The following is a 69,395-nucleotide window of genomic DNA, read 5'->3' as shown; positions in this document are numbered from 1 at the left end:
TGAGAAGTTCTACATTCACTTTAAGTTAGTACATAGAAATGTTTAGTTCATAATCAACACTTGGATCTTCATTTGCAGCGGTTCTCAACCTGTGGGTCGCGAACAATGAAAATACATCCTGCATATCAGATATTTACATTACGATTCATAACAGTAGAAAAATTACAGTTATGAAGTAGCAAGGAAAATAATTTTATGGTTGGGGGTCACCACAACATGAGGAACTGTACTAAAGGGTCGCAGCGTTAGGAAGGTTGAGAACCACTGATTTAGGGGTAGGAATTTTCCCCACTCCAACAAGGGCTGGTTGCAAGTGGGCTGCCTGCTTGTCCAGAAGTAGCAGTTGGGGAAGGTTGAGTAGAAAGGGATGGGGTATACCTCTTTCGTCCCCCTCCCTTTCTAGCTGCTGTTATTGATCTTCATGAGGTTGAAGTGTGGGGCAGAAGGGAAAGGGGGCCCCAAAATTGTTGATTGCTCTGTTATATATTCTCTGGGCCTCCAGAACCTCAAAGTCTTTCCCTTCTGGGTACTTTCATGGATTCTTCAGTTTTCCCTTTAAGGCCCCTCTCGCAGCTTCTGTACTTTCTCTACCTTATCATCTGTCCATGGTTTTCTGCCCATGCACTCGACATAGGTTTCTCTGTAGGAGTTCCTTCACTCTTCTAGTTTGGGGGTTGGGGAGAGGGCTGGAATAAACCTGCTTTAGCCTTCAGCCTCCGTGGCCCCTATCCCCTTGGAGTGCAGGTTGGTCTCAATGCAGCCACTTGTTCTTCTTTCTGTCCTGGATGGAAGGTCCAGTCAGCCACAATCTGGCCACTGGATTTCTCCGGTGGGTACATCCCCCAAATGCTGGGACTTACCAAGCTCTTTGTGTCTTGAAGCCTTTTGTCACTGCTCTTGTTGAAGTGAGCCTTGCTCTCTAGGGGCAGGGCTTGCAGCCATCTAAAAGTTCTTCCGATGTTGCTCAGTGGTTAGAATGTCAATCTGAGCACTGAAGGGTCTTGTGTTCAATTCCCAGTCAAGGGCACATACCTGGGTTGTGGATTTGATCCCCAGCCTCAGTGCAGGTTTGTGTGGGAGGCAACTAATTAATGTGTCTCTCTCATATCTCTCTCTCTCTCTCTCTCTCTCTCTCTCTCTCTCTCTCTCTCTTTCTCTCTCTCTTTCTCCCCACTCCTTCCCTCCCACTCTCTCTAAACAGCAATAGAAAAAATATCCTGGAGTGAGAATTTTATAAATAAATAAATAATAAAAGACTTCCCCCAGAGCGGGGGGGTGGGGGGGGGGGGTGGGGGCGCAGACTGGATGAAAGTAGGTGCAGGGATTAGCCAAAGAACATATGTACATAACCCATAGATAGAGACAACAGTGTGTTGATGACCAGAGGGAAGGTGGGCTGGGTGGAGTGGGGATAAAGGGGAGAAAGTGGGAACATCTGTAATACCATCAACAATCAAAATAAAGAAAGAAAAATATCATGCCCTGACTGATTTGGCTCAGTGGATAGAGCGTCAACCTGTGGACTGAAAGGTCCCAGGTTCCATTCCAGTCAAGGGCATCCCCAGTAGGAGGTGTGCAGGAGGCGCTGATCGATGTTTCTCTCTCATCGATGTTTCTAACTCTCTATCCCTCTACCTTCCTCTCTGTAGAAAATCAATAAAATATATTTTTTTAAAAAGAAAGATATCATAAAGATTAAAAAAATAAAATAAGCCGAAACCGGTTTGGCTCAGTGGATAGAGCGTCGGCCTGCAGACTGAAAGGTCCCACGTTCGATTCCGGTCAAGGGCATGTACCTGGGTTGTGGGCACATCCCCAGTAGGGAGTGTGCAGGAGGCAGCTGATCGATGTTTCTCTCTCAGTGATGTTTCTCTCTATCTCTCTCCCTTCCTCTCTGTAAGAAATCAATAAAATATATTTAAAAAAATAAAATAAAATAAAAGTCCTCCCCAACCCCTCTCTCCTTCTCTAAACTGATTTTTGTCCCAGGTAAGGGTCTCAAGAGTTACTTCTCAACCATTTGCTTGAAAAAATGAGGCATGTAGTCTGATCTGACCCTTTTGGAATGGAGGACCAATTTATCGTATCTTCGTGCCTCAGCCCAAACCTCCGTGTTAGCATCATGTGTGATTTTCTCTGGGTTCTTCCCCTGAGAGCAAAAGCACCACCTGGCCACCCAGAGCTGGGGGTGTGAGGATTAGATCACTGTGGGCTCCACCAAGAAGACCTCTGTTCTGCTTTCAATGGGAGCAGTGAGTGTCTCTTTCTAGAGCGGTGGGCTTGGGCTGGGTGGTAGGTGAGGAATGGGGCCTTTGTGTGGGTTTGGGTCAGGGAAGAGGGGAGTTCATTCTCCTGTCTGAAATCCAAGACCAGTGAAATCATGGTGCGGGGAGCAGATTGGCCTGAGGCTGGAGAAGAGTAGGAGCAGCCAAGAAGCTTAGTTAAGAAATGGTGTTTGCCCAAGAACCAGAGATATGATAAAAAGGACAAAGTGCTCTCAGTACCTGAGAAGCCAGTAGGGCAAGGTTCTCAGGAAAGGTGCCAGGTCTGATCTTAGAGGAGGACTTGCGTGGGGACATTCTCCTCCATGTGGAAACCTCTGGGTTGGGGGAAAGAGCACAATACGAACCTGAAATGCACAGGGAGATCCAGATCAGGTTTCTGTCTCTGGGAGAGAGACTCGGCATGAATATGTGAGTGTTGGGGATAGAATACAGCAAGTAGAATGTGTTGCTACTGCGCAGTGTTGTGGAAAGATTATCGGGACAAGACATGGAAATGGCAACACTGGACAATGACAGGTGTGCCCCTCCATTAATATCCCTCCAGGATCTGTTGGGTGAGATCAGTGCCACTTCCTTATTCATCATGCCAGTGTGGCATCCTTTCTGTTCACTATAACAGACCACAGGCAGCCTTCCCCCACCACCATCCACCTCTGAGTGTGCTGTCCTCCCCAGGAAGCCAGCCCAGACTAGGAGGAAGCCCTAGGATTCAGAAGTCCCTGCTATGACTCTCAGCCTTTCCTGAGCTTCCCCAGGTGACCTCTGCTTTCATGCTCAGATAGATCCTGGCCTCACTATGGCAGAGGTCCTCTGGTCCCCATTTTCCCGGTCATCTGGTTTTCTAGCCTTCCTTTATCAAGCATCCATCTTGGGTGGGACTTGGTCTAAGACAGTGGTCAGCAAACCGCGGCTTGCGAGCCACATGGGGCTCTTTGGCCCCTTGAGTGTGGCTCTTCCACAAAATACCATGTACGTACATTGCGATGGAAACTTCGTGGCCCATGCGTAGAAGTCGGTTTTTGGTTTTCGGCCTTGGCGAGTCTATTTTGAAGAAGTGGCGTTAGAAGAAGTGGGGGGTGTTGGTCGGTGGGGCGACAGGAGACGCGGCGCGGGGGAGGTACATTGTTTTGAGGTATGTTCGCTGAGGTCGACCCCTTCCAACTCTCCCATCCACACTTGTCTATCTGAAACAAGTATACAAGACGAGTGTGGATGGGAGAGTTGGAAGGGGTTGACCTCAGCAAACATACCTTAATCAGGTTGAGGACGTTTTTAGCAAAGGCCAGCTTAGGAGTACCCTAATTAAGTTAATAACAATGTACCTACCTATATAGTTTAAGTTTAAAAAATTTGGCTCTCGCCCTAACCGGTTTGGCTCAGTGGATAGAGTGTCGGCCTGCGGACTGAAGGGTCCCAGGTTCGATTCCGGTCAAGGGCATATACCTTGGTTGCAGGCACATCCCCAGTAGGGGGTGTGCAGGAAGCAGCTGATCTATGTTTCGTTCTCATTGATGTTTCTAACTCTCTATCCCTCTCCCTTCCTCTCTGTAAAAAAATCAATAAAATATATTTCAAAAAATAAAAATAAAAAATTTGGCTCTCAAAAGAAATTTCAATCGTTGTACTGTTGATATTTGGCTCTGTTGACTAATGAGTTTGCCAACCACTGGCCTAAGAGGCTGGAGCTTCACATGGAGAAGAGTAGAGAGTCCAGGTGCCATGTCCATGTCATACAACTCCCAACAATATGTGCAGACCCCAGACCACAATGTCCAGACAGTGGGCACAGCCTGCTAGACCGAGCTACCAAGTGAAACACTCAGAAGGGCATTTTGCACATCAATCAACTATTTCCCAGTGGCTGCTGTCATAGGGGTTCCAAGTAAATCTCATATTGGAACTAAATCCTCCCAACAACTGTCAATTTGGCCTTTGGGCTGAGCTCGGCTGATGGGAGGCAGGCTCAGACCCTGGCCAATGCTGGAGCTCCCTAGTAGTAATCAAGTCTCAAAACAGATTGAGCTCAAGCCCAGGCCCCAAGAGCAGAAGGCCTTCCAGTTCCCGCCTCCAGGTCCTAGTTCTTAACTGAGAAATATGCTCCAGGCCTGCCCTGGTGCTGTGATAATGGTCATTTATTGGAAACAGAAATAGGACAGAGTTGGAAGGTATATATATCAAGAGGCAGCTTGTCAAAACCCGAGGTGCCATCTTAGCATATTAAGGGAGCAACAGGGAGAAGGGTCCATTGAGTGGTCAGAGGGAGAAGGGTACCCATCTTTGAGTCCCACAGACCTGGCTTTGAATCTCAGCTACTGACCCTGACCTTGGCCACGTCATTTAATCTTTTCAAGCTTTAGTTCCCCCCGGGTAACATGGGGCTACCTACTTCAGAATTGTGTGTTGTTGTTTTTTTTACTTTTTATTGAAATACAACACAGACAAGTGCACAAATCATATGACAGAGCTTGAGTTTTTCCCAACTGAACACAAACAGGGTTATTTTGGGAAGTGAATATGATGCGTACAAGCACATGGGACAGCAGCACAACGTCTTTGTGTTAAGACTGAGGAAAAGTGTCATCCACTGGCTTCCCACCACTCTTTACTCTGAATTTCTCTGCTGGGTGGGTGCTCACTCACCCACAATGCAGCTGGGAAAAAAAAATATTTGGAAGCCTTTTGGAGCAAGGAGAAAGGCCAGCTCTGCAGAGGGCTGAGGTAGGGAGGAGCCCTCAGAACAGAGAGTGGAGTCGACCCAGCAGGCCAGAGGAAATTAGGACAGGTTATGTATCACTGCGACTGTTTTGGGAGCTCCAGACCAGACAATGAGAATCCTGCTAGAGTCGGACTTGAGCCCTGTGCCATCTCTATTCACCGGCCACCTATGCAGACCCTAATGTGCTTTGGAAATCCAGCCATAACTTCTCAGAGGTGGGTTCCTCTCCAGTCCTTCTGCTGGTCCTTCCTCCCAAGCCTCACCCCTGTGGGTCCTTTCCACCTACTCATCCCTCTGGCTCTGAAAAGTCATCTGATCTCATCTGTACATCCAATGAGCTCTGTATCCTGAACTGTCTGCTGCCACCAGAGGTTATCATTGTCCAGTTACACACTGGAGATGCTAGAATCACCTTTGCCTCCTTCCTCTCTCCCCACCTTCCAGAATCCCACTCAGACTTCCCGGTCTCTTCTGTTTTCCTTCTAAGCCATTTCTAGCTTCCTCCTTCCCAACCCTCTCAGGGATGCCCTCTGGGACCATTCATCAGAGATCAGAGGTCTTGCCTCTTATCTTCTATCTAATGCCTTCTCATGCTGTCACGATGCTCTTCCTTAAAAGTATTCATCATGTCATTCTTCTTACTCACTGTCACTGGATCATCATTATTAGAAGGTAAAACTCCTCAGCACAGCATTTGAGGTATCCCACAAACAGAGCCCAGCCCAGTTTCCCAACCGTCCTTAACTTGACTCTCCTTCCTAACTGGAGTGCTGCCCACCATCCTTGGAACACCTACCATCAAGTCACAGCTCGACTCCAGTATTTAGAACTTAATAGCTGTAGGCCTTGTTAGACTTACTTGACTTCTCTAAGCTTTCAATGAGATGTGTATGTAAAATACTTAGCACAGCCTGGGCAGGGTGCTCAATAAAAGTTAGCTACTTTCACTATTATCTCACCCATCTCTTCCGCAAAATCTTTTCCAAACCATGACCACATCACAAGAATTACATTATGTGGTCACATTATGTGAACTGTCACATTATACAAACCATTGTTTTGCTACACCAACATATGGCTTGTTTAGTATCTTCTATCTCATGTTATTAAATGCCAATATTAAGGTCAGGAAGTGTGTCTTGTTCATTTTTGCATTTTGACTGTGCCTTGGTGATCATGATGCCTAGTGCGTAGTGAGTGCTGAACAAATGAAGCGAGTCCAATAGACCTAGTGTACAGGGAATCAGCCACATGGTTTGCAGGTTGGGCCCTGCGTCAAGTACCCAGCTAGGGGTGGGAGTGAATGGGGGTTTTCTTTACAGAGCTGGAAGTGGGGCTGCATCCAGCATGGGAAGAAAGGGTGCTAAATTAGTTTCCTAGGGCTGCCATAAAAAAAGCAGCACTCATTTGGAGACTTAAAACCACAAAAATTTATTATCTCACAGTTCTGGAGGTCAAAATCGAGGTGTTAGCAGGGCCATGCTCCCTGTGAAGTCTTTTTTTTTTTTTAATCCTCACCTGAGGATATTTTCCCATTGATTTTCAGAGAGAGAGAGTGCAAAAGAAAGGGAAAGACAGAGAGAAATATCAATGTGAGAGAAACACATCGATTGGTTGCCTTGCATGTGCCCTGACCAGGCACAGGCCTGGGAGGGGGCGGGGGGTGGGGGGGGGCAGGAGGGAGTCTGCAACCAAGGTAAATGCTCTTGCCTGAAATCGAATCTAGGACCCTTCAGTCCACAGGCCGATGCTCTGTCCACTGAGCCAAATCAGCTAGGGCATTTTAGGAGAAATCTTTCTTTTCTTCTTCTAGCTCCTGGCCATCAGTCCTTGGCTTACAGCTGCAACACCACAATCTCTGCCTCTATTGTCACATGACATTCTCCCTCTGTGTCTGTGTCCAAATTTTCCTCTTATAGGATACCAGTCATATTTGATTAGGGCCCACGCTTATTCAGTATGATTTCACCTTAACTGGTTTATATCTGCAAAGAACCTATTTGAAATAAGGTCACTTTTCACAGGTGCTAAGGGGTTAGGACTTCAATATATCTTTTTGGGGAACACAATTCAACCTCCAAGTGCCTTTTTCCCTAGAGTTGACATTCGATATTATTTTATATTCGTTTCAGGTGTGCAGCATAGTGGGCAGACAATTACGTAGTTTCCAAGCAATCCCCTGATAATTCTAGTGCCCACCTGGTACTACACATAATCAATACAGCACTATTGGCTATATTCCTTATGCTGTACTTCACATCCCTGTCACTATTTTGCAACTACTAATTTGTGCTTCTTAACCCCTTCACCATTTATTTATTTATTTATTTATTTATTTATTTATTTTTAAAAAATATATTTTATTGAATTTTTACAGAGAGGAAGGGAGAGGGATAGAGAGTTGGAAACATCAATGAGAGAGAAACATCGATCAGCTGCCTCCTGCACACCTCCTTGGTTCCCGCAACCAAGGTACATGCCCTTGACCGGAATCGAACCTGGGACCTTTCAATCCACAGGCTGATGCTCTATCCACTGAGCCAAACCGGTTAGGGCTATTTATTTTTTAAATATATTTTTATTGATTTCTGAGAGAAAGGGAAAGGGAGAGAGAGATAGAAACATCAGTGATGAGAGACAATCATTGATCAACTACCTCCTGCACACACCCCTCTGGGGACCAAGCCCGCAACCCAGCCCTGTGCCCTGACTGGGAATTGAGCCAGGACCTCCTGGTTCATAAGTCGATGCTCAACCACTCAGCCACACCAGCCAGGCTCCTCACCTTTAAAAAAAATTCTAATTTATTAATTTTTGAGAGGGAGGGAGGGTGGGAGAGAGAGAGAGAAATATTGATTTATTGTTCCATTGATTTATGCCTTTGTTGTTTGATTCCTGTATGTGCCCTGACCACCAGGGATTGAACCTGAAACCTTGATGTAGCTGGACAATGCTCTAACCCAGTGGTCGGCAAACCGGGGCTCTCAAGCCACATGCGGCTCTTTGGCCCCTTGAGTGTGGCTCTTCCACAAAATACCACATGCGGTATTTTAAATATGAGGGATAAAGGAAACCCACCCCCTGGGGCCTGGGCTAAAGGTCAAGCTGACAACACTCCTGCCTCTGGCAAGGCGTGTTTCCAGGACGTGGCTCTGCCAATGCCACTGGATTCAGCTGACAATAATTAAAGAAATGCCCATGTGCTTCCCAGGCACTTTCTACAATAGATTAATAGACCATATTGGCCTGGTTTTATTTCTGGGCTCTGTATTTAGTTCCACTGATTTATGTGTCTGTTTTTATGCTAGTACCATGCTATTTTCATTACTTTTTTATAGCCTTCTAGCATAGTATGATATCAGCTTCTCCTTGTAGGTTTCTGACACACACATTTCCCACCCTGCCTGGTACTGTCCCTCTCCTGGAGCCCAGGGTGAGTGCCTGAAAATGAGAGTTTGTGTGCAGGCTCTTTAAGGAAACACCTGAGTTTCCAACAGGCTTCTCTCACTTGGATGGATGAAATTCCCACTTATTTTTGCAGTCAGATATTATGTGGGCTTCTCTTCTTGCACTGGTGTTCCGGGCTCGGGAGCCTGATGTGGGACTGATCAGGGAGGACCTCGGAAGCTGAGATATTCCTCTGGATTCTTTTTTAAAAAAAAAATATTTTATTGATTTTTTTACAGAGAAGAAGGGAGAGAAATAGTTAGAAACATCGATGAGAGAGAAACATCAATCAGCTGCCTCCTGCACACCCCCTACTGGGGATCGAGCCCACAACCAAGGTACATGCCCTTGACCAGAATCAAACCTAGGACCTTTCAATCCACATGCCGATGCTCTATCCATTGAGCCAAACTGGTTAGGGCTCCTCTGGATTCTTAACTGCCACATGTGGGTGTGAGGACAGCCTATTTTGCATCTCCACCCTTTCTACCAGTCTCAATGTGGCTTTTTCTTTATATCCTTAGTTATAGGACTTCGGCTAGTCTTCAGATGGTTATCCACGTTGGTTGTTCTATAATTTACTTGTAATTTTGGCTTGGTCATGGAAGAAAGTAGTACAGTGTAGTACAGCGTCCTACTCCGCCATCTTGAGCTGAACCCTGCTAGCCCCAATTGAGTGATCTTTGATAATCAGCCTGGCCTCACTCTCCCCAATGCAGAAATAGACTGAAATCATTCATTCATTAATTTGTAACATACTTATTAAGAATTCACTGTGTGCCAAGACCTGAACTAAGTACCAAATAACTTAGTTCAATATACAGATAACTGTGATGTCAACCCTGTTCTAAAAGAGTTCATGGTCAGGCTCAGTGGTTTTCCAACTTTCTGTTCCCTGATTCATGAAGTTCCTAGCATTGTGGCAGTCCTGAAAGAATAAGAAACAATAGAGTCTTCAGTTATGTCTGAATTCCATAGTACAAAGTGTAATACACCCCATTTGAGAATTGCTTATCCAGTTGGCTAGATCATAATATCTACCATTAATTGAATTTCTATGCTATGCCAAGCATTTTGCAAACATTATCTTATTCAATCTTTACTGGAAGTTAGGTACTATGTCCTCTTTACAGATGAAGAAACCATGAGTCACCAGTGAGTGTGTGGCATCTGTAATACCGGATGATTCTTCAGGGCTATAATTCTGTGTAAGGCTTTTAGGCACTCTGGCTCTGTGACTGTGGGCCAATAACTTAACCCTTGATCTTTGGTCTCCTTCCTATATGCAAAAGGAGTTTGGCATGAAGCTTGTACGACAGAGTATATGAGATATCCAGCTCAGTTCCTGTAAAGCACTTTTATGTCTTTCGTTTCACTGCTCTCATCCAAGTGCAGGTGTTCCATACATAGCTGCAGATATCCTGGAAAGTTAAGACTTGACTTGGAGATTGGGGAATTGCCAGATAGAGGAGGGGCAGTCACTGTATCAGGAGGAGGGAAGGGGAGAGAGAGAAGGGGGGTCAGAGAGAACAGTCAAAACTCACACATCTGGAGGAGGAAGTCCTAGTCTCTGGAATCCTGAGAGGCAGCAGTTTTCAGAAGACCTGGAAGAAGATCCATGGTGGCCCATTGTGGGGAAATAGTGGGAAAGAAAAGGGAGAATGCGGAGGGCCCTGCAGTAGAATATGGGCCCAACTGAAATGACACATCAAAAGTAGCACCCTGTTGACGGTAAGATATACCTGGCCCAGAGGGAAGACAAACACAAAGCTCTCCCAAATGAAAGGTCCAAATAAACAAGCCCGGCATGAGGGTCAAAGCCAATACCCCCAGGTACAAGACAGTGTTTACAAAATTCAGAGTGGCAGATGGAAATCTCCAGCATTTACAGTACTGACATTTGTTTTGTGCTTTAGTTTGTAAAGTGATTTCATGCTTTCACAAGGCACACTTGACCTCTGAGGGGCGAGTGGTCGATAGGGTCTGAAACCTGATAGTGTGCCTTGCCAGCGATGGGGCCTAGCCCACGTCGTGGAACCCGTGCTCTTCATGTATAAAGTGAATAAACAACCCCGCCCCTCCTATGGTGTTGTGAGGATTAAGCCACAGTGCTCTGCAAATATGCTAAGTGGTTCTATGGCTCACACATATTAGAACCAGTAGTGGGTACAGGCCTGAGGAGCCTTTCAACCTGCTGATCACTCCTCTATCCCCCACGGGCCTTGACCTTGGCAGATTTCAAAGCCGGTAGCACAGGGTGATGGCCCGCCTCCCTGCATCCTCAGAGCACTTAAGGATGCTGAATGCCTCTGGTTCTTTTGCTGGGAAGGGCTGCCAGAAGAGTAATCAGTCACCTTTCAATTTACCACCACTGCCCCCTAACCTCCAGGACAGTCAGGATGAGGAGCCTGAATATGGTGATTTTAGAACCAGATGGCTTTTGACAGGCCAGCGAGCAGTGACATATTGCTCTGAATAACTTGGATATTAGGGAATTGGAACTTTGGGAAACTTTCAAGTCTGATGGAGGGAACTGGAAGTACATGAATGTTGGACCAGTCCCAGAGTCTCTTTCTTCCTTCCTTCCTTCCTTCCTTCCTTCCTTCCTTCCTTCCTTCCTTTCTTTCTTTTTAATATATTTATTGATTTTTTTTTTTACAGAGAGGAAGGGAGAGGGATAGAGAATTAGAAACATTGATGAGAGAGAAACATCTATCAGCTGCCTCTTGCACACCCCCTGCTGGGGATGTGCCCACAACCAAGATACATGCCCTGACTGGAATCAAACCTGGGACCCTTCAGTCCGCAGGCGGATTCTCTATCCACTGAGCCAAACCGGTTAGGGCAGTCCCAGAGTTTCTGATGGCAGACGCTGAAGCTTCTGGTAAAAGGGGAGGGATTAGGATGTTGTTGCATCTCCCTTCTGCCACTAGTGACTACTTCCTTCAATACCTTTAACTTTTTGAGGTGCTTTCCCACGATATCCACCTTGACTGCAGCTTTGGGAGATGCCTAGGTTGTTAGCAGTTTCAAAAATCAGAAATGGGGAAGGGGAGTTCTATTAAAACAACCACCCCCCCCCCCCAAAAGGTTGAGTGATTTGTCTGTTACTTTACTGGCTGACTTGGAGCTAGAATTCAAGAGATGAGGCTTATCCTTTTAACCACGCGGTGGGTGGGAGTCAAGGAACACGACCCTCCATTTCATCCCACTCAGCCAATGGGCTCAGTTTACCAGGTTATGGAGTCCTCACCTGGTAAAGTATAAAAATGGAATGAGATCCGCGAGGGATCACTTTGGTGGGAAGCGGGGAGCATGGGAGCTGGGCAGGTCCTGGAAAAGGACACGGGCGGGAGTCCCATCCTCAGCTGCCTTCAACACTCCCTACAGAGCTTTACAGTTACTAGAGGGCTTTCACACCCACCATTTTCCTGGCTCCTGCCGGGGGTGGAACTGCAGGTGTACGTACGTATCTCACTTTATGGGGTGGAGGGAGCCCCCAGGAGTTAAGAGGCTGGGCCACAGGCTTATTAGAGTCAGGGACAGTGCTGCCTTTGGGATTCCAGGTCCACACTGTGCTTTTTCTCCCACCCTTCTTCTACCCACCCCAGGTGGCAAGGGGTGCGGGGCCCCGCGTGCTCAGAGCCCAGCGCGTGCGGGCGCGCAGAGGCCTGTGCCTGTGCTTGGTGTGCATGGGTGCACCGGACAGTCTTTCCTTCTGCGTGCTGCCCCGCGGAGCCTTGCTGCCTGACGGCCCCTGAGAAACCAGAGGCTGTGAGCTGAGCCAACTTGTGCACCTGGGGGACAGGGCTGCTCTGCGACCCGGGGGCATGGTGGCCCGTCTGACCCATCTCGCCTCGCTCCGCCCCTTTCAGACTCGGTTTCTTCCGTCTCTTGGAGTCTCTTCGCTTCCCGATCTTCACGGGTTTCCAATTTCCTCTCCCAGTTCCTCGGACCCGGTCCCCAGGGCCGTCAGCTCCGCGTCCTTTTCTAGCCGCTATGACCTGTCCGCTGGAGTCGGAGAAAGGGGATGACGTTCAGGGGTGGCCCGGGAGGCGGCGGCCTGCGGGACGGTGGGGACTCCCGAACCGAGCGCAGAGGTTTTGTGAGCAGGCGGCGATAGCTAAGCCAGCTTCACCCTCTCCACCCAAACCCAACACACCTTCCCACCCTCAGGGCCGCTCCCCCGCCAGGACCAGGGCTGTAACCCCCTCTGCAGGACTAGGCCACCCACTGCGCCCGCCGCCAGGACCGCAGCGCCGGGGCTACTGCTCCTCCGCACCCCGTCCCGCCCCGCTCGGGCCAGCGCCGGCGGGACGCGAGTCCGCTCCGGATCCGGGCCGCGTTTCCCCCACATCGCTGGGGTCTCCGCCCCTCCGAGTCGCCAGCCGGGGCCCAGCCGCGCGTCGCCGCGGGAGCCGCGCGCACCGCCCGAACCCAAACCAATGGGCGCCGGCGCCCGCGGGCCGCACCGAGCTGCGGCGCAGACTCCACTTTCGCATTCGAACTCCCGAGTCTGGACTCTGGCGCTTCCCGCGCGTCACTCGGGCTCCGAAGTGACTCCTTCGCGGCCGTCCCGCTCCGCTTCTCAGCATCGTGGTTCCGGCTCCGGCTCCGGCTCCGGAGAGGTAGGGGGGCCGCGAGACTTGAGGGGGCTGGCGTTCTCCTCCACAGAGTGGGGGCCGTCGAGAGGCCGCCGTCCCCCTGCGCCCCCAGGGCCACGCCCCTCCCAGCCGCTGACCTGGATAACCCAGACCGCGACTGCACCCAGATACTCAGATGCGCTATCTACCCCATCAGGCCTCCTCCACCCCGTCGCCATTCCGTTCCCACCCGTCCCCAGGGTCTGCTGCTAGGGGGACCCCTGCCAAGTTAGATAGCTTCCTTGTGATCTCTCTCCAGTCCGCTTTCCCCACCCCAACTCCTGAAAGGGGCCGAGGGACACGTCTTCCACGGCTGAGGCCCTCTGGGCACCCCCGTCCCCCACTCCTGGGCGCGTCTTCCTCACCCCCTGCCTCTGCCCCACTTCATCTTTCCTCCCCCGCCTCTTCTCCAGGTCTCTGTCCTCTTCCAGCCTCTTCTCTGGCTTTCTCCGTTCCCTGACCCCGCCCCCCACCACGCACCCGGGAGAAGGGGGTGTCACGATGCTTTCTATTTATAGGCCCCCTGGGGAGGGGGTGCTGTGCTAGGACTTTTTTGGCGTCAGCTGAGCCCTGAGTCATGAGGTGTCATGTCTGCGATTCGGTATCCATGCCTCCTCCCGCTCCCCTCTCCCATCCTCTCCACCGAATCTCCTGTCTGCCTTTGTCTCCTTTCTGCCTCCGTTCTAGTCCTTTTTGCGCTCCTCGCATCTTCGGGCGCTTGATGTAGCTGCCCTTTCTTTGTCTCCGCCTCTCTGCTCCCTGCTCCCTCTCCTGCCTCTTCCAGTTCCCCAAAGCTGGGACTTCTAGGGCATCAGTATTTCAGGTGGGGGGGAGGGGAGGTGGGTGGAAATGGGATGGGGGCGCTCCCAGCATGCCCGGTGACTACTTCAATCATCTCCTTCTCCCCAGAGTGACCATTCATATTTATGAGATTGAAAGAACGTGGGGATACAAGGATGTGGGGATATGGGTGGCAAGGGAAATGCTACTCCTCCTGCAGGAGCTTGGTCCAAGAGATGCCTGAACTACATTTCCCACAGTGCCCTGGAGGCACAGGGCTGCCTCTGCCTAGACACTTTCTGGGAGTTAAAGTTCAAGGAGTGGGTTGGAGGATATCTTACTGGAGGGTGGGAAGTGATCGGAAAGTGGAGCAAGGATTGTGGAGCTGGCCGGCAGCTTTGGCTTGGCCTGGAACCCCTAACCTATTTTTTCCCAGCACCCACCTCCTCCAAGGTTTAAGGACCTTGGAATCTTTGTGTCTCCAAAAAAGGGAATAGTAATAGAGGAGTGCCTTGAAAGAAAAGATGGGTGATGAATTGGCAAGTCTTTCTTTCTTCCTTGTGACCCTGGGAACTACCCCACCCCTTCCCCTTACAAACAACCTAGTCGGAGATGTAGAGACACCGTTGGAAATAGTCTCATCTTGAAAGCAAGGGAGGGAAAGAAAAGCCTAAAGCCTGAGATCTATTGGATGTGTTCCAGTTTACAAGCTGCTCACATTCTGGCCCCCTTAGGAGCGGGGATGGGGGTGGGGGGTGGGGGGGAATTGCTGACGTTACTCCTCACCTACCAGCTCGCATTTTCCAGGGCCCCATGGACAGCTGTTGAGGTTGCCTGGAGATGCAGATGGGAGCCACAGGTTAACCTGCACAAGTTAACCATCATCCCTAGAGCCTGATGCAAGGAGTCTGATGCTTGTTGTTGGCCTAGAAATTGCTGACAGTGGGGGATGGGGGTGGGGTGGGGGTGGGTTGGGGTGGGAGGGAAGCAGTGGGGTTCCTCCCACAATCCCATCTCTGATACTGAGTCAGCTCAGCCCTTAGCATTTGGGACCTCTGATTCCAGTCAAGGGCCCAGTGATTCCTATCTTTGCTGTTCAGACTGGGTTTGGAGATCCAGATACACACACACACACACACACACACACACACAGAGATTAAAAGGTTATGTGTGTGTTTTTTCCTGGCTCCCTCACTGGCCTGGGAGCCAGAAAAACTTACAGTCTTGGGCCTTGATTTCCTCAATGTGAAAGGAGTGGGTTGAACTTGGTGGTCGCTAATGACCCTAGCTGGGGCGCTAAGAGCCTCTGAGCCTGTGCCTCTGATCCTCTGAGCCTGTGCCTCTGAACTGTCTTACCTGGAAGAGCCTTAGGTGTCAGCATCAGATTGAAAAGAAAGAGGGAGATGGTGGTCATGTTTTGAATCTTGTTTGTGTAGCGAGCACTCTGTGTTTACATAAGTTCTGTTTATGGTATGGAAGCTAAAATCACCCCAACCACCGCTTGGTGCCTCTCCCAAGCCCGGGTAATGTCGTTGTTGTTGTTTTAAATCCAACCAAGCCACTGTCACCCTCCACAGGTAGTTGTCCCCTGAGATGTTGGTTAATGAGATACAGGTTGTGTGTGTGGGGGTGGGGGGGGGTGGGGGGAGGAGGGGATTGCAATTGGCTGGAAAGAGAGAGGAGGGGGATTTGATGAGTCTGGAGGAAGGAGATCTGGAAATAGTCCTCAGGACATGGGGAGGGCCTCTCTTTTTGGCCCTGTCTCTAGTCAGGGAAAAGAGAAAAGCCAGAGGCCAAACAGATGCCAGATCCACAGGGGACTGACCCAAAAAGGAGACTTTGAGGAATGGAAAGGCCAGGAAAAATCCTGTGTAGGAGATGGCGCAGAGATTACAGGAACACATTTTAAAAGGAGGAAAAGGGAGGAGAGAGAAGAGAAGGGATTCCACCTTTGGAGGGAAGGAAAATGAGGAAGGGACATGGGGGATCTTGGTGGACATTTGGTTTGCTGGAGCCACAACAGAACCCTTTTCAAAATGATCATCTCATACTGGAGTGGAGCCAAGTCTCCGAAGGAGGGAATATATTCAAGGAAGAAGGAAAAGGTGGTTTTGCTGAGCCTGGAAGGAATGGCTTGAAATTTTCTAATGGAGCTCTCCATGTGCCCACTCTCTTGGTTTATGTTTGAATGTGGGTGTTGGGTGTGGGGGGAACTGGGGCAGCAATGTGTGTGTGTGTGTGTGTGTGTGTGTGTGTGTGTCTGGGGTCTACATCGCCCTCCCTTTGCCCTGCAATGATAAGTGGCAATGGTAGAAAAGGTAGTGGGAGCTGAATCCTCCACTTTCCCTGGAAACTGTCCTGGAGAGGGAGTGGAGATTATGGGAATTTTTTTTCTCATGTTGCTCTTATAGAGAGGTGGTAGGGCGCTTGAGGAGTGTCCCTCCATTATTTAAAATATATTTTATTGATTTTTTACAGAGAGGAAGGGAGAGGGATAGAGAGTTAGAAACATCGATGAGAGAGAAACATTGATCAGCTGCCTCCTGTACACTCCCTACTGGGGATGTGCCCGCAACCAAGGTACATGCCCTTGACTGGAATCGAACCTGGGACCCTTGAGTCTGCAGGCCGACGCTCTATCCACTGAGCCAAACCGGTTAGGGCCCTCCATTATTTATACCCTCCTTCTTTCCTTTGAGTCCTGGGGCTGACTAGAGATGGAGGGGGTCAGGGGCTAGTCTCTAGGGAACTCACAGGGTCCCGAGTTTGTGAGTGTTAAGACACATCCTGGTTGGGTAGAGCAGGATAGGATTAAGAGTTCTTGGAGTTGGTGTGAGGGGGGAACTGGAGGCCCTCTATTCTCAGGAAGGTCTGTGTGGAGAGAGGAAGAGAAGCAGTGTTTGTGTAGGAAGGGGTTGTGGGGACTGTGTAGAGGAGGCCAGATGTGGAAACAGCAGACTCTGACCCCAATGCTGGGTTCTCTCTTCTGCAGGTGAACGAAGCTGGAAGCTGGCTGCAGTGTAGCCACCTCAGAGGTCCCTAAGCCTGAAAATGAGGCTGAGCCAGATGCGAAGCTAGTCTCAGAACACCTGCCACAGGAGGCCAGGACGAAGTCCAAGTCTGGGTTAGGGATGGAGGCTGAGAAGGAGCCTCTGGGGGCCAAGTTCTTGGGGCCAAGCCCAGGCCAGGATCTGGGCTCGAGACTGAGGCTGAGCAGTTGGACCTCGTGGTGGCCACAGAAGCGGAGTTTGAGGAGGCGCTGGCCATCTCAGGAGGCATCTGCGGTGACCTTGACTATCTTCCCAGCTGCTGCCACACCTGGCTCCAGGATCCCAACCTCATGGTGGTGCTGGCCAAGCACACCGGAGAAGTGGTGAGAACCGAGCAGTGCCCCGGTGAAAAGGGGTGAAGCCATGTTTGGGTGTCCGAATCTTAGGAAGGAGAGGAAGCGAGCCCCTCTCCCTCCGCCCTTGTCCGATTGCTGAGGATATCGAGTAGGCTTTGCAACCAAAGAGTAGGGTGTTCAGATCCAGGGGCCTAGCCAGTGAGGGTCGGGTAGGGGACACGTAGAACACAAGAATAGTGGAGGAGCCCAGCTGGCTCAGTGGCTGAGCATTGACCTATGAACCAGGAGGTCACAGTTCGATTCCATGGTCAGGGCACATGCCCAGGTTGCAGGCTCAATCCCCAATGTGGGGCATGCAGGAGGTGGCCGATCAATGATTCTCTCATCATTGATGTTTCTAGCTCTCTCCCTCTCCTTCCTCTCTGAAATTAATAAAATATATATATTTTTAAAAAGAATAGTAGAGGGACTGGTGAGAGCTTTGGTATTTGAGGATTTGTTTGAGGAGTTTCTGGGGACAGGAGCACTGAAAGAGGGGAGCTAGTAGGGTGGAGATAGGCTGGGGATGGGAGCAGGTAGAGTGGGGCCAGGAGCCCTAAGTAGACTGACTTCTCACACAAAGAAGCCTGGTTGCATGAGTGAGCAGAAGCAGTTCAGAGATGAGCTCCGGGAGCAGCCAATAGGAAAGGGGCGTGGTAGGTAACCGGGGCGTGGCAATCTCCTGGGGGTAGAGCCAGTGAAAGGGGGCGTGGCGAGTGGTCAGGGACCCCTGTGCCCTCTGGGCTTCTGAATCTCTAGAGGTGGAAGCGGCCGAGCCAATGAGCAATGAGCGTTACTGCCAGGTCTGGAATCTGAGACCCAAGGACTGAGGAGAGCTCCCTGGACAGGTACCAGGTCTGGCCTGGCGCCCAGAGTAATGATGAAGGAGCGCTCAGTGTGTGGGAAGAGGCGAGCCCTCTGAGCCCAAGTGGCTGAGGCAGGGAACGGGCCCCCTAACGGCCTGGGGAGTCGGTGCACTTGGTCGATGCGAAGAAGACCGCCTGTTGGAGGGGCTGCGCCTGGCGCCCTGGGAGCGCGGTAAGGGCTGGCCTGCCTGCTGCAGCGCTTCTGCCCACAGCTGGTCAGGCGGCAGCACTCAGGGGTCAAGGCGGCACAGCCTTCCAGGGACGACCAGCGGGGCTCCCGGGAGCTGAGGAAATACCGCCTAAACACCAAGCAGGTGAGAAGCACAACGAGGCTGGGTGTCTTCCCCCAGGCTCAGCCAGTCACCCGTTTTCTTTCTCTGCCGGTTCTACCCAGTGCGAGCCCTGCCTGGGGCTCCCAGTCTTTACCTAAGCCCTTTTGCCAAGGGGAAGTGAAACAGCTCCCGACTCCCAGCTGCCAACCCACCGAAGAGCTCAGGAGCCTAGACTTTGGTGTCCCTGCCTCCCATGCATCCATCCTGTCTCCCTTCAGGAACCGGAACAGCTGAGCCTTTATCTTACCCGCTCCGCTTCCCCCGTCCTACCAGCTGATCTGCTGCCTCACTTCCACCTCTCTCAGAGACTCCGGGGCCCACACCCCCAGTTCCCTGGACACTCCACACTGAGGTTTTGCCCCTGGTTCAGCCTTGCTACCCTCGGGGACCCGGGCTTTCACATATTCCACTTCACTGCATGATATGTGCCCCATGTGGGGCTCACGCGGGAGCCGTGGGTGTGAATATGGGAGTGAAGATGCAGAGAGGCCCAGCCAGTCCTCCCGCCGCCAGCCCCTGTGCTCACTTGTGCCCCCCACAGGGCATCACTTTGCTCCAATTCAGCCCACCCGTGCTTCTGGCAGGCAGCGCTGCGGGCCTCTGGCACTTTTTCACTGCTGCCCACCCAGGCCCTGTCAAAAGCAGGTGGCGATGTGGCAAGCCTTGCGAGCGTCAACATCCTGTGCCAGCTCTTCCTGGCGCCCCAGTTGTGGTCGCAGCTGGCTTATTTCTGCCAAGTTGGCTTGGGGCTTGAGCTGGTCAAAGGTTACACGGACCAGTACTTGCTTGGAGGCCACATTTGAAGTCCCTACTATTTGAGAAGATGCGCCCCCTTTCCCAGATCCCCAGAAAGCCCTGACCTCATTTGCAAGCTCCATCCCCTCCCCTGCCCCCTATCCTTTCCCACTGCTGGTCCCTCTTTCCTTCCCCCCTTACCTCTCCATTGCCCACTGCCAGATCAGAGCCACCCAGTTTGGTGGAGCCCCCTTGCGCTGCCATTGTCCACCCTTTCCCCTTCCTGGGCAAAGAACCTGTTCCGCCATAGGCTTCGGAGATTTTTCCTGTCCTTCCTGGCTTCTCCCTTCCGACAGTACCTCTCCAGGAGCGCAGCTGCCTCAAGCCCTCAGAGCTTGCCCGTTCTCCCCTCACTGCCCTGTGCCTTTAGATCAGGGTCCTCTCCCTTTTCTCTGTACCCCCACTGTCCTCCTCCCTGGACCTCCCAGACACTTAGCTCCTTTTCCCCATTATGTCTTTATCACCCACCCTGTGTGCAATATGGAAAGAGACCCAGTAAATGAAGTAGATTTATAATGCTCCCCCTATTTTGGACCCCTGTTTGCCCTCTGGTGATGCGCCTCTTGGAGCTTGCACCTCTGACTGGAGTTTCCTCCAATTTTGCACTCTGTTGATATTTCACAGGCCCCCTCCTAATGCCCACAACCAGTGGCAGAACCAGGGGTTCAGGCTGGAGAACTTGGTGTAGGGGAGGGCAGGCCCCTCCGCCAGTGTGAGGCCGTCTTCTGATTCTAACTAGGCTGCCTCCTAGGGAGACTGGAACCCCCACCTCCAGGTATTTCTGGGCACTCCTCCCTTTCTCTCATTCCTTTACGCTTTTTTGGACTTAGACAGTCCTTCTATTTAAATGCAAGCAGCAACAGCTGTGTTTGCACAGCGCTGTCTTCTACGCTGCATCCTCACATCTACTGTAGAGGGAGGAAACAGACCCAGAAAGATCCAAGTTACTTCCCAGTCACTCGCAGTAGCTGGGAGCCGCCTCGCAGGGACTAGAAGCCAAGTGTCCCAGGCCCAAAGCCTCAGTCTTTGATGGCGATAGCTTGAAACTACTTGTTGGACAATGAACAGCTGCTAAGGACACATGGACAGTGAGCACAGGGTTCACTGGGATGGGATCCAAGACATGGGCGCCAGGAGGTGGGCGGTGGGCAAAGAGGAGCACCGCGCTTCACACTGTCCCCGTTCTGGCTCTGCCATGCCCTCCTCTGCCTCCTGTGCCCGACCTGCTGCTACTCTCCCTGTCGCTTCAACCAAGGCTATGTTGCAATAAAAACGATTTGTTAGTCCACCCTGTGTTTGTTTTACTTTTCAGTGTGTGTGTGTGTGGGGGGGGGGGGGTGGGAGGGAATGACACATGACATCCATTATCTTCCCCCTTCCCCTGTGTTAGGATCTTAGCCCTGTGGCCATGGGCTAATGACTTCCCCGAGGGGAGCTAGACCTTGCCTGCCCCCACCCCAACCAAGAAGCAGAAAGGTGAGCAGTGGCGTGGGGCCCTGACTAGACCCGGCTCCTGCACCTGGCAGTAGGCTGCTCTCCAAATTCTATGGGCTCTTCCCCCAAGTTCCCCTTGGCATCCAGGATCAGCCTCCCTCAGCCCTGCGATCCAGGGGTCTAACTCCCAGCTCTCCACTCTTTCGCTCGCTTTCTCCATTCCTGGGTGGGCACCAAGCAGAAGGTGGAGCCGCCGCTTCCCCTGGGAGCCGACCTCGAGGTGGTGATGACTGCAATCCCAAAAAGTAACACGCGGGGGCGCCAGGACGTGTGCGGACGCGGGCGAGGCAGCGCAAGGTGGTTTCCGTCCGTGTGAGTGTGTCCATGGGCGTCTTTGTGTGTCTGCGTCTCTGTACATGTGTGTACGAGTAAGAGGGTGTCTGGGTGAGATGTGTTCGGGACATCGTGGCTGGTGTACCCCAGAATCAGGTACTCCAAGTGTCTTTGATGAGGACGATGCTTGATATGTTGCTATGTGCTGTGGATGGGGAGGCAGGGAACTGTGTGTGTCGTCGTCCTCGTGTGTGCAAGGCGTAGCCTCCGAGTCCCTGATCCGCGTCTTGGGTTTTTGAAGTCACATACCTTCAGAGTTTTTACCCCCTTCCACCATCCTGTGTAAGAAGAATGAAGGCTCTCAACGCGAATCTCCATTACCCTGTCACATCTTCAGCATGGGTCTTCTAGGCTAGGTGTGACATTGTGCTTGTGTAAATGGGTGTGTCTCAGAATGTCACTGTAACTCTGAATGATAGTGGGGTGTGTGTGTGTGTGTGGCAGGTGGGTGTTGGAGGAGGCTGACTCAGGATTATGGAAGCAAACAATTCCTTTTTCTTGTTAGTTTGTGGCTGTCGCCTTCCTTCATGGCATGTATGTTTTGCTTTCTCCGTCTCTCCAGCAGTTGTCTCTCTTTGTGTCTCTCCTCATCTCTGTCTCCTTCTCTCTCTCCCTTTCTTGGTGACTCATCTCTGCAGCTTTGCCCTCCCCCGGCTTCCTGGGTCTCCCTTCCCCCACTCAGGAGTGGGTGGGAGTATGAGGGAATGGGACGGGGGGGGGGGCTGAAAATTAGGGTGAGCAACCCCTTCCTATTATTTATAATTCCCAGACCTGTCAGTGGCCCCCAGCCCTCTCCCAGCCCCATTCCCAGGACTCCCCACCCTACTCAACTGGAGTGGCAGATAGGGCAATAATGCGTTCTGATGGGGCCGTTTTCAGGGGGAGGGGGTGCCTCAGCAGCTTCTTTCCGTTCAAAGTGGAGACCCCTGCCCCTCTCATAAAGTTCCTCCGCCCTGCCTCCCCCGCCCCCATCGCTGACGCAATGGAAGCCTGCAGAGGTGAGTCACCGGTTGGGGGAAAGGAAGAAAAGGCGGGGGGCCTGGAGGTAGGGGGGAGGGGCATAGGAGGAAAGGGGAAGGGGCCAGCCCTTGTTTTTTTTCTCTCCCAAACTTTCTCAGGGAAAAGACCCAATGCTCCCCTCTCCTGGTTTTCCAAACCTTTAGCTTGAATCACTACTCTGCTGGACCCCATCTTCTCTTACCCTACTGGAGAGTGAGCGATTCAGAACCAAAGACAAAGAGAGGTGCATTTGTACAAATCACTCAGCAAACACCAGGCATCCCCTCCAGACCCCCATCTCAGCTTTGCCTTTCCCAGCTCTCTCTCTATTTCTCTTCCTTTCCTGCCACCTCCCTCTCTCCCGGATCCCAGGAACCTGTCCCCAATCCAGCTTCTTTCTCAGAAACCCCTAAAGGCAGCAAGGTATGAAGAACGCAGTGCATCTTCGAGAGGTAGAGTGTGCATGAATAAACTGGCCCAGGTAGGGAACTGGAAAGGAGAGAGGCAGAAACAGACCCAGATAAGAGGGATCCAGATCCAGATTGTGGAATCACCAAGCCTATTGCCATTGGTGCCTGGGGCTCCCTCCTTCTTGCCACCTCCCTCACCCCAAGATGGCTGAGACTCTTGGGATGTTAATTTGAGACCTTCTCCTGGGCTAGAGTGGAGAAAGGGAGGCATGGGGAGTTGGGGAAGAATGGAGGAACACGCTGAAAACAAGGGGCAAGGACCCGAACTTTCGGGCTGCAGATGAGTGGCTTGGATTCTGAGGCTTTATGGCATAGAAATCTAGAGAAAAGGTGAATGTGGGGAAGGGGCAGGAAAGAGCACATAGAAGTTCACGTAACCTCCAACATATACCAACAGACATGGAAGGACCCAGAGAATGCAAAAGACCCACGTGTGTGTGTGTGTGTGTGTGTGTGCACGCGTGCGCGCGCGTGTGTGTGCACACACACACACACATTTTCGACGCACCAACCCAGGCACACTTTCCAGACCCAGCAGATGCCCAGACTCAAGACTCTTAACTACACGGGCATACTGGCACGCAGGAGGGATCAGAATCCACACCCATTCACACACAGATACCTGGAAACAGGCAAAAACACAACCACACACACTGGAAAAGACTACATATTTAAATCAGAACACGACCACTCTTGCCCCCGCCCCATCCCCTTTCTTTTTCTTTCCTCCCGTATATTTCACTAATCTCTGTACACATATACACACATGTACATACATACATAGGTGCATGTCCACATGCATGAGCCCACAGTAACGCAGCTTCTCTAGGTGCCTATCACCCCTCACACTTAGTCCCTTAGCTCCATCAGCCTCGCAGTCTCCTCCATGGCTCCCCCGCTTTGCCTGGCTCTTGGATGGCTTCCCCTCCCCCTCTCCAGATGTCTGAACCATCTCTCTCTGATTCATCCTCCTCGGGAAGGTAACGTGACCCCCTCCTCATTCCAATGCTCTCAGTAACCACACGGGGAAAAGAGGGAGATGGGGAGGGAAAGGAAGAATGAGGGGGGCCACGAGGGCAGCAGGAGATCCTAGATTTGTTGTGTGTGTGTGTGGGGCGGGGGGGGGGGGGTGAAGTACTGCTGTGGGGCCTGTTACCCCCTCCTCTCCCTTCTTTCCTTGGCATCTCCGCAGTCACCTTGGCTTTCAGTATCTTCCTTTTGCCTGTTCCCTCTACCTTTTCCAGATTCCCTCCTTCCTTCTTCCCTCTCCTGCTGTCTTCTCTCTTTCCTCTCTCTCCTCCTCCCCACCTCTTTCCTCGCAGAGCTGATGGGCTTTCTTCTGGGAAAGTCGAGCCACTGATGGAACCGAGAAGCCACTGTTGGCTATAGAGGGAAAACACGTGAGTGATTGTGTGTGTGTGAGAGAGAGAGAGAGAGAGAGAGAGAGGAGAAAAAGAAGGAGGAGGAGGAGGAGGAGGAGGAGGAGGAGGAAGAGGAAGAGGAAGAGGGAGAGGAGGATTAGTGCTAGGAAGAGATGAGGAGGGGGCTGAGGACTGGCTCTGACCATCTGAGCCCTGTGTGTGCCCATGGGTACCCCTATGGCTGCAGTTCTTGTGTGTCTGGTGTGTCATTGTAACTCCCCCCTTTCACTGCCCACGCCTCCGCACAGCTCTCTGCCTGCACTGAAGCCCCCCTCCCTCCCCTTCATTCCTGCACTGGCGGCTCCCCTTGGCTCGCTCCTCTTTCCCCCGCCCCCTCCCCATTTCCGTCCCCCCTCCACCCCCGCCCACGGCTGGTCTCCCTTCACTGGACCCGGCTTGCTGATAGATTCTCTTTGCGCAATCTGTGCGTCATCGCCCCCCACCCCCGGAACCTCTAGCCGTCCATGCCCCCAGCCTCAACCCCTCAGGCCGGAGATATGGTCGAGGGGTCTGGTTGCAGTAAGGGGCGTTCTCTGACGTTGCATGCCCACCCCCACCTCCCGCATCGTGTTTCAACCTTCCCTTTAAGCAATGGAGAGAGCTGGAGTGGAGCCACCGCCCCCCACCTGCGCAACCCCCTCCCCACCTGGTTTGCTCTTGCCCTCCAAACGTCCTTTTGGGGAAGGGGGGAAGGAGCAGGAGAAAAAGAAACTGAAGGGGGGTGGGGAGTGGTGGGCTGAAAGGGGGCACGGTGGAGGCACCAACAGACGCTACAGAGTCAACTGGACAGACACACCTTTTTCTTCAGACACGCACCGACAATGTACAGACACGACAGAGGCACACACATCCTCAGTCTTTTCCTTCTCTTCCAACTTGGACCCTTGTCGGTGGGATTACCAGAACCGCAAGATCCACCCATCCGCCCCGGCCCAGGGCCCGCACCCCGCCCGCCGATCCGCGGACAGCGCCCGCAGGCGCGCAGGTCTCTTTTCTCAGGTTCACGCCGTCCTTGGGCGTGTTCCCCATGGACCCTGAGATCGGAGGATGAGGAGACTGCCCCTACCTCCCCCGCTTTGGATTCCTTATTCTCCCTTTCCCCAGCATGGATTTCTTACTGGTGCCCTGTCAGACCTGGGAGTGCCCCATCCGTTTCGCGATGCGGGCTCCCGCCGCGGCAAGTTGTTGGGTAAAACCCACCCTCCTGTCTTGCAGTGTCTCTGCATCCACCTTTCCATTCATTCATTCATTCATCCTTTTCTCCTTGTCCCTCCTTCATTCATTCATAGCCCCCAACCCCGCCCGCCTCGACATTTCATTCATTCATTCATTCATTCATTCATTCTTTTCCCCGGTGCTCCACTAGCGCACGCCCCTCCAGCCGAGGACCCCAGTGCGCAGTCGCAGGCCGGGAGAACACCGCATCCTCCAATCGTTGGGCATCCTCCCGCCTCTAGGCGCCCGCCCGCTTCCCCATGAATGAACATTGACGTCAATGGGGCGGGGCAATCCCACGTGACACTGCGCGCTCCCGTTTATAAGGCGGCAGCGGCGCGGGCGCTGTCCAGCGTGCTGAAGCCTGAGCAAGCGAGCCGCCTGGACCCAGCTGAGCCCAGCCCACTGGACGCCAGACCTCGACCATCGGTCCTATCCTAGCCACCTCTCGGAGCCGAGACGGAAGCGTTCCGACCTTCCCTGTCCCCACCCCGCCTCGACCCTCCTCTCCACCTCCTGCGTCGTGACACCAGCTGGTAAATACTCCGCTGTCTGTCCCTCAACCCCTGGCAACGGTGGGTGTGAGGGAGGGTTCTCTCCTAAATGGGGGTGTTGAAAACGCATCGGGGAGCCCCCCGTAAGGGTCTCTGGTAAGTGGGGAGTCGCCGCTTTTTTCTTGCTGCTGAAGTCGCCCACGCACCATCCAGAGTGTCCTGTGGGGAGGGAGCAGAGATTTCCCCCTTATCCTCACTGCTTAGTACGTGGGCGCGGGCACCGAGATGGCTCAGAGAAGGGGGCGAGGAGGCACCGTGGGTGCGAGGGTTGAGGGCATTTTCCCATTTACACGACTTCAGAGATCGGCACATCTTTCTTCTTTGCGCCTAAAGGTCCCTCTTCTGGGAAAGGTTAGGGGAAACCCTGATTAAAGGTGGGGGAAAGGAATGTAGAACCAGAGATTCTTAAAGAAATCCTTTCTTTCTTTCCACCCCTCCTATTTTTCAGTCTCCGACAGTCCCCTGGTCATGAAATTGCTCAAGCTGCCAGTTTCCGCCCTCTTCTGCTTCCTTCTACTGATTAAGGGGCTGGGAGGAGCGCCCCCCGGGCGCCTTGAGGCACAGTCACCTCCCCTCAGCTCTGAGCATAAAGAATCCGTAGCTGGGGATGCAGTGCCCGGGCTGAAGGATGGTCGCACCCCAGAGGTCCGAGCCGCTCGAAATTCAGAGCCGCAGGACGAGGGAGAGCTTTTCCAGGGTGTGGATCCCCGGGCGCTGGCCGCGGTGCTGTTACAGGCACTTGACCGCCCGGCCTCGCCCCCGGCGCCAGGCGGCTCCCAACTGAAGCCAGCGGAAGAAGCAGCAGAAGCTCTGTTAACTGAGACCGTGAGAAGCCAGACCCACAGCCTCCCAGCGCCAGAGACTCACGCGCCCGCGGCCCCGCCTCGCCCTCAGACCCAGGAGAACGGTCCCGAGGCGAGCGACCCCTCCGAGGAGCTCGAGGCGCTGGCTGCCCTGCTCCAGGAACTGAGAGATTTCAGTCCGAGCAGCGCCAAGCGCCAGCAGGAGACCGCAGCCGCAGAGACGGAAACTCGCACGCACACGCTGACCCGAGTCAACCTGGAGAGCCCCGGGCCCGAGCGCGTGTGGCGCGCTTCCTGGGGAGAGTTCCAGGCGCGTGTCCCGGAGCGCGCGCCCCTGCCACCCCCGGCTCCCCAGCAATTCCAGGTTCAGATGCCGGAGAGCCGCCCCCTTCCCGAAGCCCACCAGTTCGGGGAAAAAGTGCCTTCCCCAAAAACACACCTAGGCGATGCATTGGCACCCCTGTCCAAGGCGTACCAAAGCCTGGGCACCCCCTTCCCCAAGGCGCGCCGGCCGGAGAGCTCACTCCTGAGCGGCTCCGAGGCGGGGGAGCGCCTTCTACAGCAAGGGCTGGCTCAGGTAGAGGCAGGGAGGCGGCAGGCGGAGGCCACCCGGCAGGCCGCGGCGCAAGAAGAGCGGCTGGCGGACCTGGCTTCGGACCTGCTACTCCAGTATTTGCTACAGGGTGGGGCCCGGCAACGCAGCCTGGGGGGTCGGGGGCTGCAGCCGGAGAAAGAGCGAGAGAGCGAGAGGGAGGAGGAGGAGGTGGAGCAGGAGAGACGCGGCGGTGAGGAGAGGGTGGGGGAAGAGGACGAGGAGGCGGCGGAGGCGGAGGCGGAGGCGGAGGAGGCGGAGAGGGCGCGGCAGAACGCGTTACTGTTCGCCGAGGAGGAGGAGGACGGGGAAGCCGCCGCCGAGGACAAGCGGTCCCAGGAGGAGATGCCTGGCCACCGTCGGCAGGACGCCGAGCGGGCCGAGGTGGGCGGAGAGGAGGAAGACGACGACGAAGAGATGGACCCACAGACCATCGATAGCCTCATTGAGCTGTCCACCAAACTCCACCTGCCAGCGGATGACGTGGTCAGCATCATCGAGGAGGTGGAGGAGAAGCGGAAGCGGAAGAAGAACGCCCCTCCCGAGCCTGTGCCTCCCCCACGGGCTGCCCCCGTGCCCACCCACGTCCGCTCCCCGCAGCCCCCGCCCCTCGCCCCCGCCCCCGCCCCTGCAGGAGACCAGCTGCGGGATTGGAACGAGGTGCTCCCGCCTTGGGATCGGGAGGAGGACGAGGTATTTCCCCCGGGGCCCTACCACCCTTTTCCCAACTACATCCGGCCGCGGACGCTGCAGCCTCCTGCTGCCTCGCGCCGCCGCCACTACCACCACGCCCTGCAGCCTTCGCGCCACTATCCCGGCGGGGAGGCCCAGGCACTGCGCGCGCAGGCGGAGGCAGAGGCGGAGGAGCGCCGGCTGCAGGAGCAGGAGGAGCTGGAGAATTACATCGAGCACGTGCTGCTCCAACGCCCGTGACCGGTCTCGCCTCCGTGCGCCGCCTCAGCGCGTGGTCACCCCCGCCCCCCTCCGTGTCGCTCCGGTCCCCTCCTGGGTATTTGCATGCGGCCCCGCCCCGCCCTCGGCCCCCGCCCCGCCTCGCCCCCGGGCAGCGCGGAGGACCTGTCACACCTCTTCCTGGGTCCAAAGCCCGAACTCCCCAAACTCGCTCACGGCTGTCCCAGGGCCAGCGCAGGCGAGCGGATGGTTTGTGCGAGCTCCCTCCCGCTGCTCCCACCTAGTTGCCCAGTTCCATTTGTGCCTGTCTCCTGCCCTTGGGGCCTCCCACAAGCCTCTCCAAATCGCTGTGAATTTACCTTCTTTCCCTTCTTTCTTGTAAATACCCCTCACGGAGGAAATAGTTTTGCTAAGAAATAAAAGTGACTATTTTATTAGGACTTTGTTCTCGGTTATTCACCCGTCCCCTTGGGCCTGTGTGGTCCTTCCCAAGGGGCGGTGAGGGAAACGCCAGCCACAACACCCATCTCTTCCAGCTTAAAAGGGGGGGGTTGAATGGCACCAACCCGTTTAAAACTGTATTTGGGGGTAGAATTGGCTCACATCCATTTGGAAACCCTAAATGGCGGTTAAAGTCATGGGTTCCCAGGGCCTGGCAGAGAGATGCAAAGTAGATAAGGAGCCACAGCTCTGGGCTCTTCCTGTGACTCTGAGGGGCCACACAAGCAGTACTGGTGGCTCCCCACAGACCCTGTTCCAAATCAGACACACCTCCCTTAACTGCTCCCTAAATTCCCTGGCCCTACATACTTCACAATAAATATGGGGACAGGGGACGGTTGGCAGCCAAAGCAACATTCTGGTTTTAGCCACTTCTCAACCCTTTTCTAAGCATAGGAGGTAGAATATACCCTTGAACTAGGGAGTCTCCTTCCTAAATAAAACGAAACCAGGCAAATGAAGTCTCCCACAAAGAAATCTTAGAGGAGTGAAACCAGGTCCCAGGAAGTTTCTCCTCCCTGGCTGAAGACAGCTCAGGGAGCTAGCTGGTTGCAGAGGCATTGAGCTAGCAAATATATTTTTGGTAGGGGGTGTCAGATAAAATACAGGACACTCAGTTAAATTTGCATTTCAGATAAGCAATGGATACATTTGCATAGGATACACTTAACCTTAAAAATTATTCATTGTCCTGGCCAGTGTTACTCAGTGGTTGGACCATCAATTGTGCACCAAAGGGTCTCAGGTTCAATCCCGAGTTGGGGAGGCAACCAATCAACGTGAGACACATCAATGATTCTTCCCCTCCCTCTCTCTCATTCTCTCTAAAAATCAATGGGAAGATATTCTCTGGTGGGGATTAACAACAACAAAAATTATTCGTTATCATACAAATTGAACTGTGTGTTTTATTTTATTTTTTATTTCTGGCTCTAATCTGGCAACCCCTTTCTGGGGAAGAGTCCAATGCAGCGTTCCCTTCCCCTCCTAACTGACCCCAGCAGCCCCATCTTCCTTCACAGAGCCCCAGGCAGGCGAAGTCCAGAAATGCTTTTCCTTTTATTTCAGAGGAAAGGAAATAAAGTCAGACACTTGCCCACCCCACCACCCCCTTAGTTTCTGCCTCACCCCGAATACGGAGTGAAGGAGAGATAGGGCCCATCTCCTATGAAGCCTGCCCTTCCCCCAACCCTCCCTCCCTCCAAGTGGCAAGGTTAGAAAAAAATGAACTATGCTGTTCCTCCCCCAGCACTGGACAGAGGCCCTACTGCAGCCAGAAGGGAGGGAGGGTGCAGATGAGGGGAAAGGATGACCTAGTCACTACACAGATGCCCCCTTCCCAGGTAGAGAAGCTGCCCTGGCTGGCTGCAGGGGGTGGGAGGGGTGGAGGTAGGATATGGGCAGGGAGACGAGAAGAGCCCTGAAAACCTTTTCCCTTTAACCTGACATATTTATATATTTACAATTATAAGGGAGGAAAGGAAATTTGGAGTAATAGTTCTTCAAAGGCAGGGAATGAAAGCCAAATAGCACCCCCATCTTGGGTCTTGGTCATATTTTCCTGCCTCCCAGCTCCAAAAACCTTCAGTAGGAAAAGGGGAAACAGGAGGTAGGGGGTGGAAGAAGGGACTGTTTGAGGGTCCTGAGCCTACAGCTCACTCCAAAAGAAGGTGAGACAGCAGAGGAGGGACAGCCGAGTCCCACCAAGAAAAGGGCCACTTGTGCCCTGCCTCTTCACCAGCTTCCCACATCTCCATGCGGCCTGGGTGGGGGCTATGCCAGACCCATCTCCTCCAACACACTGCGTGGCGACTCATCCTCCTGAGGCAGAGACAAACAGAGGGTGACGCAGAGACAGCAGGAGAGGCCGACAGGGAATGGGGGAGGTGGGTGGGCAAGACAACAGCATCACAAGGATGGAGGCAGAGTGGAGGAAGCACACAGAGAAACAGGGAAGGGGGGAGAGAGAGAGAAGCCAATGTGAGCTCAAGGCAGAACAGCTGGGGACTCTTCAGGGGAGTTTCCCAGGCCCCTAGGACTACCTCCCAGAGCCAACTGTGGCAAGGAGGGGGTCCAGGTTGAGTCCACCCCTTCCCCCCAGAGAACCAAGGACCAGGTTGATGAGCAGGGGGCCCAGCTTTGTATCTGAGTGAAAGGGAGTGAAGCTGCGACTCGAAGATGGGAAACTTTTCTGAGGCCTGTGGGGGTGGCAAATGGTTAGGTCCTTCTTTTCAGCGTTGTGGGGGAGTAAGAGGTTGGCATTAGGTCTCTGAGGTAAGGTGAACTAGACCGCAGAGAGATGAGTCATTGGGGTCTGAGCAGAGCACTAGTAACAGGGGTGTATGTGCCAGGGGATGTGTGTGCTAGTGTGTGTGTGTGTGTGCGTGTGTGTGTGTGTGTGTGTGTGTATGAAAGGGAACCTGTACCAGTAAGGTGGCAGGTTCAATTCTGCTCTTTCTCCTATTGCAGAGATGAGCCCCCTATCGCACCCCTTCCTCATAGCCAGCTCATGCCAGCTTGTTTGTCACTGCAGATTCCGGTGACTCATCTTCCTGCACCAAGTCTCAGCAGTGGCACAGCAGAGAGGGGGCAAGCAGTAATGGGGTGAGGGCAGGGACACCAGATAGCAGGGTGAAACAACAGCTAGGTGACCTGTACACCAACAGTTTTTTGCTTCTGAAAATCAGAGGCTCATTTTGAGTATGTGTGTGTAAAAAAAGGTGGGTGGGGGGAGACACCAGGGAAGAAAAGCATTATCTACCATTTGCTCTTTCTCCAATTCTCTGAGCAACCCTTATATGCCAAGAGAAGCAAGGGACAAAGGAGATTTGCCTGCGGTGAGACACCCTGGGTCTTTCCGGAAGGAGAGAATTGGCACAGGTGTCTGCCACCCCCACCTCCCACCACAAGCAACCAGGGCTTGAGGGTAAGCTGGCCAAACAGGTGCGAGGGGCCAGACACCACAGGGAGGGGGGCCCTTTGGTGGCAGTGGGAAGGGGGCAGATGTGGCAGGCGGGCGGGGTGTCCAGGGGAGGGAGGGAAACTTCTACCATGATACTCTTCCTCCTCTTCACTGTCCCAGGCCCATACCTCCTGCAGCAGGTCAGCCTGCTCAATAGCCTTTAGCACACTCTTCTTGGAGGTGTCCTGGACATCACCCCCCATCAAGAACTCATCCAAGATGAAGTAAGCCTTCTCAAAATTAAAGATGATGTCCAGCTCGCACACCTGAGAAGAGGGGGGAAAGGCAGAGTAGAGTAATGAAGTGCATTCCCACCCCATACGCCCCACCTCGGTTCTCAATATGTCTCCTCATCTTCTTCATGACTACCCTCCAACCTTAGGTTCCTGCCCCAGGTCTACGTCCTCCTGACCCCTAGGTCTTAGTAAGTACTTGGATCAGGTTTTCCTTCTCCTTCTCTTGCCTCTTTCTCCCTGATCATCAAGTATTAGTTGCTCTTGACCGTGGCTTTTGTTGCCTTGACCCCAGAGTCTGTGACATTGTTCCCAGCACTGGGCTAGCCTCCTTCCCTAAATTCTGTGGGGCAGGGAAGGAGTCGTCAATATCAGGAACTGCTGATAAAATCGGAATATGACTTTTGTCCTTTTGTGAGAAGTCTGAGCTGAGCTCTCGATGGATTGATTAAGAGGCAGATTCTGGTCTCTACCCCCTCCCCCAGACTGATTAAGGGGCATGGCTAAAGAGGGAGCTTATTTACCATTCTCACTGCTCCCACTTCACCTCTCCCAAGCATCCCAGCGCATATTCCAAGGACCCCAGAGTTCGGAGGGAAGAGGGGATTGCTGAGTATGGAAACAGGGAGGGTGACTTACGCTGCCAAAGTATTTGTCCAGGAGCTCCACATATCGGTGGATCAGTTCCAGGGTGATGAGCTCATTGTCTTGGCCCTCGATGGCGCAGCAGAAGTAGAGGCTGGCATATCTGAGGAGACGGGCACATGAGAGATAGCTGAAAGGGCTATGGGCCTGCTCCAGGACTCCGGGCTCAAACCTCTCATTTCTCCTTATTCCCAGCCCAGGGTCTGTGTGGCGTCGGGACAAAGGTGGGGTGGCCCCAGGGTATATAAATAGTTACTCGCTCGCCTCTTAATGCCTCTCACAAACAGGCAACAACCAAACTCTTTCCTCCTCTTGCTCTCGGACCTGCTCAGTGTGACTCAGCAAAACCGTGAGCCAAATAATTTCACCTCCTCAGAGAAGGAACTAGAAGTGGTGGTGGTGTGTGTGTGTGTGCGTGTGTGTGTGTGTGTGTGTGTGTTGGGAAAGGTGGCACAGGATTTACCATTTATGACTGAGACAGCAAGGGACATGTGTAATGGACAAGACAGGGCCCTTGGGACAGAAGTATGGGTGTGAAGTAGGTGTGAGACTAGAGCAAAACTAAGTGGGGAACAAGAATTTCTTCAAGGTGAATGCAGAAAGGAAAGAAAGCTGTTCATCACTGCCCTCGAGACGTCCTTAGTGCCCAGCTCTCTCTGACCCAGGGACTGCTTATTACTCAGCCATTTAAACCCACTGCCAAGCCCCAACCACGCAGAACTCAGGCAAGTCTGAAAGTAGGTGGGGAGTCACCTCTTATAGACAACTTTGAGGTCTCTCCACTCCAGGAAACTGCACATTTTGGGCTTGCGAGCCAGAACAACCTGCATGAGCTCCCGAACCATCTTCTTTCTCTCCTTGTCTGATGTGGCCAGGTACCATTTTTGCAGTCTCAGCTTTCCCTGCCGGCTGAACAGCAGCATGAATCGCATCTGGGGAAAAGGCAGGGGGTAGGGATGGGGGAATGAGAGGCAGAGTGAGGGTCAGAGATTTGGTTCTCTGAGTTTCTTTCCTCCACAAACATACAGCCCCAAACTCATCTAACGCTTCTCCACTCACAGCTTCTACTTTCTTCAAATAATCAGCCCTTGCTCTCAACTCTGGGTATTCCCACCAGCTGGTGTCTTTCCTTCTGGGGGGTGTCAGAGCTTCTGAGTCTGTCTGTTTTTGTTTTTTTTTAAAAATATATTTTATTGATTTTTTACAGAGAGGAAGTGAGAGAGATAGAGAGTTAGAAACATCGATGAGAGAGAATCATGGATCAGCTGCATCCTGCACATCTCCCACTGGGGATATGCCCGCAACCCAGGTACATGCCCTTGACCGGAATCGAACCTGGGACCTCTCAGTCCGCAGGCCGACGCTCTAGCCACTGAGCCAAACCGGTTTCGGCGAGTCTGTCTGTTATTTGGATTCAAATCCTGGCTTTACTAGTTGAGTAAGTTGCTTTGGGCAATTACTTTATGTTTCCTGGTCTGTGAAGCAGATTAATAAGAGTATTTACCTTACAGAGTTGTTAGGAGGGATTAAATGAGTTGATATATGCAACAGTGCCTGCCACAAGGTAAACACTGTAACACATTAGGTATAACTATTATTTTTCTCTGACCTCCTGTTTCCAAACCATTTCCTAAAGGAAAGTAAAATACCTAGCACAGTGACAACCAACCCATAGCTGATGTCAGAGGCTCTGTCCGCTTTCTTCCATGCTCCTATTCACAACCACACCGAAACCAGGTATTTTGTCCCTGGAGAAGCTACCTCAATTTCCCACCCCATCCTAGCCATTCACCCTTAAAGAGGTCCCTAACACACGGTTTTCCTGCGCCAGTCCTATGCCTAGGTATCCCTCAGGTTAGCACATGGTATTGAGACTCCTCCCCCTCCAAGTTCCACCTCCTCTCTCCTCAGCCATTCAGGCATTTGGCCATTGATATGCCTCTCTCTCTTTTCAATCCTCACCCTAGGATATGGTTTTGTTTTGTTTGTTTTTTAAGAAAGATGGGGTTTATATTTTTTATTTATTTTTTAAAAATATGTTATTGTTTTTTTTACAGAGAGGAAGGGAGAGAGAGAGAGAGTTAGAAACATCGATGAGAGAGAAACATCGATCAGCTGCCTCCTGCACACCTCCCACTGGGGATGTGCCTGCAACCAAGGTACATGCCCTTGACTGGAATCAAACCTGGGACCCTTCAGTCCGCTGGCCGACGCTCTATCCACTGAGCCAAACTGGTTGTGGCTGTTTTTTTGTTTTTGTCTTTTTAAATTGGTTTTAGAGAGAGAATATTGACCTGTTGCCTCCCATATGTGCCCTGACCTGGAATCGAACTGGCAACCTTTCAGTGTATGGGGACAACGCTCCAACCCACTGAGCCACCGGGCCAGGGCTCCTCACTTCTTCCTTTCATGATGCCTCCCTTTACATGCCCACTCCTTCGCAGATATCAGGTGACCAATTTCCCTTTCAATTTTTCAGTTAGAACACTGCCATCCAGGTGGCTCTCCAGGGGAATGTGTGGCACAGGGCTCCGGCCGGGTAGGGTGGGGAGGAGTGCAGAGCCCTCCGGGTGCACACCCGGTGTGCCCCAGCTACCCGGTTCCAAGGCGTCAGTCCCAGCCTGGAGTTCTCGCCTTCTCCCTGCAGCTCTCTCCACGGGCTTTACCAGGGCTGGGATCCCTGGACGCGTGGAACAGCTCTCGTTTAACACTGCTCAGTAGGCTGAGGACCCCAAAGGGGGGTGGTGGTGAGGAAGGGGAAGCGCCGTTAGCGTGCTGGGAAGGCAACCGAGGAGCGCCAGGGAGCCGCGCACGTCTAAGACGGGGTGGAGGGGGAGCAGGAAGACGGAAGGCCTGGGTTCCGGAAGGAGAACGGGGTCGGGGGCGGAGAGCGAAGAGCTGCGGAGCCGGGTGCCAAGGCCCGGGTGCCCCAGAGCAAGACCTCGAGCCCACTTGCTCGACCCGCCGCCCTCAGCCTCTCGGCGAGCCGGGCGGGCCACCGAGGCAGGACGGCCTCTCCTGGGACCCGGAAGCGATCCCCTCGCACACGCTCTCACCCCGCGGCCGCCGCTCCTCTCGGGCTGCACCGGGACGGAGTGTGACCCGCGCCCCCGCCGCCTCCCTCCGCCCACAAGCCCTCGCGCCCCTATCCCTCGGGCGACTTCCCTGCGGCAGTGGTCGGGACCCCTTGGACCGCGACCCGCGCGCTCCCCCTGGCTCGGGACAGTCCCGCCGCCCCCTAAATCAACCCCCTTTCGCCCCACCAAGGCGCCCTCTGCCCGCCCCTTCTACCTAAAGCCATTTCCAGCTGCTCTTGCTCCCAGGCCGGCTCGCCCACCCGTCCAGGAAATTGAGGTCCTCCGGGGACCGGAGGAAGAAAGAGTGGCTCTCACCGAGGGCGGCCCCCAAGGACCCCCGCAGGTACAGCCCACGGCCCTCCGTCCCCCTCCCCTCCCTCTTCGCACAACCTACCATCCTGCAGTCTCCGTCTTGGCGAGTCCCTCTCCGGCCGCCGTAGGTGCCAGCTCCACTCCCTTTCTGATCCTTTCTCTTCTTCCTCCCCCTCCCGCTGGAAGCCCGGCCCCGCCCCGCCCCTTCGCGGTGAGTACCGCGCAGGCGCCAACGCTGCGGGGCGCGCGGGCGGGGATGGAGGAGGAGAAGCGGAAGCCATGGCAACCAGGTCCTTTGGCTTCAGCTTGGAGCAGCTATGTTGTCATGGTAACAAGGCTGTCCTGTGGGCTGCTTGGAGGATGGGGGAGAAAGACAACGAGGTCCTCATGCTTTGTAACCTTGGGGGAAAAGGGCGGGAAAAGGGGTGCGAGGTGAATGGGAGGATCATCGGAGTCTGTGAGGAAGTAGGGAGCACTGATGGAGGGGTGTGGGCAATTGGGAAGGAGCAGGGTAGGAACTGGATGTAGGGAAGGATGAGTGAGGAGGAAGACTGGAAGACAAAGGGTGGTGGGGCAGACATGAGGAAGAAGTATAGAGCTCAAAATAGATCTATACCAGGGCCTGCTAGATGTAACGCTTTTAAAAAACTTTTTAAATTGAATTTATTGGGGTGACATTGGTTAATAAAATTATATAGGTTTCAGGTGTACAATTTTATAAGACATCACCTGTATACTGTATTCTGTAGTCACCACTCCAAGCCAAGTCTCTCTCCATCAGCATTTATCCCCCTATACCCTCTTCTACCTCCACCCACCCCCTTTTCCTCTGGTAATAACCATATGTTGTCTGTGACTATGACTTGGTGTATTTTATTTTTTTGCTTAACCCCTTCACCTTTTTCACCCAGCCCCAAACCCCCCTCCATCCCTCTCTGACAGCTTTTCTGTTCTCTATTTATGAGTCTGTTTCTATTTTGTTCATTAGATTCCACATATAAGTGAAATTATATGGTACTTGTCTTTCTCTGACTGGCTTATTTCACTGAACATAATGTTCTCCAGGTCCATCCATGCTGTCTTAAAGCATAAGATTTCCTTCTTTTTTATGGGTGAGTAGTATTCCACTAGGTAAATGTACCACAGCTTTTTTATCCATTCACCTACTGATGGACACTTGACTATTATAAATAACACTAGGGGCCCAGTGCACGAATTCATGTATCTTGAAAGGAACTGTGGGCCGTGAGGATGAGGTGGACACAGGGGCCGGTCTCGGCCCATCTTCTGCGCCACAGCCCGGCCCCTCCCACCAGCCAGCAGCCCTGTTCCCGCTCGCGCCACTGCCACTGCCACTGCCACTGCCACTGTTTCCATTCACTTACGGCTCAGGCCCCACCCAAACCCAATGATGGTGCAGAGAGGTTGGGACCAGCGTCAGTAACAGGTAAGAGCGATGGTTTCTGCCCCTGATCGCCCCTCAGGAGCAAAGGGAGGTGGAGAAGCCCTCAGGGGCAATTGGGGCAGCAGCTGCTGCTCACACCCACTGATGGCGCGGAGCTATTGGGGTGTGAGCGGCCGGCTCCTGCAGCAGGTGCAAGTGCCGGGTGGGGACTGTGGCATGCGGGAGCAAAGAATCTTTAGTAACCACCAGAGGCTCGCCCCAATGACAGTGATTGGTGCCACGCCTTGGTCTGGCACCTCTGCTTACCTGCTCCACCATCCCGCCGCAGCCAACGCCACCATGTTCCATGCTCTGCTGCCTGCTGCTGACGCCCACCATATTCTGCATGCACCCCCTGGTGGCCAGTGCACGTCATATCGACCAGTTGTTCCGCCATTCAGTCTATTTGCATATTAGGGTTTTCTATCTATAGATATGGGTGCATATATTCTTTCAAATTAATGTTTTGGGTAGAAACCCAAATAGGGTGTCCCAAAAATGTATACACGCACTTTGAATAATTATAAAGTGTTTATTAAAATACATTTTATTTTCAAAATTGAGCCATTAGCTCTTAAAGTGTGTATACATTTTTGGGGGATACCCTGTATATTCTCAGAAGTGGAATCACTGGGTCATAAAGTAGTTCCATTTTTAATTTTTTGAGGTTACTCCATACTGCTTTCCACAGTGGCTGCACCAATCTGCATTCCCACCAACAGTGCACAAGGATTCCCTTTTCTCTACATCCTCTCCAACACTTGTTGATTGATTGATTCTGTCAGGTATGAGGTGATATCTCATACTGGTTTTAATTTGAATTTCTCTGATGATTAGTGACAGGGAGCATCTTTTCATATGTCTATTGGCCATCTCTATGTCCTCTTTGGAGAATTGTCTATTCAGATCCTTTGCCCAGTTTTTAATTGGATTGTTTGTTTTTTCTGGTGTTGGGTTTTATAAATTATTTATAGATTTTGGATATCAACCCCTTATCAGATGTATTATTGGCGATCATGTTCTCCCAATTAGTGGGTTGTCTTTTCATTTTGTTGATGGTTTTCTTTGCTGTGCAAAAACTTTTTAGTTTGATGTAGTCTCATTTGTTTATTTTTCTTTTGTTTCCCTTGCCCTAGGCAATATATCAGAAAAAATATTGCGATGAGAAATATTTGAGATTTTACTGCCTATGTTTTCTTCTAGGATTTTCATGGTTTCAAGTCTAACATTTAAGTCTTTAATCCATATTGAGCTTATTCTTGTGTGTAGTGTAAGAAGGTTTATTTTGTTTTAAAAATATATTTCTATTGATTTAAGAGAGGAAGGGAGAGGGAGGGAGAGGGAGAGAGAGCTAAAAACATCAATGATGAAAGAGACTCATTAATCAGCTGCCTCCTGCACATCCCCCACTGGGGATGGAGCCCACAGCCTGGGCATGTGCCCTGACTGGGAATCAAACTAGTTCAGTGGTCGGCAAACTGCGGCTCGGCAAACCGCAGCTCGCGAGGCACATGCAGCTCTTTGGCCCCTTGAGTGTGGCTCTTCCACAAAATACCGGCTCTTCCACAAAATACCGACTTCTGCGCATGGGCCACGAAGTTTCAGTCGCACTGTACATGCGCACCTGCACGTGGTATTTTGTGGAAGAGCCACACTCAAGGGGCCAAAGAGCCGTATGTGGCTCGCGAGCCGCGGATTGCCGACCACAGTTCTAGTTCATAGGTTGACACTCAACCACTGAACCATGCAAGCTGTGCTCTTTCTTTCTTTTTTTTTCTGTAAAATTCTGCCCAATTTTTTCAGCACCATTTATTGAATAGACGTCTTTGTCAAATATTAACTGACCATGTAGTGTGTGTATCCATGTGGTAAAGGGGTTTGCATATAAGAGAAAAATTTTAAGTTTTGTCATGCTGAAAACTTAATGTCTCTAAATAATTTTTGGTAACTAATGGTGCTATAATTTTTTAGCAGCACTTGAAGCAATTGTCGGTAAGGTCTTGTCTGTCTCCACTATCTGTGCTTCTTTTCTTACTCTCTGTTATGGAGATAATATTCTTTAGTTGCAAGAGGATGGGCTTAATTCACCCTGGGATGCAATCTTGTCTCTGACCCTTACTCGCCTCAGGTAATTTAACTCTCCATTTCGTCATTTTAAACATGAGGCTAGAGATTGCAGGATTGTTCTGAGGATGTATAGAAAGTATGTGGCACACTCTAAACACTTGATAATGACAGCAATTATCATTATTTCTCTTTCCCAAATTCATTCTTCTACTCCTTGTTCTTCTTCCTTTCTTTTTCATTTCCCTTTCCTCCTCTGCATACCTTAGGCTTGCCAATGGCATAGACATTGGCTGAACTATCTTGGTGTTGTTTTTTAGGTCAAGAACAATATAAATAAAGCAAGTTATTAGATTTAGAAAGAGTAAATCATTATGGAGTGAAAAGAAGGAATGGAGGTGTGTAAGAAGGGCAGAAAGTAAAACATAAAAAGAGGTGTAACCCCTCTCATGGGGGAAAGGAGAAGGTTGTATATAAGGGAGTAATGAGAACTTAGGTAAGGATGTAAAGCAGACAGCGAGGCAACAACCTGTGAAAGTTTGGAAGCTCTAGAGATGTAAACTCCTGCATTCCTGGGAAAGCAGACATTGCCTAGAATTCCTTGTCTCAATGAGGTATTCCTACCGAAACAATAAGATTCTTGAGAGAATTGTTAGAAATATGAATTTTGCTCATGTAGAACCATAGAGTTCAAGTAGTTTTAACCAATTAGAAAACATTGGACTGGATTTCTTCATTGTTAGCGAACAATGAACGTAGAGACCCTATGACTCAGTGGGTCCAATACAGCTTTTGTCTGAAGATGAGTTCAGGTTTGATGCAGTGGGAAGTTGGGAGTTGTTATGATTTTCTGAGCAAGTGAATAACTTGGTGAGCTTTGGCTGGTGTGGCTCAGTTGGTTGAGCGTCATCCCCATGCACCGAGAGATCTTGGGTTCCATTCCCGGTCTAAGCATATGCCCAGGTTGCAGGTTCTGTCCCCAGTTGGGGTATGTGTGAGAGGTAACTGATCGATGTTTCTCCCTTTCCCTCCTCTCTCTAAAATAAATAAAAACATATAAAAAAAGAATAGCTTGGTGAAAACAGTTTTAAGAAACTTAATCCTTGGGGGAAGGGGGAGAGATCAACCAAAGGAATTATATGCAAGCATATAGGCCTAACCAATGGACACGGACAACAGGGGGGTGAGGGCATGAGTGGGGGGATAGGGGGTAACGTGGGGATAAGGACACATATGTAATAACTTAATCAATAAAAAAATTAAAAAGAAAAAAAAGAAAATTAATCTTAAACTAATGTGGGGGACAATTTGCAAAGACAGATGGAAGACTGGAAGGTCATCCGGGGTGCAGTTTGAGGAACCCAGGCACAAGGATGAAATGGAGAGAGACAAATTGGAGAGATACCTGTAATGGGCCAATAACTGAAGTTGATAACTCATCTAAGTGGAGAAGAAAAAAGGAGAACCAAAGTAGTTGCATGTGTGAGTTGGCCTCATCTCTGCGGCTGGATTATAAGCTCCTTGTTGGATGGTGTCTTATTCATCTTTATTTCTTTATAGCACCCTGCACAGTGCTTGTTGATTGGCTTAAAATATGATTGTATACCTGGTTGTCAAATCTAGATATTTAAATCTTACTTCTCTGTACTATACAGATCATTATCATAGAAATGTACACTTGAAACCTATATAATCTTATTAGCCAATGTTATCCCAATAAATGTAAAATATATATATGTCTAAGTGACTGAACGACCGGTCAACCAGTCGCATGATGTGCACTGACCACTAGGGGGTAGACACTCAACACAGGAGCTGCCCGCTGGTGGTCAATGCACTCCCATAGCCAACCTCCCACAGCTAGCCAACCTCCCACTGCCAGGCCAAGGGACCCCACCTGTGCACGAAATCATGCACCAGGCCTCTAGTTAATAAATAAAATTTAAAAATCTTCTCACCCAATTATGCTAATATCTATTTTTGTATAAATGGAAAAATGGGAGAAATGAGATTCTCCTCCATAGGTACAGATGGTGTTTGTGTTGTCACTCTACAAACCGTGCTGACACCATCCAATACCTTCCCTAATCTGGCTGTAGAGGTGGTTCCTGCAGTGGTTGGAAGAGTGGCTCAGAAATCCTCTGAAGCTTTTCATCTCTATAAGTCTATGATCTGAGTTTCTCTCTTGTGATGCTCTCTGCACCTATTTTTTTGTGCATTCTTTAAGTAGTTCATAGTTCCTTGATGATGTCATTTGCAGTCATCTCTGGCTTTTTGATACATTTTTAAACAAAAACTGAGCAATTGGGATCTTATCATATGATGTTCCTAGTGGGCCTGGCAATTAAAATACTCTCTGTGGTAGATGTTTGCCATTCTTTTTCACCTCCAAGCTCTAAACCCCCTTCCTAGGGTTTAGGAATCTCTACCTTATGAATCTATGGGAGCTAGAACAACCTTCCAGGGTAGCATTTAAAATGTCCAGATATTGGCTTTCACAGCTTTCTTTGCACCCGTAGCATGTCTCCTGGATTTGGCCAATCTGTGCACCCACCAGGACTTTGGTCCAGGAGGGAATGAGGTGGGGACGGGGTGGTGGAGGAGCAAGAGAGCCATAGGAGCAAATTCTAGGATAGCAGTGGGGTGGCCCCAAATTACACCAGTGCTCCCACTCCACCCTCCCTGGACATGACAGTGCCATAGTGCCACTCATGCTATGTTGTGCATTGGCTGAATGTGTGAACCAGCCTCATGTCGCCAGTTGGATTGTAAGCTCCTCATTGGGCGGTGCCTTTTTTCCTTCTTCTTTGTCATTGTTGTTGTTTCTGGGCGGTATCTTACTCATCTTTTGCTTCTCCACAGCACCCTGCACAGTGCACTTCAATTACGATCGTTGTCAAACCTATATATTTCAATCTTACTTCTCATCCAAAATGTGCTAAATTTTAATTTCATATTAAATAGTACATATTTAATATCTATTCTTTCTGCATGATAAACTATATCCTTTTGCTGTTTCTACTGTGCCTATCACAGTGCCCAACACACAGCAGAGCACCTGATATTTGTTGAATAAATGTGTATAGGATCATCCATTTGAAAATTCCATTGCCATCTCAGACTTCACTTGCCAAAAAGAATTACTTCCTCCTGCCTTTCCCTGAAACCATCCCATCTCTAGGTTTCCCATGTGGTCAATGTCACTGCTTTTTCCTAGGCTTGCAGACTGTAAGTCTGGGACATGACAGGTAACATGAACGTATGGCTATTCAAGGGACGTCGATGAGACTTGCCTGACTAGACTAGGAGAGATTATCTGGAAGAGAGGGAGAGACAGCTAGCTGGCTGGGTTATCAGAGGGAGAAGGCAGCATTCTGAAAACCAACCTGCTGACTTGGGACTTCATCCTCAGGTGCATTCCTTGGACCTGCCTTGCTATTATTGTTACTTTGTGATTTTGTTTACAAGGTTTTCTGGAATGCCCTGCCATTCCCTTCCCCACAGACCTAAATTCATTTTATTCATTCTTTAAGTTTCAATCAAGCCTTTACTCTCTAGTCTGGCCTATAGTGATCATTTCTACAATGTTCCTTTCAATCATTTTTGCAGTGACTCGCAGTGTTTCAGCTTGTTTGTGTCTATTCTCCTTAGGTACTTTATAGTCAGAAACATCACTTACACTTTTTAAAAAGTGCTTCACAGCACCCCGTATAAAGTTAAGCTTTTCTTTTTTTTCCCCTTTTCTTATGCATTCATTCATTCGTTTATTGATTTTTCTTTCTCTCGCGCTTTTTTTTTTTTTTTTAAAGTTAAGCTTTTAAAATAAATACTTATTCAATTGAATGGAGTTCAAACTTGGCAAGATTTTGGTGGAAGCCACAGCTGCTTTGCTTCAAAGAAGAGCTTTCCACTGGAGTCAAAGCGACATCTGGTGGCTAGGGGATCAAAGGCTACATCAGGACGCCGGTGTTCCGGTTGGTAAGGCAAAGGTGTAAATGCAGGACACGCTGGTGACTGGCATGAGGGCAGCACCTTTGCTCCTGACTTCAACTGAGCTTTGCTCTGTGTTCACAGAGACCTGTGTTCACTGATGCCATCAAGAAGGCATACCCATAGGTGCAGTGGCAAGGAGCACAGACATGTCCCATTGCCTGGGCCTGTGTGACAATAACAGCAGCAAGTTATTCAACCTCTGTCTGGCTTAGTTTCCTTATCTGTATACTAGAGGCCCAGTGCACAAAATTCGTGCACGGGTGAGGTCCTTAGGCCTGGCCAGTGATCAGGGCCGATTGGGGCCTTCCAGCTACTGGCTGGGGCTTGCCGAGTGGTTGGAGAGGCCAGGGGAGGTTGGCTGGCTGTGGAAGGTTGGCTGTGGGAACGCACTGACCACCAGGGGGCAGCTCCTGCATTGAGTGTCTGCCCCCTGGTGGTCAGTGCACATCATAGCGACCAGTCGTCTGGTGTTCCGTTCGCTTAGGCTTTTATATATATATATACTAGAGGCCCGGTGCACAAAAATTGTGCACTCGCGGGGGAGGGAGGCCCCTCAGCCCGGCCTGTGCACTCTTGCAGTCTGGGACCCCTCAGGAGATAACGACCTGCTGGCTTAGGCCTGCTCCCGGGTGGCAGAGGGCAGGCCCAATCCCTAGGTGCAGCCCCTGGTCGGGCTCAGAGCAGGGCCGATTGGGGAGTTGGGGCGCCGCCCCCTGTCATACACAGAGCAGGGCGATCGGGAGGTTGTGATTCCACCCTCAGTCACTCTCAGGGTAGGGCCGATTGGGGGGTTGGGGCACCATCCCCTGTCACACTCAAGGCAGGGTCAATGGGGAGGTTGCGGCGCCACACCCTGTCATGCACAGAGCAGGGCCAATCAGGGGGTTGGGGCATTTCCCCCTGTCACTCACAGAGCAGGGCCCATCAGGAGGGTTGGGGCTCTGTACCCTGTCACGCACAGAGCAGGGCCCATCAGGGGGTTGGGGCGCTGCCCTCTATCACCCACAGAGCAGGGCCGATCAGGGGGTTGGGGTGCCGCCACTCTCACACTCAGGTCAGGGCCGATGGGGAAGTTATGGCTCTACCCCGTTACAGAGCAGGGCCTGTGATGGGGGGGGGGAGGTTGGGGCACCACACCCTGTCACACACAGAGCAGGGCCGATCAGGGGGTTGGGGCGCCGTACCCTGTCACACACAGAGCCGCAGGGTGATCAGGGGTTTGGGCGCTGCCCCCTGTCATGCTGATCCCGGTGCCGGGAGGCCTCGCGGCTCCGCTGATCCCAGTGCTGGGAGGCATATTACCCTTTTACTATATAGGGTAGAGGCCTGGTGCACGGGTGGGGGCTGGCTGGTTTGCCCTGAAAGGTGTCCTGGATCAGGGTGGGGGTCCCCACTGGGGTGCCTGGCCAGCCTGGGTGAGGGGATGATGACTGTTTGCAGCTGGTCACACACCCTTCAGGGTGGGGGTCCCTACTGGGGTGCCTGGCCAGTCTGGGTGAGGGGCTGAGGGCTGTTTTCAGGCTGGGGGGTGACTGAACTCTCAAACGCTCCTTTTTGCCTTTTTTTTTTTTTATTCTGGGCCAGCTTTACCTTGAGGCTTGGCTCCAGCTCTTAGGCCTCCGCTGCTGAAAGTAGGTTTCTGGCCTTTGCTTACAATGTTGCGATCCTGCTGGCTGAAGCCCGGCAGGTTTCTGGGGTTTTGTTTAGCTTCTATGTTTGTTACATAGTTGCTTGCAGCTCAGAGGCCTGCAGTGGCAGGCGGGGAATGTTGGGGTCCTCCATCACTGAAGCAAGCAAGCCTCATGTTAGTTTCAAGCTGCCTGGCTGCTGGCTGCCATCTTGGCTGACAGTTAATTTGCATATTGCCCTGATTAGCCAATGTGAAGGGTAGTGGTCGTACGCCAATTACCATGTTTCTCTTTTATTAGATAGGACTAGAGGCCCAGTGCACAAAAATTTGTGCACTCGGGGCGGGGTCCCCTCAGCCTGGCCTGTGCCCTCTTGCAGTTTGGGACCCCTCGGGAGATAACGACCTGCTGGCTTAGGCCTGCTCCCGGGTGGCAGAGGGCAGGCCCAATCCCTAGGTGCAACCCCTGGTCAGGCTCAGAGCAGGGCCAATTGGGGAGTTGGGGCGCCGCCCCCTGTCATGCACAGAGCAGGGCAGATCGGGAGGTTGCGATGCCACCTTCAGTCACGCTCAGGGTAGGGCCGATTGGGGGGTTGGGGCACCGCCCCCTGTCACACTCAAGGCAGGGTCGATGGGGAGGTTGCAGCGCCACCCCCTGTCACACACAGAGCCGCAGGGCTATCAGGGGGTTTGGGCACTGCCCCCTGTCACGCTGATCCTGGTGCCGGGAGGTCTCGCGGCTCCGCTGATCCCAGTGCTGGGAGGCATATTACCCTTTTACTATGTAGGATAGAGGCCTGGTGCACGGGTGGGGGCTGGCTGGTTTGCCCTGAAAGGTGTCCTGGATCAGGGTGGGGGTCCCCACTGTGGTGCCTGGCCAGTCTGGGTGAGGGGCTGAGGGCAGTTTTCAGGCTGGCGGGTGACTGAAGCTCCCAACTGCTCCTTTTTTTCCTTTTTTTAATTTTATTCTGGGTCAGCTTTAGCTCTGAGACTCCAGCTCTTAGGCCTCCGCTGCTGAAAGCAGGTTTCTGGCCTATGTTTACCTTCTGTATTTGAAACAATGTTGCAATCCTGCTGGCTGAAGCCCGGCGACTAAAGCAGGTTTCTGGGGTTTTGTTTAGCTTCTATATTTGTAACATAGTTGCTTAGAGTTGCAGCTCAGAGGCCCGCAGCAGCAGGCGGGGAACGTTGGAGTCCTCCGTCACTGAAGCAAGCAAGCCTCATGTTCGCTTCCAGCTGCCTGGCTGCCGGCCGCCATCTTGGCTGGCAGTTAATTTGCATATCGCCCTGATTAGCCAATGGGAAGGGTAGCGGTCGTACTCTAATTATCATGTTTATCTTTTATTAGATAGGACTAAGAGCCCAGCGTGCAATTCGAAACTGCGTGGTGCCGCCCACCCTGGAGCTGCTGGTCTGACCCTGCCTCCCTCTCTGATCCTTGAAGCAGCCCCGGCCGCTGCTGATCAGGCCCTCCCCCAGTGCAGGCGTGCAGAGGCCCCTGCCGCCCCACCCCTGACACTGCACGTTCAACCTCCTCCTGTCTGGTCTACCCGTTACAGCGTCCTGGTTAATTAGCATATTTCTCTATTTTATATATATATAGATAGATAATAAGTGTTTGCTACTATTAGTACTGTAACTGGACAACCAAAGGGTCTGGGCTGCCTGATACTACTTGAGCCAATTAAGCAGATAGGGTTAAAACATATATGAGCATTTACTCCAATAATACTGGCAGTAGGGGAGAGCAGGAGGTCATCCACAGAAATCTGCAATCCTCTCCCCATAAACCAGCTGCTTATATTGGGTAGAAGGACAAAGATTATGTGGGGAAAGTAGGAATTACAGGTATGGAAAGTAGGCATGGGATAATCACTACAGGTTACAAGTCATGCGGGCTTGAGGGGTTTACAGAGGACAGGTGCCTTTGGGCGCCCAGGGACCAGATTACAGGAAATGGGGCTGGGGGTTGTAAAGAGCAGGTGCCTCCACTAGGTTTTTTCAGCCACTAGGCTGTGAATCTTTCCATAATGAGAGGCAGTTCTCAGGACAGGAGGATGGACTGTATTCCAATGTTAGCTCCCATGTCTCAGGGCGTACAGCTCTCAGCCAGGTTAGAGTGTGCTTTCTCTAATCAGAACAGAATCATCACGGTTAACAGAGCATGATTAATATTATAATTGTAGCTGGTCCCCAATATCCTATTTCTGCCCCTAACAGTACCATAAACACACTTGAGGAACCATCTTTTAAAAATTGGCAGTAATGATGCTGGAAGCAGGTCTTGTTTTTTTGTTTGTTTGTTTGTTTGTTTTTAATCTCTAAAGAAACAGAGAAAGGAAGAGGGACTTGGGATGGCCAAGGAGAGGGCCCAGACAAAGCCAAGCAGGGCTGGGCAGGCTTTGCACCGCTGTGAGGCTGCATCATTCTCTTTGTCCTCAGAACACCTGAGAAAAGCAGAGGGCACTATTAAATGGGACACTTTCTGGAGCAAGTGCCCTTTGCTGTCATGAGGCCTTCTGAAGAACTCTTTTCTTCTGAGCCTTCTTAGCATGTAAGGATAGTTTTTGAACTGTATGTATACTGAAGAATTAAAGCAAATTTGTTACAGATGGGTAACTCCTCAACAGCTAGCCCAGTGCCTGTAATTGGTCATATTTTCAGGGTGTAAGGAGGATGAAAGATATATCTGGGTCTTGGTGTCCCTGAATTCTTGGATTGTTGCCTTCATGACCCAGCTACCCCTATGAGCTTAAAGGGAGATCTGTACAAGAGGAAGGAATTATTCCTGCAGGAAGAGGAATATATATGTATATCTTATATAATAAAAGGGTAATATGCAAATCGACCAACTGGCAGAACGACTGGTCACCATGATGCGCACTGATCACCAGAAAGCAGACGCCCAATGCGGGAGCTGCCCCCAGTGCTCAGTGCGCCAGAAGCCAGCGAGCGGGCCTACGCTGTCAGTCAAACATTCCCCGAGGGCTCTCGGACTGCGAGAGGGCGCAGGCTGGACTGAGGGACACCCCCCCACCCCGAGTGCATGAATTTTGTGCACCAGGCCTCTAATATATATATATATTATACACACACACACACACACACACACACACACACACACACATAATTGATTTCAGAGAGGAAGGGAGAGGGAGAGAGAGAGATAGAAGCATCAATGATGAGAGAGAATCATTAATTAGCTGCCTCCTGCACGCCCCCCCATTGAGGATCGAGCCCACAACCTGGGCATGTGCCCTGACAGGGATTCGAACCCGTGACCTCTGGTTCATAGGTTGACCTTCCACCACTGAGCCATGTTGGCCAGCCAAAATGAATACTTTAGTACCAGCTGAAGTTCTGGCCACAAATCTCAGTGTAGAAGTATTTTGAGAACTGGATCAGGCCTCATGTAGTTTTTGTGTCTATGGTCTAAGACAGTTAGAAGTAGGCCAAATGGCCTCTTTAGCCTGTTTTCTCTACTTCTACAACCATATCTTTGTCCTACAAAGCTTGTCAGCTACACAGGAAAGGAAAGATGAAAAACTCACTGAGGTTAAAACAGCATCTCTATCTAAATCTGAGAGTAGCTTTAGTGAACCACCCTTTTGCGCCTCCTTTCCTTTGGGTATTGTCCTGGCTCCCACTGGTTTTCTTCTTTCTTTTTTAAATTTTTATTGATTTCAAAGGACGAGGGAGACGGAGACAGAAACATCAGTGATGAGAGAGAATCATTGATTGGCTGCCTCCTGAACATTCCCTCCTGGGATCAAGCCCACAAACCAGAGAATCATTGATTGGCTGCCTCCTGAACATTCCCTCCTGGGATCAAACCCATTAGCCCTGACTGGGAATTGAACCATAACCTTCTGGTTCGTAGGTCCATGCTCAAGCACTGACCCACACTGGCCAGCCACCAGTGGTTTTCTAAGAAGAGAGGGAAACCTTCCTTCTAGGTTTGAATGGGCTTTGGGTCCCTTCTGACTCTATCAGCTTTTGGCAAAGAGAAAACTTTTTTTTTTTAAATATATTTTATTGATTTTTTGCAGAGAGGAAGGGAGAGAGAGAGAGAGAGTTAGAAACATTCATCAGCTGCCTCCTGCACATCTCCCACTGGGGATGTGCCCGCAACCCAGGTACATGCCCTTGACCGGAATCGAACCCGGGACCTTTCAGTCCGCAGGCTGACGCTCTATCCACTGAGCCAAACTGGTTTCGGCGGCAAAGAGAAAACTTGAAGAAATCGAACCTGAAGAGAGGAATCCATTAGGAGGAGGTGTCAAATAAGCATATCTTCTTTTTATTTTTTTAAAATATATTTTGTTGATTTTTTACAGAGAGGAAGGGAGAAGGATAGAGAGTTAGAAACATCAATGAGAGAGAAACATCGATCAGCTGCCTCCTGCACACTCCCTACTAGGGATGTGACTGCAATCAAGGTACATGCCCTTGACCAGAATCGAACCTGGGACCCCTCAGTCTGCAGGCCGACGCTCTATCCACTGAGCCAAACCGGTTAGGGCAAATAAGCACATCTTCTCTGAATATTTTACTGCAGTGATTTTCAATCTTTTTCATCTCATGGCACATGTAAACCAATTACGAAAATTCTGTGGCACACCAAAAGATATCTTTTTTGCTGATCTGATCAAAAAATTTTGATTCTTTCACACTGGGTGACCATTGTTGTGTTGGCTGCTGTCATTTTTTTATTTGATAGTCGGAAAAGAGGTCATTGCCCCTGACTAAATAGATATTGCATCTTTTAAAAATTCTTGTGGAACACCAGTTGAAAATCACTGTCTTAGTGTATCATGATGAGGCACCCAAGAATGCCCTTGATGAACCTTGAGAGAAAAACAGGAATGGAAAGGGCAGTGAGATGATCTTTTGTACTGTTGAATGATTGGGGAGTGAGTGAATGCGTGAATACCCTTTCTGGATTGGCATCTTGATAAAAATTTGCTCCAAGGAAGTCTAACAATTTTAGAGAGAATGATAATGTGAAGGTTCTTTTAGTTCAAGGTCTAAAATTTGTCTTTATTTATGGCAGTGGGCTTATTTAGGAAAGTTGTGAAGGCTTATTTAGGCTCGAGAAAAGTCAGGATTCTACAAATGATCACTGTTGATTGTTTTATACCACTTGAACATGCTTGTTTTACCAGAATCACAGAATTGTGGGATTGGGGGTTCTTAAAAGATACCTAGTCCCATCACTAGGAAGTGATTCTATGGATATACAAACACTTGTGTATAGGGATAAATGTGCAAGGCTGTTCATCTCAGCATTGCTGGTAGCAACAATGACAATGTTAAAAAGCCAGGAAACAACCCAAATGTTGATCTGCAGTAGTTAAGGAATTATAGTACATTATATATGTGAGGGATGTATCATTAGGTAAATAAAACAAGCTGCAGAACACTTGCTTTATATATATTCTATATAATAAATCCTATATAATAAAAGCCTAATATGCAAATTGACCAAACGGTGGAACGACAAGTGGCTATGATGTGCACTGACCACCAGAGGGCAGATGTTCAACACAGGAGCTGCCCCCAACCCGCAGGCCCCAGGCCAGCCAAGGCAGGTGCCAGCGGCCCCCCCTTCCTCCTATTGCCCCACCAGTTGCCCCACAGATCGGCCCTGATCACTGGCCAGGCCTTGGGACCCTACCCATGACACTAGAGGCCCAGTGCATGAAATCGTGCACGGGTGCGGGGGGGGGGGGGGATTCCTCTGGGTGGCCTGCAGGGATCAGGCCAAAACCCGCAGTCCAACGCTGCCTGCAGCTCCTACCCGCCACTCCCACTCATTCTGGCCCCATTGTGCCTGCCGAGGGCTTGTGCCCAATCAGTCCCGATCGATTGGGAGTGGCTCACACTGCTGCAGTAGCACTCACCAGCCATGAGCCTTGCATCTGGTGCCTCCCAAGGGGAGTGGCCTGTGGGATCAGGCTGAAACCGGCTCTCCCACATCCCCCGAGGGGTCCAAGATTGCGAGAGCCTGCAGGCCAAGCTGAGGGACCCCACTGGTGCATAATTGGGATGGGGAGGAACCACGGGAGGGCTCCAGGGTGTGTCCGGCCCATCCTGCTCAGTCCCGATTGGCCAGACCCCAGCAGTAAGCTAACCTACTGGTCGGAGCATCTGCTCCCTGGTGGTCAGTGCACGTTATAGCAACTGGTCAACCAGTGACTGTCTGCCCCCTGGTGGTCAGTACATGTCATAGCGAGCAGTTGAGCAGCCTTAGATATCATTAGCATATTACGCTTTGATTGATTGTTCGGTTGTTCTGCCGTTCAATCTATTTGCATATTACCCTTTTATTATATAGGATGGTATGATCTTATTTGTGAGAAAGTAACAAATATTTTAAATATTCTTATAAATGCTTACCAAAGTTCTGAAAGAGCACTCAAGAGACTGGGGCTTACTAAATTCCCACTTTTAATCTGTTGGGCTGTTTGAATGTCTTACAATAAGCATGTGTTCTTTTTTAAAAAATATATTTTTATTGATTTCAGAGAGGAAGGAAGAGGGAGAGATAGAAACATCAATGATGAAAGAATCATTGATCGGCTGCCTCCTGCACACCCCCTACTGAGGATCAACCCCGTATCCCGGGCATGTGCTCTTGACCGGAATCAAACCAAGGACCGTTCAGTTCGCAGGCTCTATCCACTGAGCCAAACCACTAGAGCAAGCATGTGTTCCTTATCACTTAAAAAAAGTCACCTCATCTTATACCCTGACTGCTGAAGCATCCTTACTAAGTGGTCATCCTGGCTTTCTTAGAACATTTCCAGTGGTGGGGAAATCCTTACCTCTTAACTACCAGACAGTGTTTTTACCAGTACCCTTCCAGATGATAATTCCTTCCTATTATGATATGATCTAGGATTCCAGGGGCTGGTTCTATCAATCTTGTCTTGAGGGGCCTGGAGCTGGATGGTGCACAATTTTGACAGATAGTTCTTGGTATTTTTTCAGTTAAAAAATTATTTTTGAATATATGATCAGAAACTAATGTCTTTGGGTGATCTCACTCATGTGGAATATAATTAACAAAATAAACTGATGAACGGAGTGGATCACGAGACATGGAAGCATGGAACACAATGTGGAATCTCAGAGGGAAGGCGGGGAGGGCCGTTGGGTGGGAGGTAACCAATCAAAGCCCTTGTATGCATATATGCATCACCTATGGATGCATACAATAGAATGGTGAAGGCCTGGGGGGAGGGGGGGGCGGGAGGCTAGAGGGGACCAGTGTGTGTCGGGGGAGGGGACATATGTAATACTTTCAACAATAAAAAAGAAACTAATATCTTCTGGGAAGAGTCTTCAAGATACTAGAATAAAATACTTTTTAGGATATCATTTTAAGGACGATATGAAGAATGTATATAACAAAAGAGCTTTGGTTTTCAAGGAACCTGATATGTAAATGGGGGTGGGGGTAGTATGCACACCTGAGCATACATGAATAAAAGCACGGTTACACTCCAGGAAAAGGAAAAAATCAGTAAATGCCAAGGGGAGTGTGAGGATGTTGACTGAATCCATGGAAATGCTGGTTGGAGCAAATGGACTTAGTCTGGATTTTGATAAATGGGGAGGGGGGTAGGTGCAGGGGATAGCAGAATTTGGTGGTAGAAAGAAATGGTGTGACTAGAGATGGAAACCTGGGGGGACAGTGGGTGTGTGCGGGCCTGTCTGAGTGGTAGGTGTTTGGAGGAACACTCTTTCCCTTTTTGAGGATGGTGCCCAGGGGAGAATCATGCCCACACAGTATGTCCCTGGAGCCTTCTTGTTGAGCCCCTGAGGCCAGTCCTGTGCACTTGCTGTGGCAAGTCGACGTGCCTGGTCCATGCGTGTATGTTTCCTAAAGATCCCTTTCACCTGAAATGGCTGTGAACTGACAGGATTTTGATTTTGTACTGTGTGAGATGTGGAAAATAAAGGCGGGGACTGTTTTTGGAATATTATTCTTATTTATTTATTTTATTGTTTTAAAAAACATTTTTACTTTTTATATATCGTAAGTGAAAAAGCATATAATCCAACACAATTTCAAAAACATTGGACCCTACATTTGGGTCTCCTTGTGAGTATAGTTGTGGCTGTCACCATCCAGTGCATAATGAAAAAAGAAAAAAACAACAAGGGACCAAGACTTCTTGCTGAAGGACACATCGGGATGACTAGGCTGCTATTGGGATGCGTTCATTTGATATCTGTGTGCAGTTCTTCAACAAATTGGTCTTCATGCCATACCCCTTAGCTAGCTGGTTTTCAGGAAAATTACCTAACTAGGGTAGTTGAGCCTGAATTCACTGTCTCTCTTTCATCCCCCCTCGTTTTCTCTCTCCCTTTCTCACGTGTCCACCGCTCACACACAGCAGCCGGAAATGACACACTGAAGTGAGTCACCGATGCAGCTGTGAGTCACCCTATAATTGGGGAAAGTTCTGTCCTGCTAGGTCGTGCATCCCTTTGCACTCCTGCTCCTAAGTGCATTGGAAAATTTTAAAATCTCTCTGTCCTCACTCTAGTCTCTCTCACCCACCACATCCTTTGGGTCCCTAAAGTGGGAAGTTGGGTAGTCTTGGCAGGAGTCCTAATCCATCAAGTGGAAAGGAAAGGAGAGAAGAGCGACGGGGTTCAGGCAGCCACAAGGTGGCAGTGTGGGCCCCTCACGCTTGCCGCCCAGAGGGGTATGGCAGCTAGGTGACCAGCCTCCTGAGATGCAATCACACAGATCACAAAGGAACACCAAGCAAGTTTAAATAATATGCTTTTTGTTAAATAGTCCTCTTTCTCTCTAACAAGCACACAAAAAAGTGATAAATATTCAAGCACACCTCTGTCATCCTACCCTCCCCACTAGGAGATTAGAGCACACTTTCTTCCTCTATTCCTGCAAAATAAAGTTTGTGGGAAGCAGAAACCTGCTTCTATAAGTAAACAAGTCACCTACACTCCGAAATAATAGATGCTCACTGTTTCTGGGGAGGGAGACAGCCAGGCCAGGGTGAGACCCTACAGCTGGTCACAGCACCTCTGTGCTGGAGAGAGATGGATCGTGCAATGAAAGGTGTTTCTTCCATTGGTCTTCCCTGGCCCGACGCCAGCCTCCTCAGCAGTGGCAGACAGTGCAAGAGTTAGGGCAACGTGACTGGAACAGTTTCTCCTGTAAGCCTTGCGGTGCCATCTGCCAGGGCCTCAATGGGACCCAGATCTGAAGACCCAAAAAGGCAGAGCGATGGGCAGAAGCAGCTGCACGCGTGGCTCTGAGAGTTTTACAGTCGGATTTGGAGACCTTCGGGGCGCAGTGCTTCAGCGGTCCCCGCCAGGGCCTCCACGGGGGGAGTTTTATCGAAAGGTCCCCTTTTCTCCCTTGGAGAGGCTGAGGTCTAAAAGGCAGAGTTACCATTTAAAAAAAAAAAAAGCGAATGTCTTCTCTTCTCCAGAAAGGCTAATTAAAAGTTCTTTTCTTCGCAGTTTCTTCTTCTCTGATACATCTCCAGTTCTGTCTGAGTTGAGAACTTCTTTTTTCATGGTCAGGGTTCCATCACTTGGCCCATGAAAAGGACCGTTCCTGAGGACAGAAGAATCGTGGGAAATGAGAACTGGAAGGAATGGCAGAGCTCACCAAGCTTGTAGTGATGGGTGAACTAAGATGAATGAGATGTCTGGAGTCACAGCTGCTTTAGTGACTAAGCTCAGACTGGGGTCCTGGTACAGCGCTCCATCTATGAGAGAGCACTGCCATTGAGGAGGGAAGAGGAACAGAGTTATGGATTCCTTGCCTAGAGTCCTGGGGTAAGAGGGTGTCTACACTTGTCTGGACCAGTGCTGACATGGTGGAGCATTGTGGCCTCGGGCTCACCTGTGGGGTTGTGCCGCACCACAAAGAGGAAGGGTCTGTCCATGATGATCTCCTCAGGGGCCATTCGGGCTGAGACGGTAATGGCTGGAAGAGAAGGGACAATGTCTTAGAACAGAGGGAAGTAGGCACTGGTTCCTGGACCTGAACCTTAAAAGTGTAGGGAAATCTCCTGAGGCCTGGTTTCTTCCAGGAGCTTGGTGGAGATCCATCAGCTGCTCCCCTTCAGACAGACATTTATCTAAACCCTTTTAGGGCATGTTGAGAATCAAGTTCCTTAAGGTGAGTAGCCACCATGAGAACAACCCAGACTTTCCTTTGGGAGGTCTTTCACATTCAGAGGACCTCAGGAGCCACTGGAGTAAGGGAATGGGGTTCCAGGGAAAGCAGGCCCATTTTTCCTGGCTGAGAAACACCAAGGAAGAAAGGGCAATACTCCCCGCACAGGAAGTGCTGCTCTGTGAGGCCTGGTGAAGCAGGGCAGAGGGAGTTCATCCCAGGTGTAGGTGCCATAGGGACCCCTCCTGTCAGCCTTGGGCCAAGACTTGCCAGGCCTCACCTGAGCCTGACTCACCTGTAGAGGAGGATGCCTCCGTGCCTCTTTCATTCACCTTGATCTTCACTTTTTGCAGTGCCTGCGATACGTAAAGAGGCTCTTGATCTGAAACAGGAGTGGATACAAGAGTAGGTCAGCCGTGGTTTTCCCGGAACAGCTCCTTTATCCTCTAAGGGACTGCACAGCCCACCCGGATAAGAAATGAAAGGAAAATCTCTTACCTGAAAAAGTTGAGAAGTCCGCTTGGCTTGGACTAAAGATGTTGGTCATCCCCAAGTTCTCCAAGGGCCTCCTGAGGTCAACTTCACTCTCCAGGGAGAACCTATAGACAGGAGCAGAAAACAGCTCAAGCTCAGGCTACCTCCGGCCACCTCTCCCCGTCCCTACCAGGTATCACCCTGGCAGCCTGATAGGATTGGGACTGATGTGAAAGTAGAAGAGGGAGGCTTGTGATTTCAAGGTCTCTGCTTGCTAGAGGTCTAATATTAATGAACATTCTTATGACTAATTACTTTTCTCAAGTAAGACAGTAGTTTATTTTGTCTTAGGGAAAATTCTGGTCTGTAGATTGTGTTTCTGAGAGCTAACCAGAAGAAGACTCAAGCAGCGAGGCTTTGGGCTGTTCTCTGCTCCCCATCAGGGCACCACTAATTACTTCCATTCTTGGGTAGGAAGGAGGAAGGGAGGGAGGGAAGGAGGGAGGGAGGGAGGGAGAGAGAGAGAGAGAGAGAGAGAGAGAGAGAGAGAGAGAGAGAGAGAGAGAGAACTAACCAACTAAATTCTCCTCTTTCCTAGGGCCTCAAATGAAAGTATATGGGAATTTGGGGTAAGCTTGGTGGGAGGCTTTCCTACAATTCTGGAATTACCCAGCCCCAGCCTTCTCCACCCTCTGCTTCTGCAGAAGGATTTAAAAGATCTGTTAGACACTATAATTCCAGCTGCTCCATCTGCACAAGTGATTCCTTTTGTTCCCATTTTTGGATGTTGACTTGAGAAGATGGGGTGGGAGTGAGGGGCATTCATAAAAAGGTGAAGGCAGATTTAGCCTCCCACCTCTAGTATTTCTATGGCTCTTCCTTTGGCTGGCTTTTGTTGGATATTCTGAGGGAGTCATATGCAGGGGCATAGTCTAGAAAACCCCTCCTTGCCCTCTAGCAGAAATGGGAGGAGGGATGATGAGAGGAATCTTAATCAAACCCAGGCAGTTTCCCATCAGCCTCCCACACATGTCCCTGCCCTGCAAACATCACATTTGGGAAACTCAACCCGGGGCTGTGTTTTCAGGAGAGAGGAGAGGCGGGAGATGAGGGGATTAAGGAAATGGCAAATGTGGCTGGAGCAATGGGTGGCTTACTTGGGCAGAATCAGGAGGCGGGGCAGACGGGTCATATTTCCTTTCCACTGGCTGATGAGCTGGGCATCCAGAATGTTGGTGAGGGCTGAGAGAGGCACCTCTTTTTCATAGGGAGCAGCAATGAACATGCTGAGAGTGTCCCCATGGTAGGGCAACTCCAAGATGTCGTAGTAATGGCCATCAGGGGTGGAAAACTCAGCTGTGAAGACACCAAGATGGCGCATTGAAAATGATTCCAGCTCTTGTTGATTTTAACCCAGCACTAGATTTTCAACTAGTTCTCCTGTCCTCTCTCCATTCTTTTGGAAGCTAGCTTTCCGTTCTGGCTTTTGAGGCCCCCACACCCACAGCTCCCCTATTCAATGTTTTCATTTTCATTTCCTTTATTTCCTGCCAATTCCATTTCTTCTGGTTTCTCTGTCTCTTTCTGACTGTCTGCTTCCCCATATCCAGCCACTAATTCATTCCAGTCCTCTTCTCCTGAATCTCAACTTCCACATCGCCCTTCTCACAGCAGGATTTGTGGGCCATATGAGGATGTGAGATGGGGTCAAGTGGCCAAACATGGGCCTGAGGGAACTGCTGGGTTTCAGCTTCATCTTGGATAAGATAAAGCTATTTTCAGCTGCTCCAATTATCCTAGTGTCTCCTATTTGGGAAGTGTTTCTTAAAGCTGAGGTATATTCTAGGGTTTCTCCTCCCTTAGAGGGGAACAGCCAGGGATGGGGTCTAGTAGGTACAGGGTTTGGGGAAGGGAGTCTTGCACTTACTGTAGTTGAACTTGCTGGTCTGAGTCATCATGGGCACCGAGACAGTGCTGCCATCGGACTTGTGGAAGAGGCGGTGGTGGGTGCCCAACTCTGGGAAGGGTGTCTTCCAGTGGCCATTGAAGTACAGGGCATTCACTAGTACCAGGCGTGTCAGACTGTCCACGGCCCCTTCACCAAGTAAGTCACTAATCATGCCTATGGGAAAACCAGGTGATCAGGAGCTAGATCTTTTCTTAATCCTCTTAGGTAAGTTCTCTTCAACTCACAGGCTTCAAATGGATGTGTGTCTATTGAAGTGATCCAGTCAGAAGGTAGTCTGGGGGTTTAGATAAACCAATCTAGCCGTTTTCAACCTGTTTCATCTGCCTGAGGATCTCAGAAAGCCTCCCAGCTCACCACACTTTCTTGAGCCTGGGATCCTGTCTAGGATCAGACCTGGAAACTTAAGTCTTCCCTTATTTTGCTCCCTAAGCTACATGTAGTCTTGAAGGGGTGTGTGTGCTCCTTATCATGGTTAGTACCATGCTAATGATGTTGTACAGCACTTTTTAGAGCTGCCTTTTGAGTTGGTTCATGAGAAGACCTAATTATGAAAACTATGACACTGATTCTTAAATCACTTGACCTTCTGCCTACAAAGAAAAGAATGCTGAAAGGGAGAGGTTGGTATATTTGGGATTTGTTCCCGTAACCCCTTTCTTGGCAGGCCCTTGGGCCCCGCTTCCTTTCCTTGCCTGCTCACCTTTTGTGTGTCTCTTCACCCAGTCATTGATGATGAACCTGGCTCTCTCAATCTCTGAAAAGTCCACCTGCTTGACTGTGGTGCGGAACAGCCTGAAGAAGTGAGGCATGAAACCTTGAACCAGCTTCAGATCCCGCTGGACGAAGATGGCATCGGCGATGCTGATCTCATCCTTGTTCCATGGCCCCATGAGTTCCTTGTACAGTTGACGAAGGGCAGGGGCCATGCCCTTCTCTGTGCCAGAGGAAGGAAAGGACACATCAGGCTCATGTTCAACCAAGGGGTCCCAGCTGGGCCAACCCTCCCTCATGAATGGGCTCTTCTGCTCCCCTAGGTTTCTCTAGAGCAGTGGTTCTCAACCTTCCTAATGCCGTGACCCTTTAATACAGTTCCTCATGTTGTGGTGACCCCCAATTTCATTGCTACAAATTGAACATAATTAAAGCATAGTGATTAATCACAAAAACAATATGTAATTATATATGTGTTTTCCGATGGTGTTAGGTGACCCCTGTGAAAGTGTCTTTCGACCCTCAAAGGGGTCTAGACCCACAGGTTGAGAGCCGCTGCTCTAGAGGGAGATTTCATTCCAAATCTTAATCTCTTTTGCATCTCCTTCTTTTTTCAAAAATATCAGGTCTTAATCCTTTGTTTGGGTTAGAATATTTTTCTGTTTTTAAGTTATGAACCGTACATTTTTTCTCATAATAATAATAATAATAGCTATGCAAAGCATTTCATATAGACAATTCTGTTTAATCCTTACAGCAGCCGTCTGTGCCAGGTACTTTTATTATCCCCATTTTGTTCATGAGCAAACTGAGCCTTGTTTCTCTATCTCTTTCTTCCCTTAATTTGCCCCAGAGGGGTTAATGAGTGAGATGAGTTAAGATTATGCTAGGGGTTAAGATTATGCAGCTAATAAGTGGTCATACAAGGTTGTTTTACACCAAATCCACTGGCCTGTACACCTTGCGACTGGTCAAGGGTCAAGTGACACAGGGTATGGTGGTCCCTATGACATGCAGTACAGGTGTTGGCTCAGCTAAGCTGGAGTCAGCCTTTCCTCTGCTTTTGGTTGGTTACACCCTAGTTCTGGGAAGGCTGCATGAGTGCCTGCCTCCTACTTTGCCCATCTCTCACCTTCAATATCGAATTGCATTGCCGCTTGGATCTGCTGCCTGGTTTCTCCTGTGGTTGTTAGCTGCAGCATGGCCAGGACTGAGGCCACCCCATAAGGTGAGAAAATCACATTGCGGTCCTGGGAGGCCTGGGCCACCTGCTGAAACACCTTCACTCCAAAATCTGTGACCATTTGGGCCGCCTCAAGCTGGCGATGGTCCGAGGCAGATCCTTCACCAAGGATGAAGGCCAGGCCCAGAGCTAGGCAGGCAAAGACTGGAGACACTTTCATCCTAGGGCAAGTGGGAAAGGATCTGATGAGAGCATAGTTCAAGAAGAATGGTGAATGGGGAGGGGAGATGACCTCCCAGCCATGGGCCATGCTTCCCATGTTTGTTGCTGACAGGTGCTAAATGAACACAAGGGCAAGATTCACTAAGAAACCATGATGGGGCCCTGGCCAGTGAGGCTCAGTTATCCTGTAACCCAAAAGGTGGTGGATTCAATTTCCCGTCAGGGCACATACGCAGGTTGCGGGTTCAATTTCTGGTCTGGGTGATTGTGAGAGGCAACTAATCGATGTTTCTTTCTCACATCGATGTTTCTCTCACATCGGATGCTTCTCTCTCTCCCTTTCTTCCTCTAAGAACAATTTTAAAAATGGTTAATAATAATAATAATAATAATAATAATAATAATAAAGAAACCATGATGGGTTCAGATTCTGCAATCACTGCTATGGAGGCACCTTAGGCTGCAGGTCTTGGGGAGGGGATGGAAGAGGCAAAGTGGGGATCTTGGATGGGGAAATTCTGTACAGGGACATTCTCTACCTTAACCCAAGGGAAAAGATGGAGAGAGTTTGATTTCCTCTTACCTGAAGTTCTCAAAGTGCCTTGTGAATGGTGGTTTGTCCAGCTGCTGCTGCAGATGGTGGTGATTCTGTTGCTGCTGGAGAGTGGTGTGTCTCTCTTGACAGTGCCCTTAGCCCTGCAGCCAAACACAGCTGTGCTGTTAGGGAGGCAGCTGCCTGCCTTTATACCAGAAATGGGCAGGAAGTAGATTAACTCATGGCTCAGCCCCACCTACTTTCTGGCTTTGGAAGTCCGACTCCCTGAGGCATGTGTGTGCGTGCTGCTGCTGTGTATGTGTACGTGTGAAAGGGCTCAGGAAAGATTGAGCAACCACCACAGCCTTGACCTAGGGGCCTCCCCTGATTTTGCTGCCTTCCACCTGTGTCCCTCTCTCTTTGGATGTTATGCCAGCCTGACCCCTGGCAGTGCCAGACATGCCCAAAAATGCCCAATGTTTGAGATTACCTCCCCCAGTGCTCAGCTTGGGGGAAAACATTTTACATTTCTTCTTTTTCCTTTGGGGAAATGGGTCACCACAGATTTATCAAAGAAGCTACGGATCCTGTGGACTTCTGTCTGCCAGCATCGTCTGTCTACACATGTGCACGGTAGCTGAGGAAGAATGCCTCTCCCTCCTCTTGGCCACATCCCAGTGGCCACAGAGCACGGAGCGTGCCATGTGATTGTCTGGATTTTGACTGTCTAAGACATGAACCTGGCAGAGGACTCCCTCCAGTCTTTTCCTCTTCCCTTTTAGAGTGTCGTGGCGGATGATGCATGGCTGACTCTCCCACGTGTCCAGACTCTTGAGTTGCCTCTGAGGGCTCTCTTTTGTGTAAACAGCCCTGTCTGGCAGGGATTTGAGGTGTACTGGGTGGGGTGGTGGAAGGACCAGGGGTTACTCAGGTAAAGTCTTGCCAAGGAATTAGTAGCCCAACATGTAAGTTTTGTTTCTCTGAGCTGCCCACTGTGACTGGGGAGAATAAAGTCTTATTCTTTTCCTCCAGATGCAGACATTGGAGGGCTGGAGCAGCACAAGTAGGGATAGAAAAGAGGGCTTCAATTCCTGGCTGGTTTGTGGGGTGTGCTCCTAGGGCATTGAGTTTGAAGTGGAAGAGTGACCCAAGAATTTTATAGAGGGTGGAAATTGGCTGGAGGCAAGTGAGTGGAACTGGACTAGTGCATCTGGGGGCCTGGCAGGGTCAGGTACCCTTGGCCATGTGGCCTGGATGTTGTGGCTAAGTGCCAAGGGGTCCTGAGGGATGGAGAGAGACGGTGCACTTGGCCTGGGGTCCACACACTGTCATGATTTGTGTAGGTGGTAGCATTCAAGTGGGAGTATCCATGGAGACAGCCAATAACAGATTCACAGGAAGTTTAAGTGGGTGGAAGTGTCAGGATATTTGTTTTGGATTTTTTTAGTAAACAGATGCCAAGGGCAACCACAGCTGGATGGCTTTCCCAAGTTTACTCTGATTCTGCCTTTGTTTTCTCCTGTTTCTCTTGGGAATCAGGTGGGGGTGGGAGGGAAAAAGGGACAATCCCTGTTGGAAAGTTAGAATCACTGACCCATTACAGGACTGATCCATGAAGTTATTTATTTATATTTTTTTGTAGTTGCTTCTTGTTTATTCCTTTTCCTTTTCTTAGTTGTGGTTTGGAGTCCCTGAGAGAGTGGTTAACCATGAAGAAGAAGCATTCAACCCTGACTTCTCTTGGGTGGAGAGGACAGAAGTCTAGCAACCCCCCCCCCCCCCATCTTTTATCCCCAGAAATGCCCCCAGTGCCTTGTCATACACCCTTGGGGCTCAGAGAGAGACAGGGACTTGGGAATCTGGGTTGGGTTTGCCAAGTCCCAAGCTGGAAGAGCAGTGGGTTGAGACTCAGTCAGAAACTGCTCCCTCCTGGCACCTCACTGCCTGACCTCTCCAGCCACTCCAGCTGAGCTTCCTTCCCTTGCTCCGCCGGCTATTCCAGGAGCCCTTGTCCATGGCCTTGCCGGGCCTCAGCGTAAAGGCCCCTGCTATTCTCTGTGGATGGCCTGGACCCTGCCAGCGCTGTGACCAATTCTGGCCCCCTGCTGACCCGATGGATGATCCTAATGCCATTCCAGAAAAGACACTCTGTTCTCAGGCTCAGGAGCCCCCGAGCAGCTCTGTGTCCTATTGGAGGGAGAGGGGCTACTATACATTGGAAACAGAAAGGGCTGACTTACTTAGGGGTCTTTTCCTAAACTAGAAGGGACTTGTAAGCATCTGGATGTGTATTAGAAAATGAGGCAAAGCCTCGTGTAACCAAGTTCCATGCCAGAGTTTCTGATGAGCTAGGGACACTAGATGACCTAAAACCAGACTGGACTGGGGTCCCTCTGCCCCTCCCGGTGAAATGGCCTTGCTTTGACCTTGTCTGTCCTCTGCAGACCTTCCACATGGTGCTGCCTGACCGCCCACTGCCACCCCGCCCCACCCCCACCCCAGGAGACCTCCCTGCAATGCCTTTCTCAGAATCTGACCTGACTCAAAGGGTTGTCACTTTCTCTCCTTTCCCTGAACCCCAACTAACCGCCTTGACCCAATCCCCTCTTTCAAGCCTTGGCTCTTTTGTAAGGGGTCAAATGGACAGAGAAAAGTCCCTGCTGTTGAAATAGCTGGATCTCTGATTACGAGAGAGTCAGAGATAAGAGGATGAGTTGCAGGGCTGTGGATTTTGGGGGAAGTTCCAGTTCCAGCCAACTGGAAAGATGTTTCCATCTGTCCTTCTGCAGGTGGTTCGTGACTAGACCAGACTCAGACTCACATTTTCCATTCCTGACTACCCCCCAGCCCCCCCCCACACACACCCACACACCCATGCCCCAGGAGCCCTGCTTCAGTTTGGGCCTCGGGCCACTGATGTCAACCTCCAACCCTTCACCTCCTGCCCTCCAGCTGCACTCTGGCCTGCGATTGGCTCTTCCCCTTTGCTTCTCCGTTGCTCTCCCAAGACCAACCATCTGCCCTCTTTTCCACTTTCCTTTTCTTGACCTCTTCTGTTCAACCATCCATCTATGGGGCTATCCCCGTTCCTTCCCCAGGGCCCCTCAAGCCGCAGCCTCGCGAGCTCTCTCCCATTTCTCCACTCTTTCTTTTCTACTCTCTGTGACTCAGTCCCTCTTTCCCTCTCCTTTTCCAGAATCCCTTTTACAGTCAAATGTCTGTCCCAAGCCTTCCTGTGAGGAGGAGAGGGCTGCCTCCTCTCAGTTACACAGGCTCCCTGGAATGTTGGAGCAGGCCTCCTGATTCTTGGTGATTTCACTGGGAGAGCTGGGGGTGGAAGGACAGGGTCCTACTAATTCACAGCGCTATTTCTGGCCTGGTTTCTCTCCAAACAACACAGCGACAAAAATAGCCTGTGTTTGGGCTGGGCCAGCTCCGCCTGTCTTGTAGGAGTGAGTGAGGTGAGGGCTGTGAGTCGCATCCTCTTAAGATCATGGCCTTGGGACAGCCTGACAGGAACAGGGCCTCCGTGGCCTTTCCCGGGCTGCTCCTCACACTGATGCCGTGCCTGACTCCCCCTCTGCTGCCTCCACAGCCTTTCTCCTTTCTGTCTCCTTCAGCCCCCACCTGCCATGTCGCCTAAAACTCCCATAACACTGACACCTGTGTCCCTCGTGCCACGCCCACAACCACCCCTCCCCCCACCCCCGCCACCGCCAATGTAGCCCTTGCTTTCTGCAGTTGCTTTTTTTCTCCATTTATATCTAGAGTTTCAGGGGTAGGGAGGCCTCTAAGAACCACTTAATCCAGTCCTTTGAATTTGCAGGTAAGGGCTCGGGTCCAGAGAGGCTGAGCCATGTAATGTGTCTGAGAGCACAGAATAACATACCACAAATGAGAGAGCAGTGCTGATTGGAGCAGACAGAGCCAGCCAGCCTGGTCAGGGGCCTGTAGGCAAAGCTTTGGTGAGCCTTGTTCTTCTTATTTGTGGATAGATAGGTAAGTAGGGGTTTAGAGATAGGTAGGTAATGACTTCCGGCCTTCAGGGCTGTTGTGAGGAGTAAGTGAAATATCGTCTGTCAGTGTCCAGCATATTTGAGGCCAGGGATCCTCAAACTTTTTAAACAGGGGGCCAGTTCACTGTCCCTCAGACCGTTGGAGGGCCGGACTATAGTTTAAAAAAAAACTCGTCGGCTGCTAAGCAACAGGCAGGGGCGGCAAAAACACTCGGGGGGCCGGATAAGTGTTTTCGGCGGGCCGCATGTGGCCCGCGGGCCGTAGTTTGAGGACCCCTGTTCTAGGCTCTCACTAAGGGGTGGCCACTCTTGGTTGGGGCAGAGCCAGGACAGGAACCCGGACAGCGTGAGCTGTGAATTTTGCTGCAACACCAGCTCCTGGTTTTAGGCATTCTTCTTCACTTCCCTCGGCAGTCAGCGAAGTAGATTAAATGCCTGGAAAGTGGATTGACTGATTACCTGAGAGAATGGCTGCCAGCCCCTCTTGTCCATTTCAGGCCAGATCTTCCTGCTTCCACTCTGGTCCCGACCCGCTCCCACTGGCCACCTTCGCAGGTTTTTGTGTTTTGTTTTTTTTCATTTCCTTTATTTTTATATATATATATTTTTGTTTTATTGCTTAAAGTATTACAAAGAGTATTACATATGTCTCCTTTTTTTCCCTCCCTTAACAATCCCCTGGCCCCCCCACCCCCCAGTGTCTTATGTCCATTGGTTATGCTTATATGCATGCATACAAGTCCTTCGGTTGATCTCTTCGCAGGTTTTAGATACCGAGAGTTTCCTCTCTCACTGTGGGGTCACAGGGGAACCTCCACTGACATGTGACACATGTCCTGATCTCCTCAGGTTATCAGAAAGTTGGGTTGCGGCAGGGGGGGGGGGGGGGAGGGGGGGGGTTACCAACAGGTCAAAATAGAACTGAGCTTGGCCTACTCTTCTAGTCTCAGCCCTCTTGACCATTCTCTGCCACCCATGTCTGCTATCTCTTGTTGATCCCTCCATCCTTTAACCACTTTTACCCATATCCCCTTAGACAAGGGTCTTACAGTCATTCCTTTACTTACCCTTAAATTTACTGTGGCCATTGCCATGTCTCATTTATCTTTATTTCCAAGGGGGAGGTAATGGGTCAGTATCCCCTTGAGGGGCCGCTCAGAATGTCAGTGTGCAATGAGCACCAGAGACCCTCACAGCCTCCTACTCTCCTCCTGGCCCGGCAAGCATGAGCCTCCTCTCTTGGGGAAAAGAGACAGAGGGAGCAAATGGGACCCTGTATGGCCAGAAGGGGAAGTCTGCGGCAGGGAAGGGTGGAGTGTGTGATTTCTGGGGTAGATATGACCGCAGAGCCTGATGGTATCCGTCAGAATGACTCAGTGCAGGCCCCAGGGTCCTCTGGGCCCCCCGGTCAGATTCTGTCTCTTATTCCATTTCTTTTTACCTATGTGTCTGATTCTAACTCTGATTCACTTCTTTCATCTTTACCAGAACTTGTTCCTCGTTCTCTACATTCCTGAATCTCTCTTTAGAACTCTCTCTGGACACATTCTGTTTTATTTTACTCCGGCTGTTGTGTAAATCTTGGCTTCCCCAAAATGGCCAAATATTTATTGACAATCAGCGCTTCAGGGTGTGATTCAGAGAAATATAAACTTCTCCCTTTCTTGGACACATACGCTTAGTGGGACAGAAGATTACATACATGCAATAATTGGATAAAAATGTAAAGTTGTCTGTATGCTATGCTGTAAGGCTTAGGCTGTCAGGGTGCCAGTTGGGGGAGGGCTTCCCAGAAGAAGAGGGACTGATGCGGGATTAGGAGGAAGAGGCCGAGTGGCCTCCGCAGAAGCAGAGGGCAACGGGTGTGGGGCGCAGAGAGCCCGGGAGGGGAAGGGGAGAGAACGCTCCCATCCTCGCTCCGCCTGCTCTCAGCTCTAAGGAGCAACCTTCTCATTTCTGCCTGAGGCGCCCTCTCTGTGTGGCCTTTCATATCACACGTCTGCTCTTTCTGTATCCTCCTCCCATTTCCTTGCAATAGATGCTCTTATTCTAGTCTGGGTCCTGGCTCTGGACACAACCAGTGTATGGAACTGGGCAAACGCCCAGAGAAATGATGACCCTTGGTCAGTGGGGAACCTGTGGGTGGTGGAGATCCCAGGGATGAAGCAGCCTCGTGATGCAGCCCAGATGGAATTTGCCGCGGGAGAGCCAGGGACGCCCCTGACCATTCCTTCTCTCTTACTTCCTCACCGTAGGCAAGCAGGCCCCTTCTGCATGTCTCTTCATCTGAGTCACCCTGAGCTACTTCAGCCGGCTTGGCTAGCAGTAACACAGTTGGGCTGCTGGCTTGCTTGGATCTCCTGGGGCCCTGGTGGTTCCGTGCTGTAAGGGCTGGGGAAAGCGGGTGTACAGTGTGAAGGAAGGGGAACAGGAGCACTTTTGCCTGCTCAGGAGGTCACGGAGACAGCGGCCTTCCCTTTGTCCTCCAGCACAGCCGTGCCTGCAGCAGCTCCTTTGGGTCTCCCCTGGGCTGGATTTGAGGTGACAGTCAGAGATGTGAAGGAGGGGCGTGTCCTATCTTTAAGGATCTTACACTGCCCTAAGCAGACCCTGGACCCCAGGCAGCCTGGAGGCCACATGAAAGGACTTTCCTGACTCTTCCCACTCCTACTTTCTCATCTCCTGTCTCTGTGCCCACTCCCTTCTCTGGAGCGCCCAGATCCTCCTTGCCACCGCCCCCACCCCGTATGTCCCCACTGCTGCCTCCTTGTCCTGACCGTATAGAGCTACCCTGATTAGGAAAGGCAGCCCAGGGGACCCACTACCACAGAAGATGGCCCTCCCTTCCTGCCAGGTATTCATTCAGACCTGCTTACTAAGTCAGATGGGTTTGCTCTCCACATAGGATTCTCTGATGGTCATCCCTGTGACCAGACAGTCCTGGCTCCAGTTACCAGGATGATTGTGAGAAAATCATTGTACCTTCCTAGAGCCCAGTCTCCTTGGACAGACACCAGGGGCCTGAATAAGAGGTTTCTCTGAGGAAAGAGGCAGATGTGGCCCGAGGACTAGGAGGAAACTCTGGGCGACTTCCTTTTTACCCCTGAGCCTCAACTTTCTCTTCTGCAAAGTGGGGAGAATGATGCCACGTCCATAGCAGGGTTGGGATTGTAAAGGATGGCATGAATGAAATGATCAACGGTGTGTATCCTTGGAAAGAAAGTGATGAGCAAGTTTCAGCTGACTTTAAAAATTGTGGGATTTTGCCCTAACCGGTTTGGCTCAGTGGGTAGAGCGTCAGCCTGCGGACTGAAGGGTCCCAGGTTCGATTCCGGTCAAGGGCATGTACCTTGGTTGCGGGCACATCCCCAGTGGGGAGTGTGCAGGAGGCAGCTGATCAATGTTTCTCTCTCATCGATGTTTCTGACTCTCTATCCCTCTTCCTTCCTCTCTGTAAAAAATCAATAAAATATATATTTTTTAAAATTGCGAGGTTTTTGTGGGTTTTTTTTTTAAGCCCTGGCTGGTGAGGCTCAGTTGATTGGAGCATCATCCCATACACTAGAGGCAGTGGGTTTGATTCCTGGTCAGGGCACATACCCAGGTTGCGTGTTCAATGTTTCTCGCTCACATCAATGTTTCTCTTTATCTCCCTCTCTCTCAAAAAAAAAAATAAAAAATTGTGGGATTTTTTTTCCTTGTGCCTTCTCTCGAGCTCCTTAGTTTCCTGAGGGTAGAGACAGGGCCTCCTGTGCCAGAGAAGGGTTAACTAATCAGGTCCTCAGTAGGGGATGCCAGACGTCTATCAGGTGGGGCTAACAGGACCCACACTGGGGCGAGGAGGCCACCAAGGGCCCTGGCCCATGTCTGGCGGGGCAGAGGAGGACCAGGTCCTGCGGATGCCTGACAAAGCATTATGACCTTGTTAAAACTTCGATCTAAAGCAGACGCTCAAGGCTGGCAGTGCCTGCTGCGCCTCCTATTCCCAGGCCCAGAATGCCTTCCTCCATTGTCTCTTGCTTTCTTGCGGGGGTTGGGAGGGGGGGCGCTTGCTGTGCACCCTGTCTGTCAGGAACTAGCAGGACTGTATGGGTAAAGGCTGATGCAGGCAGAACGAGTGATATTCACGTCGCAGCTCTGCCTTGGGGGGTGACTGAGGGAGGGGCTGGGCTGTTGGGGTGAAGGGGACTGAGGTGGCAGAGATGAGGCAGTTCAGACCTGACAAAGGGCTCCAGGGCTGGCAAGGCAGGCTGACCTGGGTGCACCTAACACTCCAGGAATCAGACTTGGGCTCTTTCCTAGAGCTGGTGTGTGGGCTTGGGTCTAGGATAGGAGAGGGAGGCATGAGCCACTCCCCTCCACACCTGCCTCTTCTCTCTACCTTGTTCAACCCTGCAGGAAGTGCCATGGGCAGGGAAGTTGAAACAGATTGAGCAGTCCTGCCCCACCCTGTGACCACATTGGAGATTGGCCTCAATGTTGGCTTGTCTGTCTGGGCTCCTTGCCTTTCTTAGCACAAGGTGGGTCTTGCACCAACTCTAGGGGACAACTGATTGGGGACTACGAAGTCCAAGGTTCCATCCAAGTGGAACCTCCTCACATGTCTACCCTGGGCTGGCTCTCTGGGCGTATGCTGCACACACTGCACACACTGCAGGCCCCACAGAAGAGGCCCCAGACTCTGACCAAGGAGGAACAATAGCTTCCCACTTCCTGCTTCCACCCTTTGCTGCCTCCAGCCCATCTCTCCACGAGTCGTCGAGGTCCTGGCTGGTAGCCAGCACTGTCTGGACAGGAGGAAACCGGGATATGAGGAATGGCTGAGGCGGGAGTAACACAGAACACTGAGTCCTCAAGAGCAGAAATTCCACCGGAAAGAAAACAATGTGCAGGGGACAGAGTCACCGTCCGGGGAGTAAGGGGGCAAGGAGAGGGACAGGGCTTTCCTGCCCCACGCAGATAAACAGCCTTGGCCTGGGGAAGCCCCGCCATGGTCTGTCTTCCAGGTACAGACGCCGCAGTGTGCCAACACGGGGGTCTGGCTCCCACTGGAACTGGGAGAAATGGTCCCCTGCACCCTTTCTGGCCTTCGAAGGTAGATAGCTCCTAGGAAGGAAAAACAGGGTCCTCTGTCAAGGGCAGGAGGATTGCAGGGAGGGCAGGGGCAGAACTGAAGGAGCAACTGGCAAAGAAACCTAGCTCTGCTCAGGCTGT

At 51.0% G+C, this 69,395-nt stretch overlaps 3 protein-coding genes across 3 annotated transcripts; 1 reads left to right on the top strand and 2 right to left on the bottom strand.

Moving 5' to 3' along the window:
• The first annotated feature begins 25,513 nt into the window (after positions 1 to 25,513).
• Positions 25,514 to 28,482, top strand: VGF (VGF nerve growth factor inducible). The gene is made up of 2 exons (XM_081089498.1): positions 25,514 to 25,717; positions 26,184 to 28,482. The coding sequence occupies exon 2, from the start codon at positions 26,204 to 26,206 to the stop codon at positions 28,061 to 28,063; it is 1,860 nt and encodes a 619-aa protein (XP_080945624.1). The 5' UTR covers positions 25,514 to 25,717; positions 26,184 to 26,203; the 3' UTR covers positions 28,064 to 28,482.
• Positions 28,483 to 29,583: 1,101 nt separating this feature from the next.
• Positions 29,584 to 35,971, bottom strand: AP1S1 (adaptor related protein complex 1 subunit sigma 1). Its single transcript, XM_081089499.1, has 5 exons — positions 35,855 to 35,971; positions 33,137 to 33,315; positions 32,378 to 32,486; positions 31,634 to 31,771; positions 29,584 to 30,364 (listed from the first exon to the last, which is right to left on the bottom strand). Exons 1-5 carry the CDS (start codon positions 35,855 to 35,857, stop codon positions 30,317 to 30,319), a joined length of 477 nt encoding a protein of 158 aa, XP_080945625.1. The 5' UTR covers positions 35,858 to 35,971; the 3' UTR covers positions 29,584 to 30,316.
• A 16,946-nt stretch (positions 35,972 to 52,917) lies between these two features.
• On the bottom strand, positions 52,918 to 60,346 carry SERPINE1 (serpin family E member 1). The gene is made up of 9 exons (XM_081090476.1): positions 60,214 to 60,346; positions 59,358 to 59,629; positions 58,215 to 58,448; positions 57,473 to 57,667; positions 56,703 to 56,901; positions 55,570 to 55,670; positions 55,367 to 55,453; positions 54,796 to 54,879; positions 52,918 to 54,504 (listed from the first exon to the last, which is right to left on the bottom strand). Exons 2-9 carry the CDS (start codon positions 59,626 to 59,628, stop codon positions 54,467 to 54,469), a joined length of 1,209 nt encoding a protein of 402 aa, XP_080946602.1. The 5' UTR covers position 59,629; positions 60,214 to 60,346; the 3' UTR covers positions 52,918 to 54,466.
• Positions 60,347 to 69,395: the final 9,049 nt, after the last annotated feature.

Source organism: Myotis nattereri (assembly GCF_964212035.1).
Source record: "Myotis nattereri genome assembly, chromosome: 4".
Taxonomy (NCBI): Eukaryota; Metazoa; Chordata; class Mammalia; order Chiroptera; family Vespertilionidae; genus Myotis; species Myotis nattereri.
The sequence above is the reverse complement of the archived record's forward strand: the minus strand, read 5'-3'. Positions and strand labels throughout refer to the sequence as shown.

Excerpts from the sequence above, each read along its gene's own strand:
- VGF (XM_081089498.1), top strand. The coding sequence starts at position 26,204 with ATGAAATTGCTCAAGCTGCCAGTTTCCGCCCTCTTCTGCTTCCTTCTA.
- SERPINE1 (XM_081090476.1), bottom strand. The coding sequence starts at position 59,628 with ATGAAAGTGTCTCCAGTCTTTGCCTGCCTAGCTCTGGGCCTGGCCTTC. Across the intron at positions 58,449-59,357 it reads AATGCAATTCGATATTGAAG|AGAAGGGCATGGCCCCTGCC; the intron begins GTGAGAGATGGG and ends CCTCTGGCACAG. Across the intron at positions 55,454-55,569 it reads GGACTTCTCAACTTTTTCAG|ATCAAGAGCCTCTTTACGTA; the intron begins GTAAGAGATTTT and ends CTCCTGTTTCAG.
- AP1S1 (XM_081089499.1), bottom strand. Across the intron at positions 31,772-32,377 it reads TGGACAAATACTTTGGCAGC|GTGTGCGAGCTGGACATCAT; the intron begins GTAAGTCACCCT and ends CCCTCTTCTCAG. Across the intron at positions 30,365-31,633 it reads AGGCTGACCTGCTGCAGGAG|GAGGATGAGTCGCCACGCAG; the intron begins GTATGGGCCTGG and ends TCTCTGCCTCAG.